The sequence below is a fragment of the Triticum urartu genome, chromosome 7A (assembly GCF_056163025.1).
Source record: "Triticum urartu cultivar PI428250 chromosome 7A, HENAU_Tu73, whole genome shotgun sequence".
Lineage (NCBI taxonomy): Eukaryota > Viridiplantae > Streptophyta > Magnoliopsida > Poales > Poaceae > Triticum > Triticum urartu.
The window spans coordinates 485,429,943-485,500,685 of record NC_141879.1 but is presented as its reverse complement, the minus strand read 5'-3'; the positions used below and the strand labels follow the sequence as shown (position 1 = coordinate 485,500,685).

The 70,743-nt window shown below is 47.8% G+C and overlaps 5 protein-coding genes across 10 annotated transcripts; 3 read left to right on the top strand and 2 right to left on the bottom strand.

The window, feature by feature from the left end:
- Window positions 1-10,078: 10,078 nt before the first annotated feature.
- On the top strand, window positions 10,079-11,464 carry LOC125520395 (uncharacterized). The gene is made up of 2 exons (XM_087536897.1): window positions 10,079-11,186; window positions 11,430-11,464. Exons 1-2 carry the CDS (start codon window positions 10,762-10,764, stop codon window positions 11,449-11,451), a joined length of 447 nt encoding a protein of 148 aa, XP_087393023.1. The 5' UTR covers window positions 10,079-10,761; the 3' UTR covers window positions 11,452-11,464.
- A 3,405-nt stretch (window positions 11,465-14,869) lies between these two features.
- LOC147960076 (uncharacterized) lies at window positions 14,870-16,051 on the bottom strand. Its single transcript, XM_087533119.1, has one exon. It carries the CDS (start codon window positions 16,049-16,051, stop codon window positions 14,870-14,872), a length of 1,182 nt encoding a protein of 393 aa, XP_087389245.1.
- Window positions 16,052-23,078: 7,027 nt separating this feature from the next.
- On the top strand, window positions 23,079-31,919 carry LOC147960075 (uncharacterized). 6 transcript variants are annotated; one of them, XM_087538058.1, is made up of 3 exons: window positions 23,079-24,382; window positions 31,073-31,249; window positions 31,422-31,725. In XM_087538058.1, exons 1-3 carry the CDS (start codon window positions 23,294-23,296, stop codon window positions 31,449-31,451), a joined length of 1,296 nt encoding a protein of 431 aa, XP_087394184.1. In that variant the 5' UTR covers window positions 23,079-23,293; the 3' UTR covers window positions 31,452-31,725. The 6 variants fall into 6 exon arrangements, 5 of the variants coding, with proteins under 5 accessions (XP_087394184.1, XP_087394185.1, XP_087394182.1 ...); XM_087538059.1 differs by lacking the exon at window positions 31,073-31,249 and adding an exon at window positions 24,482-24,522 and having other exon boundaries at window positions 23,084-24,382; window positions 31,417-31,919; XM_087538056.1 differs by lacking the exon at window positions 31,073-31,249 and adding an exon at window positions 24,499-24,522 and having other exon boundaries at window positions 23,100-24,382; window positions 31,417-31,919.
- A 99-nt stretch (window positions 31,920-32,018) lies between these two features.
- Window positions 32,019-35,965, top strand: LOC125525820 (protein FAR1-RELATED SEQUENCE 5). The gene is made up of 4 exons (XM_048690821.2): window positions 32,019-33,226; window positions 33,310-33,375; window positions 33,461-35,678; window positions 35,767-35,965. Exons 3-4 carry the CDS (start codon window positions 34,180-34,182, stop codon window positions 35,777-35,779), a joined length of 1,512 nt encoding a protein of 503 aa, XP_048546778.2. The 5' UTR covers window positions 32,019-33,226; window positions 33,310-33,375; window positions 33,461-34,179; the 3' UTR covers window positions 35,780-35,965.
- A 1,294-nt stretch (window positions 35,966-37,259) lies between these two features.
- Window positions 37,260-52,748, bottom strand: LOC147960074 (uncharacterized). Its single transcript, XM_087537486.1, has 9 exons — window positions 51,937-52,748; window positions 51,711-51,857; window positions 51,389-51,616; window positions 50,694-51,303; window positions 50,404-50,609; window positions 50,117-50,317; window positions 37,708-37,839; window positions 37,517-37,629; window positions 37,260-37,446 (listed from the first exon to the last, which is right to left on the bottom strand). Exons 1-9 carry the CDS (start codon window positions 52,462-52,464, stop codon window positions 37,260-37,262), a joined length of 2,352 nt encoding a protein of 783 aa, XP_087393612.1. The 5' UTR covers window positions 52,465-52,748.
- Window positions 52,749-70,743: the final 17,995 nt, after the last annotated feature.

Below are 70,743 nucleotides of genomic sequence, written 5' to 3'. Positions count from 1 at the left end.
TTGTCAGAGGCTTAGACCCACTGTTCGACCCATTTTACATATGGGGAAATGAGATGTCCATGAATATCAGTCAAGTCAAGAAACTCAGAAAGATTGTTAGGATGAAGAAACTTACGACGATTAACAACAAGATCTTTGTTTGCACAATGAAGAAGACATCGGTCAACTATAGGATGGTACTAACTCTTTTACCTTGTTTTTACCCCTTGCGCCATTTCAAAATTTATAACAATGATTTATGCATATCTTTGTTTTTAGTAGTTTTCAAAGCAGTTCACCAATGATTACCTCTCAAACCACCTGCATGGTCAAGAGGCGAGGAAGGTATTCATTCAACACCCACGGTACAATATTGAAGTCTTCCTGAAGAGGACGAAGGTTGGACAGGCAATTATCCATAGCCACTAGCCTAGAGTTGCAAGGACATTCAACATCATTGAGGACTCAATATTTGCCTTCCGCTTCTGCAGTTTCCCAGATGAGATTCATCTGTCTATTTACCATGTATGATGCTACTTTTCATAGGTTTTCGATGTTGCATGTGAAACTTGGTGCTGTTGTGTAATGGCGTAACTGAGTGCCGAAGCTATCTGATGTAATTCGATTATGAAATCCTGGTTGCCGTTATACGGATATGAAATATCTAGTGTGTTTTATAAGAAATATCAATTTGATTACTACATGGATTATCAATAATAAGCTAATTACCCTACTTACTGGGGTTTTCTATTACAGACGGTTACTCAGACGGCACTGTGGGCGATGAACTCAAACAACCCAAACGGTTCCTAAAAAGTAGGCATGTTCGATCAATTAACAATCACACACGGCTTCCAGCAGAGAACTGTTTGCGTTAGGCCACCTTGCACAAACATTTCCACACAAAAAACTATGTGTGATATACATACGAACGGAAATGTTTTTCTGGGATTCGCCGTGTGGGATGTACATACGAACGAAAACGATTGGGTTGCGATGCCTCGCCAGATCGCACACGAGCTCATTTTGTGTGCCAGGAGGGCTTATCCGCGACGGTTTCTGAGTCGTGTAGGAAGGACCCCCTATCGTCCACACTCACTTGGCGACGGTTCCAAGAGCTGTCGCGGAAAGGGGTTAAAAATCGTTTGTATAGCAGGTCTCTGCATTAGTGATTAGGTATGATGTTATTTGCATATTAATTATGTAATTAATGATGGCATAGATATTTGAAACATAATTAGTTGCATGTTAAACATGTTGTGCGTTCACCATTTGAGCAACTAGATTGTTGAATTGACCTGATTTGATGGTCAAGATTAATTGGATCAACTCCTTTGGTTTTTTTGTATTGATATAGGCATTTGCACATGCATCAATTATATTCTAGTGATTTAACACAAATTGTGTCAAATACATATCTTTACAATCCTCATGCATGTCAAGAAGCAGTACAAATTGGCAGTGTATGGCAGAAAGTTTGGGGTATGAATGCCCGACAAAAGCAAAAAATCTTCGTATTGAAAATTCCCCATGAAACTTTTCTATGTGGAGTCAATCTATCAAACAAGCATATTAAAATCTCTCCCCATTGTCTGGCATGCAAAAGAGGGGCCGACAATACCCTACATCCCTTGTTCCCATGCTCGTCAGTGGTACCGGTTTGGAGGGAACTTGGGCAGCATAACATAATTTGAAATGCATGCTTGATCTACAAGGAAGGAGAGAGTGTGCTCGGTTTTCTCCTAGAACAACCGGAACATGAGATGAATGGTTTGGAGCTAGTGAATGTGCATGAAAATGACAGCGATCACAGTTTGGTACTTATGGTGAGAGAGGAGGAAGCTTCGCCATGGCAAGAAAAATCAAAGCACTACACAAAATTTCGTCTTCTATTCAAATTCTAACACTGAAATACACTATGGCTGCTGGTCCAAAGGCCAAGAGGAAAACAAGAGGCTGAAAGTTACCTCCTAAAGGGCATGTAAAACTAAATGTAGATACCTCGTTCGATCATGATCTTCTTCAAGGAACAACAGGTACAATTATAAGAGATGATGAAGGAAAGTTTATTAACACGGGTAACTAGAGAATCGACTACTGCCATGATATTATCTCTGTTGAAGCCATTGCTTTGCTGTACGAACTTTCTCTAGCTCGAACTATTGGGTGTAACAAGATTATAGTCCACTCTAACAATATTCATATCATCAACATGATGAATAAGGGAGGACGATCGGTAGGGCAGCACTTGTAATCCTGGATGATTGTTATCATATTACCTTACATATTCATGAGTTAGCTTCTATGTTCAAGGGCTTGTTTTGTAATAGTTTTGTTGATGAGCCTCCTACTAAGCTGAGCTCATCCCTCTCTTACTCTTACTAAAGGATGCATTAATGATTGAAGCGTAATAAAGAGGGAAATTTTGTCAAAAAGAAGCGCCTACGTGGTACGTAGGCACCTTGACGTAATGACAAAAGACGCTTTCACATCCTGAGACTAGCCACAATGAGAGTAACATACACTAGTAACATACACGTATCCCTAGACTATGTTACTACCTTCATGGTGGGTAGTAACTTAAGTGTGGTAGAGTAACATGCAAGGATTCATTTATTAGGTTATACACTCATATTGCATTTGGACATGTGATGTTACAGTAACTAGTAGAATGCCCGTGCGTTACTACGGGCTTTTGAAATATTTTTCTGAAGTTATGTAAACATAATGCGTGTTAATTTTCTCATGTAGAGAAAAGATCGCATGACACAATCGGGTAACAATTGAACTCGACTTTACTTGCAATATAAATTGATTAAAAAGGTAATTTGTTGATGTATAAATATAATACGATTATCTAACTAAAAATCTACTTGATGCGCTTACGAAATTCTCGCACAATATCAGGAATGTTGTCTATCCAATTTTTTTAGCTTACCTGCCCAGCCTTATCCTGACCTCAGCCACTCTCTCACCGCACCCACACCTCTCACTCTCGCACCCACGCACCCCTCACTCTCTGTCTTCCTGTGTCGACAATACATAAACGATGAAAGTGACCGTCATGAACTACATTCTTTCTCATCTCTCCATCCAAATAGATTTCCTAACATAGTTTCACCAATTTCTTCTATTTATGTGACTGCTCGGGAGGATTGTGCAAATGAAATGTTGCAACATTTTGTGTCGGACATCCCTCTAAACACTGCAACCTCCACCACCTGAGATGTCTCGTACCCTGCCTTCAAATCTGTTAATCCCCTACCCCTTATCAGCCAGGGATGACCCACTTATAGTTCTTCTTCTTCCTCATATCGCCATTGCGTTTTTATTCGACCGCTCTGTCGACCTGCCCACCTCTCTCTACCTAACCACCTACCACCCTATAGCCAGCGAGTGTTGCCGCACGTCGCCCTTTGCTTGAGTCACCACCTCCATCGATGCCAGCCATCCCTCTAAAACCTACCACCATATTTGGTGCCCACGATCTCCCGCACCTCGCATTTGAGGCCGTTAACCTCTTGTCTTTCCTCCACCGTCAACACCCCCTCGCATTTGAGACTGTTAACCTCTTGTCTTTCCTCCACCACCAACACCCCCTGGTGCGACTACTATTCTTCTTCCTCCCTCTGCCAACCTTTTATTTGCCCACTCTATTGACCCGCCTACCTCTACCTCCGGAACCTCCCCCCACTGCCATCCACTAATAGCAAGTGTTGTCACATACTACCTCATCCACCCTGCCCAAGTCATCGCCTCAACCACCGGCCAACCCTCTAAATCATGCCAATCTCGAGCACCGGCGACCTTCGGCACCATAGTCTCAATGGTTGGCCATATATGAAGAAAAAAGAAGGATCGAGATGGTTCTTTGAAGAAGTCATACCATGTGTTGATGCACATCATGTTCATGGATCGTAGGCATACACTCTTCTCTCGCCTTCATTATCATCTAATTATTGTCAGCCAGTAATTATTGTCAATGCAAATAAAATCCTTATAAGCAACTAAAAAAGTACTAGTGCTTAATCTTCTAATTAGACCAGTTATTTCTGTCAATGAGAATAGAATTATTATCAGTAGTAAAAGGAGTTACCACATAATATTGCTTCAGCGTTGGTCACACAATTTCAAAGTTCAGAAACTGCTTTCAGAAATAAGTTCAGACTGGCCTTGAACTTGGCATGAATAAACTATAAAAAGAATACAATGTAAATTAGTTAGTTCACTTGTTGGAGGAGTGGTTCTACTTCATGGAGAACAACGCATCCACCTCCTTCACTTTGTGCTGAAGAGCGGAGAACCTCTCAGTCATCTTGTTACATGTCCTCCATGCATGAGGCTGAACCGGGTCTAGGCATTGGCCGTACCAGCGCTGCAGCTCCAGCCGCAGTGACGGCTGGACGAACCCCCATTCAGAGACACTCTACACAACATCTTCCACCAGCTTCTCTACCTCCGGGAACCACTTCGTCAATGGACACCATCGACGCAAAATCCTGAGCCGAACCATTGACACGGAATTAGGAGTCATTGGCTGCTGAACAAGATCAAGATTGCCATGGTGTTCAGACCTTTATACATCCCATAGATAGACATGTGATGTAGGCATATGTTTCCTTTGCTCCATGTGGAGAACTCGTGACAAACCATGTGGACTATTTCATCTATGAAACCAATTAAAAATCATGGTTAAAAATGAAGAAGATTATTAAATAGCTAATGCAGTTGTGTTAAAATATGATAAGTCAAGGGAGTCACCATTGTGTCGCAACCTGAAGCATTCCATCAGAGATAATCTCTACACCTGCTAAAATTTGAAAAGAGCAGAACATCGCTCAAGCAAGGAGATAAATGGTACTCTTACTTAGAAATTGAACAACGGAAAAAAATAGAAAACTACATTTAGATGGGAACAATCAAATATCCTAAACCATGGAGATATTATAGCTATGGTTTCCTCTTTTTTTCTCTTTCATGTCATTATGAACTCTTGTAACTCTCCTATCTATTGTGCTTGGTTGCTTCCAGGTTTGTTGTGAATTCCAAGTTGAAACTGTGTTATCTTCTCCAATAGCTCCTCCATGGTTTCGTACCCCCTGATGATCAGAAAATTGTAAGGAAGATATACTAACTTATCAGATATGGATGCTTCAGATCATCGAGCCATCTCTGAATTTCCTCTCGTTCATGTCAGATGCAACCTTTACTCCTCCCACATTCTCACCTTATGTCTGTTAGTACAAGTTAAAGTGAAACTCAATCCCTCTGCCCCAAAAATTGCATAGCCAACATTTCAAGACGATGAAGTTAATATATATGTTTGGTTACGGAGTTCAAATCCAGCAGGGATAACCTCATCTTCCATGTGACTTTTCAGGCATAAGCCTATATTCATATGACGAAGCAAATGAAACCTTGACCAAATTCAAGGAAAGTAGTATCTGTTATTTCCTTGCATGAAAAATACCAGAACTTGTAGGCCTAGAGACAACACCGTACACCATGATCAGTTCATTCAGAGTTCAATTACAGTATGAATGAGTACATGCCTGAATACCAAACACCAATACACGCCACATGAGTAAAACAGGCAGTATATTTCTGACTAGACATACACAATGCTAAGATGTACACTACCCAGATAAATATCTAAATCATCGAAATTGCGTACCTCGACAAGCTTGAGAGCTGGAATCACTCTGCAAAGAGAACCCCAAATGAGAAAAAACTACTTAGTGCACGTTGGTCAGGCAGAGCACATGCGCAGGAAGCGAGTAGAGCTCGTGCAAAAGAAGCTGTATAAGGACGTACGAACCCGATGACACGATGGCCGCCGTCGAGCACAGGTAGCAGTTGAACATCCGTCGCAACAGGTGATCGTCCGCACACATCTCCTCAAATATGAAGAAGGATAAACTAACTTGGTGATGAGTCAAGGGACGAAGGGGATTGAGCCCACACGACGGCGGCATCCCGATCTCGCCGCCATGGGTAACAAGTCTGAGGAGCTCAGGGCCGTGCCAGCGGGCATGGCAAGCGCGAAGTAGGACACCCATGCCCGAACGGCGCGCGCTTGGTTTTGGACATCCGGACCGTGGCGTCGTTGATGGCCTCCTCTTGTCACCTCTTCGTCACGCTCAACGCCTCAGCCCAGCCGCATCCATGGCCAGCATCATCATGCTGAACCCTTGGCAAACGTGCCCAGCACGCCGCCGCCAGGGAGTAGAGCCAGTACATCTGGGTGCCTTGGGGTCGCTCGGTTTCTTCTAGGATGTTCCCGATCTTGAGGATGAAGGCGATCATGATGGCGGACCATCATAGAAACGCCATGGAAGGAGGGGCTCCGCGGGCGGGGCTAGGGGCGGGCCGGTGGTTGAGATGCAAGGGCGGTGGCAGGGAGTGTGGGAGGCGGTGGCGGCATGCCAAAACCCTAAGTGGCGATCTGTGAGGAAATAGAGAGGGGCGGATAGGACTGCAGGAAGGGGATCGTGGAGATACATACAGCGCTGCCGGCACTCAAGGTTGCCGCCCCGCCGAGGTGGGAGGCGCCATCGAGATCGGGGCAAAGAGAGGCGAGGGCAGCGGGCGGCGGGTGGAGACGGGAGACGGTCGGGAGGAGCGGTGGTGCGGGGTGGTTTTTTTGGGTGTGTGCGTGGGGGTGGGGGAGGGGACGAAAAAATCGGACGAAAGTGGTGGGACGAAAAAAACCATGAAGACTATTCTACCAACTGAGACATTAGGAGTAGAGATTAATTATGATATAATAACTCACCCACGAATTTCAGCAAGGTTGTTGGTGAGTTCATGGACATACGAGTAATACGAATATAGCCTAGAAGCCAAAACATCAACAGTCCTCCTGTTGAGATTCTTCAAACGAGCAATGCTAGCGTTTGCACATGCTTTAGCCTAAAGAGAACATCAAATTGGTATGTTTCACTAATGATGACACAGTGGAGGAAATTCTTGGACGTACCTCATCATATTTCTTGTGATCTATAAGGAAAAATCAACACAAGAAGGTAGCAGTATATTTCAGTCTCTGGGAGTCCATGCTTGATTGAAACTTGAGCCGATGGAGCTGCAGCATCAACATCCATCTCACTGCCATCTTCCTACAAGAGGTAACGCCATATGAATATCGATCACCTCTAAGCAAGAGAATACTCCAGGTTCAAATTTTGTACGTGTACAGAATTAAACAAAAGCAAGTTCTAATCCCCTACGCAGTATGCACCCAAGCATGAGATTGCCAATTACCAATTAAGCATCAGAACAGAAGGAACCTGGTTGGACATAAAATTTAATAGTGAAACTCAATTGCAAAATATGGAATTACTCAAGGCTCGTACTGCATCACCATACAATAACAATTGCTTTGTGGTTGCATCAATGATCTAGATTATGAGTTCTAATAAGCCAGGTAATCCAGAATGATCTGAAGTCATACATAACACCTTCTCATACATAACACTCCATCATTGCCAAGAATACTGGCTTGAACTGATTCCAGGAGAGGTTCTCATACTCGAAGTGGTTCTGATGAGCATAGATTGAGATGGAAGTTGCAAAATCAAGCAACAATATTAGGAGTTTTCTTATGTTTTTGCAGTAGTTTTAATTAATTTATGGTCAGCTATTGATAAGCAGTTCAAGGTTAGGTTACAACTTGTAAGGAAATAAGCAAAAAAGCCAAAGTTTCATAAATAACCCCATAGGAATCAGTCACTATCATACTGAAAGTACAGTAGACATGCACCTTCTCGAAGTTTTGCGGCATTTCTTCGCCACTAAAAACTGAGCCTTCACTTATGCAAGTGTGCCAATCTCCTCAGGGTGTTGGTCACAATACCTCTGCATTAACATAAAACTCTTTTCTAAAGCATGCACACTGCTCATATTAATAGTAATTTGGTATTCACGTTATATGATTAGGCACTTGCTAAAACTTTTGAAATATTGCACAGATATCATGGAAAGTATCCATTTTCTCGTTTGAGGCTATTGGTAGTAACACTTATGGCCTTTTCTCTGTTTTTATTTCTTGGTGAAATCCTCCTTATCCCTCTCGATGAAACCAACTGGAAGTTGCTGACCAGCATACTCATAGCAACAACACCATATGCACTGTCACATAAAAACTAATTGAATCTGAGCGGCTCGTACATAAGTTTCCTAGACTAACTACTCTATCTCTCATGCCGAACTACAGAGCAAAAAACACAAAATGCAGTTACTTATCAAGATGAAGATAAAAAGGTGTTCTTCACAGAAAAACACAACATGACATTCCCATACCTGCGCAGCTTGGCAGTGTGCTATCAAGATGGACGATGCTCCGTCGGTGTTGATAGTCATCTGCCCAATCACCACGAAGCAAAATATTCATTGCAGCTTGTTCTGGTGTTTCCTCTTACTCCACATTTCACCTATCAAATTCAGCAAGCATGAGTTTTATGTTATGAACATTATATATTGGAAAAAAGGCACAGACGAAGGAGTTTGTAGAACCAGGACCTGTTATCTGGTACTCCTAGTAACTTAAGATTCATGCAAACATTTAGGGGGGTGTACAGAAGCAAAACTCCTTAAACCAAATTACTAGCAGGGTCAATGTTCTTAGCATGATATAATTACGGTGCCCTTCCTAGGGAAAACAAAATCAGCCATATGACTGCACATGCCTTATTTTAGAAAATATGCAAGATTCTCCCAGAATTAATAAACAGGATGGAGAAAATAATCCTGGACTTTACTCATCAAAGCAGATTCCGAAACCAACGTGATAAATATCACTGGATGGAGAAATGAATCCTGAAAACTAAACCACACTCAAACCAACTATGAATATCACTGGCTTAAAATTGCCTATGATTCCTGAACCAACATGCTAGTCTTTCCTTATATCCTATTCCTACCCATGTGATCCTAAGGTACCAAGAAAAAAGAAAAAACCCAAAAATTGCAGAGATGAATACTTCGATGCATATATTTTGTAGGTTGCATATACATGGGACGTATATATGCTTATTAAATTATATGTGCATTTGGAACATATATCTGCCCTCCCGACTGAATTAGTTGGCCAGGCTATGCTATGGTCCTGAAACAAACAAACCTTCCCAACTCTCCACTGACCGCAACACCTTCCTGAGAGACCCGATGCACTAATTCACCACTCTGCACCTCCCAAGCGACCCTCGGGCATACCTTGGTAGGATTTGGCCAGTGTGGAAACAAGCTGCATGTGGGGGCCAAAAGAAACAAGGAGCATGGTGTACAAGGAATACAAGGAACGGGACTACAATGACTCACCACGGCCGCCATGGATGTCCATAGTGGGCCGCCGCCCTTGCAGATCTGTTGAGGCTCGAGAAAAAGAGAGTGGGGAGGATTGATGGAATCGATGCGGTGGCCATGAGCAAGGGGCGACGGCGGGGCGATGGATGAGACATATCGGCGACGACCAGCAGAAGGCGCTTGGGCAGAGAGGGGATGGTTTCATGGCCTCTGCCTCGTCCCTTCCCACCTCATCCCCGATCTCGATCCCACCATGGTGCTGCAGTGGGCCGAGGAAGTAGCACGACAAAGCGGGGGGAGGGGGGCTAGCGCGAGCATGGAGGGGAGGCGGCGCGGTGTCTCCCCTCGGACGGGGGCGACGACGTCTCCCAGAGTTCGGCGGCAGGGATTCAAACCGCCTTGCCCTGGAGACGAGCGTCGGCGTCTCCCCTCGAACGGCAGCGGTGGCAACGAACGACTTCCTCCGTAGGCGGCGGCAACGAAGAGTCGGCGACAAGGGTCGGCGGCAGGGAGATCTGAGATGGGGGCGGCGCCGAAGGATTTCGTACGTCCCGGAGAGGCTGGTTGGTGGCGGAGAACGATCTGCAGTGGGCACGAGGGATCGATCGTAGGGTTTTTTACACCGGTTTTTTCGCAGGAGGGTTGCGAGTTAAAAGAAGGTGGGAGGATGACGAAAATAAACTGGAGGTGGAAGGATGACGAAAAAAACCAGCGAAAATAAACCGCGAAGACTATTCACCAAGTCGTCCATTAGAAATGGTGACTAGCTAAGTTACTACAACTACCTCTCTTCTACTTAACTCATTGTCACATGAGCAAATTTGATGTGCTTCGTTTCCTGCGGCGTTGCCGCCGCTACAACAAATTCCCCCGAGATCCAGTAGTAGGAGGAGCATGGCAGAAGCGGCCGTCGGCGGGCCTCACCTCCCTGACGAGATCGTCACCTGGGAGATTCTCCTCCGCCTGCCGCCGAAGCCCCTCCTCCGCTGCCGCGCCGTCTGCCGCTCCTGGCACCGCCGCCTCACCTCCGACTCCAAATTCCTCCTCGCCCACCACCGCCGCCAGCCCTCGCTCCCGCTCGTCACCACCGAAGACACCCATTAGAGAAGGATCGACGCCCTCGACCACAGCACCGGCGAGCGGCGCCCCGTTGCGCGGGCGGCCCGGACCGCAGCCGACGAGCACTTCGAGGTGCTCGCCTCCTGCGACGGCCTCCTTATCCTCGTCGCCTACGGCGGCATCTACATCTGCAACCCGGCGACTCGCCAGCACGCGCCCCTCCCGCTGCTTCACGTCTACTGCATCGCCGGGTTATACTTTCACCGCCCGTCGGAGTCCTACCGAGTTCTGTGCTGCTTGAAGACAACCGAGGACGGCCAGTTCCGTGCCGTATACCAGGTGTACACCCTAGGGTCCGGCGAGCTCAGGTGCATCGGGGAGGCTCTCGAGCCGTGGACGTCCGGAGATCTAGCGCGGGCGATGCCGATGATGGTGTTATTTCAACCGCACGTCCTGGCAGGCGGCAGGCTTTACTGGCAGCCCATTAAGTTGCCTGGTGCTGGTGGCAACGGCAAGGTGAACAACATGCTGGTGTTCGACACCATGGCCGAGTCCTTCCAGCATCTGCTTTCGCCAGTTGAGGGCTCCTGTCTTGAGCCGTTTGAGATGAAAGACACTCTTGGATTGTACGACTACCATGGCAGCACGGCTGATCTCTGGGTTCTAGAGGATCACGAGAGCTGGGCCTGGTCGTTGAAGCACCGGATCAAATTGCAGGTGATGGCCTTCTCTCTGGTGCCGGACATCCAAGGAGGTGTGCTCCTTCTTTCTGACAAAGGGGAATCAGGCTCTCTATGGCAATATCTGCAGCATGTTTCTGGTGCCGATGGCAGTATCTCCATACGGTATGAATGGAGCGCTTATCTCCATACGGTATTGACAAAGAGGAAATTCTTGGTATAAATTTTTTTAAAAGAAAAACAGAAGTGGTTATGTTATGTCTTTTAGCTTTTGTGGTCTTTTATTTATAACTGGTAAGTATGCCTGGTAATCAATTGATGCTGTATGTAGATTTAGATAGGCAAGTTTTTTTTATCTATTGCTGATACTTTCGGTGTAAATTTCTTTACTTGGCTTTCTTCCTGTAGGCCTTCTCAAAGTGAATGGTAGCACTAAGATAGCAGGTGTGGCTTTATAAATTATTTCCCTTCTTTTCACATATATTATGGCCGCCATGCATATGCTCCATATGTTTCTTAATTTTGAGTGGTTTGAGTGGTTGTGTTTGAGATGCCCAAATTGAACTATCTGATAGCAGTCCTACTTGAGCAGGGAAAGAAATATTTGGGTCTTTCTCGTCCTGATGAAAAACCATCTGTATACTTATCTTTTAAGTTGCAATCTTGTATTGATCTATATGAATACATGATTCCTAGTAATCTTACCTGTAGGATTTATTTTCTTTCCAGAAACCGGATATTGCTTCACCTTATATCGCTCCTCTATATAAAACCATGCTATCGAAAACATACTGCTTGCAATCCAAAGACACATCCTAAGAAACATTTCCAGAAATGTGCATCTATAGGATCATATATGATATACTCAAGGTACTGTTCTGTCACTTCGAAATATACCTCAAAGCTATGTTCTCCGATATCCTCTGTTACACAAAGAAAGATGTTTTAGGAACAGATTAGTTGACGATCTTACTTGAGAAGAGAAACAATCAAGCTTCAAAATTATATTAAGATTTGATGCCTGTTTGTGTTAGTTTAATTTGATCAATGAAGATGAAGATTCGGTGAAAACAGAAATAGAATCAAGAAGAGAGGAATCCAAGGTTCTTCCGGACCTTGTTCTCTCTCCTCTTTGCTTCAATCCTCTCATCCTGGATTATCCTCCCTCCATTCCAGAATAATTGAAGTACTAGTTTTGTCCTAAGTCAAACTTGTTTAAGTCTGACCAAGTTCATAAGCTAAGAAAATATATCGACATTTACAACAAGAAGTTAGTTTCGTTAAACCCAACATGGTTTTGGTTTTCAAAATATATTTTGGGGAATACGCTTAGCAGCGTATCATTTCATTGATAGAGGAGAAGAAATAGAAGTTACAGGGAGTTACAGGGTGCACCCTCGCAGACGTAAGCCAGCGTCTAGGAGGGCGCAGCGATGAGCAGAGGGAGAGGATGCTCAGCCTCGAAGCAGGGGGTCAGGCTACAGGTAAGATGCTAGCAATCCCGGTGGCGCCCGCCTTGGCCCAAAGGCGGGCATCGTCCTTGATGCTCTTGATCAGGACCTCGGTGGAGGGGCGAAGGCCGTCGAATATGGCCGCATTGCGATGCTTCCAAATTGCCCAGGCGGTCAGCGCGAAGATGGAGTTGAGGCCTTTTCTCAAAGAGCCTGGGGAGGCCTCCGCGGCCGCGGTCCACCATGCGAAGAAGCTCGCGGTGCCATCAAGCGGCGGGGCGACTAGACGGCACCAGGAGAGAATCTCGTGCCAGGTGATACGAGAAAACACGCAGCCGGCGAGAAGGTGGTCGATCGACTCCACCTCCTGGTCGCAGAGAATGCAAGTAGGGTCGGTGGATAGGCCGCGGCGCACACGCCGCTCTGCGGTCCAGCATCGGTCGAGGTAAGCAAGCCAGAGGAAGACCTTGTTGTTAAGAGGGGCCCAGCTTTTCCAGAGAAGTTTCCAGCACGGCGGCACGGTGGAGCCGTGGAACAGCGCGCGATAGCAAGAGCTGGCGGTGTAGGATCCGTTGGTTGTCCAGTCCCAGGTAAGGCGATCGGGCTCATCAGAGAGGACGACCAGCTGTAGCTTGCGCCACAAGCTTACGTACTCGATGACTGCCTGGGGCCCGAGGGTGCCGTGGATATCCCCAATCCACGCACCATTGGCGAGCCCATCGCGGACCAGCGTGCGGCGGCGCCGGCGACGCGGTACAAGGGTGGTGAGGGTGGGGGCGAGCTCGGGAATGGAATGGCCATCAAGCCAATGGTCGCTCCAGAAGTGGCACGTCTTGCCGTCACCAAGATGCCAGGAGGTGGAGGCCCGGAAGAAACAGGCAGCCTCGTCATCGCGGGGGAGCTGCAGATGATGCCACGGCCGTGAAGGATCCGTGGCCTTGAGCCAGAGCCAGCGACACCGCAAAGAAATGCCGGTGAGGCGGAGGTCCCTCACCCCAAGGCCACCGAACTCCACCGGCCGGGACACACGCTGCCAAGCCACCAGGCAACAGCCAGAGCTGGCGTCCCGGTGCCCATGCCAGAAGAAGTCGCGGATGATGCGGGTGATTCGTTTGAGGATCTTCGGGCAAATGGCAATCGCCATGAGGATGTGGATGGGCATGGCAGTGAGCACGTGGCGCACAAGGGCAAGCCGCTCACCGCGAGTTAGAAGCACGGCCTTCCAGGTCGCGAGCTTTCTCGCCATCTTGTCCACCAGAGGAAGCAAAGCCGAAGAGGGGGTCTTGCGGATGGTCAGGGGAAGACCCAGGTACACGATGGGGAAGTCGGCGACTTGCGCATCCAATCGTGGAGTTAATGGTGTTGATCACCTCATGGCTGCAGCGAATGGGAGTGGCCGAGCATTTGAGAAAGTTGGTTCGAAGACCGGAAGCAACGCCGAACACCCGCAACAGCTCGTGGATCGTAGCTAGCTCCGAGCTAGTTGGGTGGCAGAAGATGACCACGTCATCAGCGAAGAGCGATATGCTTGACGCGGCGTGCCGATTGGTAAGGCGCTGAAGCAAGCCGGCACGCGAGGCGTGCTGGAGCAAGGAGTTAAGCGTGTCAATCGCAATGGCGAAGAGCAGCGGCGAGACGGGGTCTCCTTGGTGCAGCCCGCAAGCATGATCGATGGGTGGCCCAGGATTGCCGTTGACAAGGACTCGTGTGGATCCCGTGGAGTGGAGGATGCACACCCATTCGCACCAACGGCGCCCAAAGCCGAGGTGGCGAAGAGTTTGAAGGAGGAAGGGCCAAGATACGGTATCAAACGCCTTCGCGATGTTGAGCTTGAGGAGTACTCTTGGGGCCTTCAAGTTGTGGAGCAGGCGAGCGGTTTGTTAAACTAACAGGAAGTTGTCATGCACAGTGCGGCCGGCGATGAATGCGCTCTGGTTGACGGATACGAGCATCCCCATCTTCGGAGCGAGCCTTAGAGAGAGAACTTTAGCAAAAAGCTTGGCCAGCAGGTGAATCAAGCTGATCGGCCTGTAGTCGGCGAGTGTGCACGCGTCGGGCTTCTTTGGGAGGAGAATGAGAAGGGCCTCATTGAGCTTATGAAAGCCGCGGCCGTTCAGGGCATAGAGTTTGTCAAACGCGGCTAGGATGTCAGCCTTGATGATCGGCCAGCATGCGCGTAAGAACTCGGCCGTGAACCCGTCCGGTCCAGGCGCCTTGCCGGTGGGGAGAAGCTTGACGGCAGCCCAAATTTCCTCCTCGGTGAACGGTTGCTCCAGTTCATCACGGTTGAAATGACGGGGGTCGATGCTCGCCAGGTCGATGGAGTGATCTCTGGCCGTAGAAGTGTCCAGGATGGAGCAGAAGTGATCGTAGGCCGCTTTGGCCATCTCCCCTTCGTCAGTCACGGTTTGCGATCCCACACGGAAGGAGGCCACATGGTTCTTCTGCGCGCGGTGGGCGGCATGTTTTGAAGATGGCCACGTTAGTGTCGCCGCCGCCGCGGAGCCAGCCAAGGCGCACGCGTTGGCGGAGTATGGAGCGCTCGAGGGAGGCCAGACCTAGATAGGCGCGTTTGAGCTCGTGGCAAAGCCAGATTTCAGGCGAGGACAGGGGGCGGGTGTCTTGCGCGACGTCCAGGCGGTAGATGATTTCACGCGCGATCTGGAGCTGTAGGGAGATGTTGCCCGTGGTGCGCGCCCCCCAGCTCTGGAGGCGGCGGGCCGTGATCTTCATCCGACCGTAGATGCGGCGAAACGGGTCTGGATCCGGCGGAAGGGAGTTCCAAGCGGCATCCACCGTAACGAGGAATCCATCAAGCTTTGGCCAGAAACTCTCGAAGTGGAATCTTCGTTTGCCGGAGCTACGCGGGGCACAATCCACGATGAAGGGACAGTGGTCAGACACGGCCGTGGCCAAACAACGCATCATGTGATGGGGGTTGGCGGTTGCCCAGGATGGGGTGCAGAGCACGCGGTTGTTCCTGACGAGAGTGGGGTTGCTTTGCTCGTTGGACCACGTGTACCTCCTGCCGTGGAGATAGATGTCACGCAGGGCGTGGTCCGCGATGAAGCGACGAAATCGGCTCATGGTGCGTGGGTTGAGGTTGCCGTTGTTCTTGTCCGCACAGGAAGTGATCATGTTGAAGTCGCCGCCCAGAAGCCAAGGGCCGGCGATCATGTCACGCAGATCGTGAAGCTCGGCCATGAAGGCCAGCTTCTCTGCGGTGCCTTGAGGCCCGTAGACCCCGGTGATCCACCATGGGGTAGAGTCGATGGCAGTGGAGACGGTGGCAGAAACGTGAAAGGCCCCAATGATGGGGTTGGCGAGGGAGATGCGATCGCTACGCCAGGCCAGAAGGATTCCACCAGAAGTGCCCGCAGCCGGAAGGAAGTAGAAGTCGGCGAAGGGGGAGCCAAGCGTCTCCACGACAGACAGCGACGAGACTGAATTCAGCTTTGTTTCAGACAAACACACGATACAGGGGTCGGCCGAGGAAACAACGGAGCGCACGGCCGTACGTTTGGCGTGGTTATTAAGCCCGCGCACATTCCAGAACACAATGGATAGACTACGATCCATAAGAACGTGGGGGGGGTGCACGGGGCAGGCACATCATGCCTCGATGAGGCGAGGCGCGGGAGGGGACACTCCGTCGAGGAGGCCGGAGGGGACGGTCCAACCGAAGAAATCCGCGAAGGCGTGGACGATGTCGCTGGCTAGGGGCCTGGCAAAGAGCCTACTGTAGCGCTCAAGCGCCTCACTGGAGATTGGCTCGTTCTCCCCGAGAAGACCGAGGCGGCGAAGAAGGACCCGTTTGGCCTTTGTCTCGGAGTCCAGGCCACGGTCCACCTTGGCGAGCCGGCCGCTGCGACGCGGCGTGAAGTTGGGGGGGAATTCACCACGCTTGCGGCGCACTGAGGGTGTTTCAAGCACAGGGCGGAGCGCGTTCTGATGGAGCTGATATATTCCAGTACATGTTCTGGGACGGGGCAGGAAGCGATCCCGTTGGAGGTGCAGGCGGGGAGCTGCGTGAGGACCTGCATGGGCTGCATGGCCTCGGGGGACGGCGCGCAATCAGTGTTCGCGGGTGGGCCCTGGGACAAAGGCGAGGTGGGATCGGTGGCCAGAGAGGCGATAGGATCAGGCGCGCCGGTCAAGGGCGCGGGCCCGGCCTCGCAAGCCCCAGCGGGTGCAGCAGCCAAATTGGCGACAGGATCAGGCGCGGGATCCGTGCTGACAGGAGTAGCAGGTGGGGCGATAGAAGGGGCAGGCGGCCCCAGGAGCAAGGAATCCTCGGGGATTGGCTGGCGCAGCACCAGAGCAGCATCAAAGGGCGGGCGGACAGGAGGGATCGGGTCGGGCCCGCAGATGACCAAACGAACAGGTGGGCCAGCAGGGGAATCACACCCGTGTGGAGACGCAGGGGCGGAAGGATCCGAGGCGGGCCGCGTGAATGGGAGAGCAGCGGTTGGCGTGGCACGGGTGGGGCTGACAGCTGGCGGCCCGCAGATGGCCAGGGTGGTCATGGGCGCCGTTTGAATAGGCTGTCGCGTAGCGACACCCCGGTCAGCGGTCAGGCCCGACAGCCTTTGACGAACGGAGGGCCCAGAGGTGACGCTGCCAGCGGCAGGATGGGGCCCGAGAATGCCCTGGTAGCCACGGAAGGGCGGCCCGGCGCGCCGGCGACGACGGTGAGGACCCGCGCCCCGCTCCGTGGGGCCGCTAGAGCGGCAATCACCGGCGGGCGGCGGGAAATCATGGCGACGGGGCCAGGCATCGGGGACGGGCGGTGAGGAACCGCGCCCGCCGCCGTCGGAGTCAGCAGGCGGTGGCGGGGGTGGCGGAGAGGGGAAGCGGAAATCCTCCGCGCGGCGCACGTGGATGGACACTGGGAAACGCAGCATCGGGACTGCGAAGCGGTCGACAAGGTCTGGGTTAGCGCCAGAAAGCTCGTCGGGCTCGGCGAGGAGGAGCTCGGACTCGTGCGGGATGGCGTCGTGGTTAGTAGTCCAAGCCGACAGCTGAAAGACGGACATGTCGCTGCCGTCGAGCGTCTTGGGGGCGAGCCAATCGACAAGACAGAAGGGCGAGAGGAGCTGCACGGCGGAGGAGATGTCCCACCTGTTCTCGGGGATGCCGGTGATCTCGATGTCGACAGCAATGCACAGGGAGACGGGTTCAGCCCCCTCGAGGCGGCTCCATGGGTACATGATCAGCCGGAATCGTGCGGCGCGCACGGGCGTGGCGGCGACGACCGCACGGGTGGCCGCGTCGCGGAATCGGAGGAGGAACTCATCAGGGCGCCGCCGGTGGACGGAAAAAGCCGACTCTGGGAGCTGAAAGCGCTCACGCACCACGCGCGCGACGTCGTCAGCGGAGACACCAGAGCAGTTCCCGGCCACAATGGCGACCAGAGCAAGGTCGAGGGCGCGCTCAGCGGCCTCCAGACGCGCAGTGCGCGGCATGAAGCAGACCGCGCCGGCGGGGCGCAAGGCAGGGTGACCAGACATGGGCACCGGCACGGCGCGCGGGCTGGATTGCACGGAGCCGCGCGGTAAGGAGGAAGGCGGATCCAGCAGCGATGGTGTGACCGCGGCGGAGTCAGCAGTTGTTGCCGCGGCGGAGGACGAGGACAAGCGCACCCCCGACTTGGAGGGTGCAGGCGGGTGTGGGCCTGTAGCACTCGAACCCGAGGGGCCAGGGGAACGGGGGGGGGGGGGGGCGCCGGGCACAGACGCTTGGCCGTCGGCGCGTCGCTCGAGGGGGAGGGGCGCGGGACGGTGCAGAGGCGGGCGATGTGACCGAAGTGCCTGCAACGACGGCATCGCACGTCCTTCCGGCACTCATTGCGGGGATGCCAGGCGCCAAGGCAGCGCGGGCACTTGTCGGGGAGAGGAGGCGACGGGGAGGAGCGGGGTCGGCGGGGAGGGGCGTCGCGGCGGCGACGGCGCAGGCCACGGGGACGCGGGCAGCGCCGACCAGAGGCGACCTCCCAACCCTCACCGGCGGCCGGGTCAGCCTCAGCCTCGTTCACGACCCGATGCACCTCGGAGCGAGGACCAGGGCACATGGAGGGCGGCGAGGGCCGAGGCGGAGGGGAGGAAGGGGATGGGAAGGCCGCAGGCGGGCACAGGGCGAGGCGGTAAGACCATGCGCCATGAGCAGACTCGGCGGAGGAGGGGCTCGATTCAAGCGAGCGGCGCTCGCGGGGGCGGCCCGCAGCGGCCGGGGACACGGGGGAAGAAGGGGAGGCCATGGGGGCGGTGGGCGCCGGTGCCGGAGCGGCAGCCGGCGCGGGCTGGTGGCCGACGGGGCCGGAGTGGCCACCGGCGGGTGGGCGTGGGGCGCAGGAGCGGTCCAGGAGTGCTTCCGCCGTACACGTACATGCAAACCTCGTTTTCAAAATATAGCTATCTGGTGGTGTAGATGTTGACATATTTTTGATAAAAAACAAGTTTGACTTGGAAGCTGGAACAAAAGTACAACTGATGGAGGGAGTAAACTTGGGCTGATACCGGCAACTTTTGGTGAACCAAGTTGACTTCATGCACGAAAACTGGTCATGGTTAGATTTTTTTCTAGCGTTTGTGAAAACAAAACAAAGCAATGATTGAAAATCAAGTTTGAAGTTAGTGGATGATTGAATCTTTCACCTGGAGTAAACCCTCTCCTCCTCCTCCTCTTGACCGCCACCACGTCCCCTCCTTCCCCACGAGCCCTCCCCCTCTCTCCTCCTCCTTCCTGTCGCCGGCGCCGGCGCCAGCCACGGGCCTGGCCCGGGCTACGTTGGCGGCGGCGGCCCCCGGCCCTTCCCCGTCTAGGGTTTCTCCGGTGCGGGATGGAGAGCTCTGGGCGGTGTCTTCAGGCAGCGGCGGTCCTGCGTGGCGGCACAAGCTGGCGGCGCCCGCCCGATCCAGATCTGGGCCCGTCGGGCCCTATCTGGGCCAGGACGGGCCGGCGATAGGTGTGGCATTGGCGTGGCCGTCAGGAGGCGGTGGCGAGCATCGATGATCGGCGGGGTGCTGGCGGCGTCAACGCCAGCCTGCTGCAGCATGGTCGGCGATGCTTAGCGGGCCCATTTCAGGCCTGGCCGGGTCAGGGGTGGCCTGGTATGCCTCGCTGCCATGTCCGGACGGCTACCGCGGACGGTGCCGGAGGTGCGGGCCTCCCGCACGACGGCGGTGGAGGTGGTTCCCTCCCGCTCGGCCTTGGTGCTGCTACTCCCGTCGCTTGGATCTTCCTTCCGGTCTTCTTGGCCTCATGGTGGCGCTCGCAACGAGACGGCGTTGGTGGTGGCGCAACCGTGATGGCGCATGGTTGGGTGGTGGTTTGGCTGATCGGCTCCGGTTGGCCGGTGGGGTTTGGCGTGCGGGAGAAATCCTTACCGGTTCGTCCGGCTCCGATGCGGTGACACCAGCGGGTGCCACTATCCTTTCTTGGAGGGTGTTGGGAGTAGCTATCCCTCACCTCCCTCCGCGTACTGGGGAAACCCTAGGACTTGTCCGGGTAGCAACGTCGTCGGCGTCGCATCCCTTCTTGGAGATGCTGCTTAGTACACGGTAGATTGGAGCCTCGGGCTGTGGTGGTTTGTTTCCGAAGGGCGCAACGGTCGCGGGTTTTCCATGCTTTGTTGAGCTGCCTTTTTTCTTTTTCTTTGGGCTTGATGTACTGCTCGCCCCAACAATGTGATATGTACAATGATGATTTGCTTTGGAATAAAAAACGGGGGGAAACCCTTTTTCGGCAATCTTTTACCTCGCTAGAAGACCAGCTTGTGAGAAGATGATATGGTTCAGTGTGGAAGTCGCTATGGAAGCTCAAAGTAATGCCTAAAATTCGAATTTCTTACGACCCTGCTTTGCTTCATTGAGCTGAGGCAGAGCTAGTTAAGCTGCTGCCCTTTGTGTGGGCACGAAGAGGAATAGCTACACCATGCTCTGCTCATGCGAGACTGTCGTGGGATGCGGCCTCGGAACACTTTGGTGTGGAACTGCCCCCAACCTGCACCCGACAATTTGGAGCAGACATGTGCTGGAGTTCAAGATTGCAGTTACTGTATTCTGGGCAATCTGGAGCCAGCTGAAGAGATCCATCGAGCTTGTTGATGAACTGGACTATGGAGATGAATGCTCCCCTCCAACCGACACGGAGTGGATTAAGAGTATCTACAGCCGGGCGTCTCAAACCCTCTACAAATGTCCGGGCAGGTCGTCCGGTCACTGTCCGGTCACATTTTTTCAACTTAGACGGATACCTTAAATGGGTCTTAAACGCCTGAACTGACCGACACCCCCATATTCAGCGCAAATATGAGGCGGATATGAGGTGGCCCCGGCACGCCCGGGCACGTCCGCCTGACAAGTCTGGCCCACCACCGACCCCATGGATGTCTCACAAAAGACCTCATCGGGCTCATTGCTCCGAAACCCAAGCTCACTCACTCTCCTCTCTCGCTCCGTCCTTTCCTCTTCCCGCACCGATTTCGATCGAATCCGGCGCAATGTCAAAGCTCCGGCAGCCGCTCCGACGACGAGCTGGATCCAGAGTATGAGCTTGCCCTCCGCATCGCCTTGGAGCGCTCCAAGGTGGAGACTCGGGGCAGCTCTGGATCTACAGCCTCGCCGCAGCTGCAACTTCCCCACTGGCGCTGGCCCCTCCGGGCCCAGGGGCAGCTCCGACAGGCGGCCTGCGCAATCCGCGCCTCCCCTACGCCATCCCCTGGCCCCGCCGGCTACTGCTCCCCCTCGTGGGCAGCGGTGGGTGCTTGTGCTCGCCCCGTCGACCTGGACGCGCACGCCGGAGTCGGAGGCGTGCGCCGCCCACCGCGAGAGGCAGCGGGCAAGGGAGAGGGACGCCGCGGAGAGCTCTGCCCGCTGCCACCGTGGGTTACCGGCGGAGCCCGACGAGGACGAGCGGCTCCTCACATGGGTCTACCGCCTGTCGCTTATGACGACGGAGACGGAAGCTGGCGGCTCCGCTGGAAGAACGCAAAGGCTCTCCGGCTTGCCATCGAGCAGTCCGAGAGGAAGGCGAAGGAGAAGGCGACGAAGACGGCTCGGCTGGCCAAGCTCAGGCGCCAGCAGGACCGGGCCGTCCAGCGCCTCAAGGGCCTCGTCATCGTCTCCTCCTCATCCGACGACCACGGCTCCTCGTCCGACAAATCAGACGATCCTCCACCAGCCGCCGACAGCTACATCTACGTCGACGACCAGAAGGGGAAAGGACCGGCCCGGAAGTGGTGAAGTTCAATTTCATTTCAACTTTTAGATGTAGTATAAAGTTGTCTGTCGTTTATGTGAAGTTTGGTGAACCTTTAAACAACCGTTCATGATCTTTTGGTGAACTATTGTGCTATCCTATGTCTGATTCTATGTCCGATCAGTTGGTCTACGTAGTTTGATCGACGTTGCATGATTTAGTATGGATATAGGGGTTCGGATATGAGGTACACGGATGCGGACGACGCGATTTGAGGGGTCCTCGGTCAGTGCCTGCGGACACGCCCAGACGCGTCCACGTGCGTTTAAGGGGCCGGATTTGCCAAGTTCGATTATAGATGCATGCTCCAAACTGGATTGTGAATGGTGGTGGAGCCTAGGGATAAGTGTGAGCATGGCAAAGTTTAAACTATAAATGTCTAGATTATGCCCAACAAACCACTAGATAAATTCATGAGATCATCTTTTATCAGATCAAAAAAGTGCTGGTAGAAAAAAGAAAGGGATCCATCTAGGGCAGGAGCCCCGTCAGAAAAAGAATCAAAAACAGCCCTTCATAACCTTTTCTACAGTGAAGGATGATTGCAAGAGGGTGTTTTCTTCTACTAGAACTTTTTCAGTCTCGCTAAAAGTTCAGGATTAAGTTTAAAACCAGATTTATGCTTTTCTATAAAAAAGATTTTTTTACTCCCTTCGTTTCTAAATATACATCTTTCTTGTCCATATTGGAATCTCTAGAAAGACTTATACTCCCTCCGTTCCTAAATATAAGTCTGGAGAGCAAAATCTGGCACTCCTAATTTCATGGCATAAAACTGTGGTTAATTTTAAAGGATATAAACTTTGCATACTAGGAACCAAAGACTCTAGCAATACAACCAAATTTCTCCTTTATTTTCCAAATAAAAATGCAAAATATTAATTTCAAACTTTGCTGGTCAACAATACATTCTTCTACAGTATGTGAAACATCGGATTTTTTTGTGCAACACAAATACTTAAAATTATACAAGTCTTAAAAACTTATTTTATATATTTATGTTACATTCAAATACCAAAATGTTTTCTACTCCCTCCATACAAAAATATAAAACGTTGAACTGCAAAAACGTCTTATATTTTGATACAGGGGTAGTAGATATTTTAGTGACCTGCAAAGTTTCAAGGTTATATACTATTGGGGCAAAGCTGGATGGCACAAGTAGAGACAACTAGCACCTACACCAGGGTTTAGAAAGTTCACTCTAAAAATGTTTTCATTGGTTCACAAGAGAACAACCTAGCAGATAAACAAGCGAGCAATGTTATAAATAAGCATATTCGATATTCAAATCCGAAATGAACACATGGGTGCTAGCATTCCTATCCTGCCTTCACAATTTTCGTAAAACTTGGAGTAATCCAAAATGGAGGCGGCCAATTAAGCCATGGTTGTGGAGATACTAGATCGTTCACACGGTCTTCTTCAAAATCGTACACTCCAATATCTCGGCAGCCATCTTTTTCACGAAGCCAGTACTCATCGTCGTCATCGAAGTAAATGTGGTTTGGCATCAGCTGCGGATAGTCTTTCACGGGCAGGCAGGACGAGTAATTGGTCCCTATGAAAACTGCATTGTCCCCCAAGCTATCTCCGGCGGCCCAGGCCCAACAGAGCAGCTCCCCCCCGTTCCTCTTCGCCGCTCATTTCCGGCCGCCGCATGTCTCTGTGCGGCCCCTTGCGCTGACTCAACCTCCCCCTGCTCTACATCGTGACGGAGTGGCGCGATGGAGCTGCGGTCGGGCCACCGCCTCAATCCTCCGTCGTTGTCCGTGCCGCGCCGGCGCCGTCCCTTCCGCTCAGAAGGCGGCGGAACGGACCGGATCAGCGCTCTTCCCGACGACCTGCTCCTCCAGGTACTCGTTCGTCTCCGCTGCGCTCGCACCGCCGCCCTCACCAGCGCCCTTGCCCGTCGATGGCGCGGCCTCTGGAGGTACCTTGCCGAGCTCTCCTTCCGCGAGATCGCGCCGGACGCCGTGGAAGCCGCCCTTGTCCAGGTCGCCAGCCCCACCATCTCCCTCCTTGAGATTGACATACCCGAGGAGCACAGGGACCAGATTGACCCTGCCCGCGTCTCCGCGCTGCTCCGTACGGCCGCGCGGCTGGCGCCCACGGGCCACGGCTCTGGTCCTTGCTGTTTGGGGGAACTTTAAAGATCGTAGGATTCCTATCGAGGTTCCTGTATTCCACCGAGCCACCTCGATCAAGCTGGAAGTGCAAAACCTGTATCTAACACCGCCGGCCCATGGACATGAGTTCCCTGTGCTGGAGAGGCTGTCCGTCGCTGGCTTCTGCTTCGACATGGATGAGCTTATCCAGCGCTGCCCTCGCCTGCGCGTACTAGAGGTCGGCAACGGCTGGGGTCTCGGTAAGATCAGAGTCCACTCACCGACGATCGAGGAGCTTGTCGTGGACTACCCCTATGATGTGTGTGGCATCGACATCATGGCACCTGTGCTTAGGAAGTTCGAGGTGTGGACCTGGATGAGCTTGGATTTCAGCGTGTCGTTCAACGCGCCGATGGTGGAGAATCCATGGTGGGACATCTATTGCAACCTTGAAAATGTCGGGTTTGATGTCTGGCGCTTGCGCAGACTAAGCCCAGGGAAGGAGGAGAGCGGCAATACCCTACGGTTATCCATAGATGCTCCGGTGCGTCCACTGTCCTGCTTTATTTTCCTTTGCTCCAAAATTACATTTTCATGTTAGAATGTTCCATTGGTGCATGACTACATGACAAAACTGTGTTAGCTGATGAAACCATGCAGGCTTCAAATCGAAAGAGGAAGCAGGTATTGGACAAAACTTAATCCATGTATATTGCCCAACTAAACTAAATTACTGCTTTGGGGCGAAAGGTCAACAACACTGCCATGTCGTTGATATTGTGGCTGCCAATATGAAAAGTTATTTATAACTTGATGCTCACCAACTCTCTAGTCATGCCCTGAATTCTCATGCTATTAGTTTATGTAATGCATACATCGCCCTTGTATAAGAGGTCTTACCTGCCTACATGCTCCCATTAACACTTACTTGTTGGGCTAAGTCCCTTCACATGGAGGTGTGTTGGCAGCACAACATCAGCCCACACAAGTCCAACACATATGAACCGTTGATCTGTTCTGCGTCCAACGGTTGTGAGTATTTCTTGGTGAAGGGAGCAAGGAGAAAACCCTAGCCACTCCACCCCTGCTGGTGGTGGCTGCCATTTGTGAGACTGAGAGTGAGAGCACACAAGAGAAAACACAACCTGAGAGAGAGGAAGAAGAAGAAGCAGAGGTTCTGTTCAGATTTGCTGCATCTGAGTAGACAGTATTCAAGCTGGTGGTTGGAGGCTCAAATGTGCTTGGATCGACCCCAAACTTGGTGAGCCCGTTCCTTACTTTGCGTACTTCGATTTGGTTAGCTGGTTTGAGGATTGGGTCAGTGGAGCATCAGATTGGAGAGTAGTTTTGTCAGCTTTGACTGCTACAGTTTCAAAACAGAGTAGTTTTGGGAGAAGAACAGTTTGGGTAGGCAAATGATGTCCGATTGAGCTGAAATTTGGAGGGGATGTCAAGAACTGATGTGTCTACTTGTCTGCCAAATTTGGTGCTGTTTGGTTTAGCGGTTTAAGAACAGTTTGCAAAACACTGAAGGGTACATAAGCTGTGTAAACTCTGGTTTGCTGAAATCTTGCTTCTTGTGGTTGTTGTTGTTGTTGTTGCCGGTTGGCAACGTGGAGAGTGTGTTGTAAACCTCTCTAGAGGTTCTAGAGAAGACTTTGTACTCATCATTCTCATAGTGAAGTTGCGTGGACCGGTCGGTCCACAGCTGTGGTTTTTTACTCCTCAAGTTGAGGAGGTTTTTCCACGTTAGATCCTGTGTCACATGTGCATATTGTTTGTATTATTTCGCTGCTTACTTGTTGGTTGAAGCTGTCCTCAAATTTCATCACAAGTGGAGGGGGCTGTGTAGTGTGCATATTTGCCGTGTCGGTGAATTTGTGCAGCGCATTGTTGCTGTCCAGCCCCAACAAAGTGGTATCAGAGCCTTGGTTTGCTTGTGCAAATTGCTGAGTTTCTTGTGGTGAAAGATGGAAGTGAATACCAGCAAGATGATTCTTTGAATGGTACAAATTATCAAGTATGGAAGGGCAAGATGGAGGACTTGTTGTATGTGAAAGAATACTGGAAGACAATATTCTCCACTGAGATGCCGGAGGCATTGAGGAAGGTCAGTGGAAGGTACTTCATCGCCAAGCTTGTGGGTTCATTCGGCAATGGGTCGATGACAATGTTTTGAATCATATTATTGGTGAGACACATGCACGCACCTTATGGCAGAAATTGGAAGAGCTGTTTGCCCGAAAAGAAGGTACAAACAAGATGTTCTTGATCAAACAATTGATGTGCTTGAGGTACAAAGAGGACATTCTAATTGCAGATCATGTGAATACATTTCAAGGCATTATAAATCAGTTTTCTTCAATGGAAATAACATTTGAAGATGAAGTGAGAGCTTTGCTGCTACTAGGCTCATTACCGGACAGCTGGGAGACCTTTAAGGTCACGGTTTGCAGTTCAGCACCTAATGGAGTTGTCACTTGGAATCTTGTGAAAACCAAGGTACTAAATGAAGAGTCCAGAAAGGTGGCTGAAGCTAGTTCTCCTCACATTCAGAGGTGTTGGTCACTCAGTCCAGGGGGAGAAGTAAGAGCAGAGGTCCAGGTAAAGGGGCAGAAAGAGGTAGGAGCAAATCAAAAGGTAAGTATGCTGATTATGAGTGCCATCACTGCCATCAGAAGGGCCACATTAAGTGGCAATGTGAAAAATGGAAGAAAGACAAAAAGAAAAAGAAGAAGCAAGATCAGAAGCAAGTTGACAGTGATAGTGACATAGAGGGCAACCGAGTTACTGTAGTAGAAGAGGACATCATGCTTGTTATGCATGAAGAAAATGAGGGCAGATTTGGTTCTACTGTTGAGGAGAAGATCACTGTTGTTTCTGATGAAACCATCAACCTTGTGGATGGTGACGAGATGATTTGGATATCGGACAGCGATGCTACCATTCATGCTACATCTCGTAGAGAGCTCTTCACTAACTATATAACAGGTGATTTTGGTGTTGTGAAGATGGGGAACAATAATAGATCAGCTATCATTGGAAAAGGAGATGTGTATTTGGAGACCGCAAATGGTACAAGGTTAGTCATCAAATCTGTGAGGCATGTTGAGGCACTTCGTCTCAATATTATTTCAGTTGGTTTGCTTGATGGAGATGATTACTTGAGCAGTTTTGGAAAAGGGCAGTACAAGCTCACTAAAGGCAACATGATTGTTGCAAGAGGTAAAATGGTCTCAGTGTTGTATGATGTTCATGCTAAGCTCTTTAGTGCTTCTGTCAACGCACTAGAGAAGGATGATTATTGTGCTCTATGGCACAAGAGACTTGGGCACATGAGTGAGAAGGGGATGACAGTGCTAGTGAAGAAAAAATTGTTGAAGGGTGTGAAAAGAGTTCACATCAAGAAATGTTCAGATTGTCTAGCAGGGAAGCAACACCGAGTTGCCTTCAAGACTCTACCTCCTCACAAGAAGCCCGAGAAGCTGGACTTGATACATTCCGATGTTTGCAAAATGCCGGTAAGATCTCTTGGTGGTGCTAAGTACTTTGTGACTTTTATTGATGACTTTTCCAGGAAAGTTTGGGCCTTCACTTTGAGGACCAAAGATCAAGTACTAGGTGTATTTAAGTAATTCCAAGCCTCGGTTGAGAGAGAAACTGAGAAGAAGATCAAGTGCATTCGCACTGATAATGGAGGAGAGTATATTGGGCCATTTGATGCATATTGCAAGCAGCAAGGTATTAGACATCAATTTACTCCCTCGAAGACACCACAGCTGAACGGTCTTTGCTGAGAGGATGAACAGGACAATTGTGGAGAGAGTTGGATGCTTATTGTCAAGTGCAAAGCTACGTAAACACTTTTGGGGTGAGGCTTTGATGACTGCAGTTTATCTTATTAATCACTCACCAAGTTATCCTTTGCAGGGAGATGTTCCTAATAGGGTCTGGTGTGACAAGGACGTATCATATGACCACCTGAAGGTTTTTGGGTGCAAGGCCTTTGTTCGTATTCCTCAAGATGAAAGGTCAATGCTTGATTCGAAGACACGGCAGTGTATCTTTCTTGGCTATGGTGGTGATGAGTTTGGCTACAAGCTGTTTGACCCTATAGCAAGGAAAGTTGTAAGAAGCCGTGATGTTGTGTTTGTTCAAGACCAAACAATTGAGGATATTGTGAAGACAAAGGGGCAGGTTCCTCCTCAGCAGCAGCAAGACATGGTTGATTCTGACCCAGTTCCTGCAGCTCCAGCTCCCGTGCAAGTTGAAGCAGATGCAGAAGATGTACAAGATGATGTACATGGTGGTGCAGGTGAAGAAGATGCTCCCCAGCAGCAGCAACAAGAGTATGATGCTGAAGTTGATGATCCGGATCAGCAGGAAGCACCGGCACCAGAAAGTCCACCAGCTGCTCCACTCAGAAGATCCAACAGGGGTCGAATTCCTTCCAGCAGGTATCCCTCAGATCAATACGTGGTGTTATTATCTGATGGTTCAGAACCTGAATGCTTTGCAGATGCAATGGAAGATGAGCACAAGAAGGAGTGGAAAAATGCTATGCACGAAGAGATGAATTCCTTGCATAAGAATCATACTTATGAGTTGGTGAAGTTGCTCAAAGGCAAAAAAATTTTGAAGAACAAATGGGTCTACAGAATCAAGCAAGAAGAGCACACATCACATTCAAGGTACAAGGACATGCTAGTTGTAAAAGGATTCAACCAGAGAAAAGGCATTGACTATGATGAGATATTTTCTTCGGTTGTGAAGATAACATCCATAAGAGTAATCCTTGGCATGGCAACAAGTCTCAACTTGGAGGTTGAGCAAAAGGATGTGAAGACTGCATTTCTTCATGGTAAGTTGGAGGAAGAAATATACATGGAGCAACCTGAGGGGTTTCTTGTGAAAGGTAAAGAAGACTATCTGTGCAAGCTGAAGAAAAGTCTCTATGGCCTGAAACAAGCACCAAGACAATGGTACATGAAGTTTGAAGCTGTCATGGGGGAGCAAAGCTACAAGAAGTGTAGCTCAGACCATTGTGTGTTTATTCAGAGGTTCTCAGGTGATGATTTCATCATATTATTGTTCTATGTTGATGATATCCTGATTGTTGGCAAGAATGCCTCTAGGATTGCTAAGTTGAAGAAGGAGTTGAGCAAATGTTTTTCTATGAAAGACTTAGGTCCAGCAAAGAACATTCTCGAGATGAGAATTGAGCGAGACAGAAATTGCAACAAGTTGTACTTGTCTCAAGAGAAGTATATTGAAAAGGTACTTCGGAAGTTTAGGATGAAAAATGCTAAAGTTGTGAGTTGTCCACTAGCAGTCCATTTCAAGTTGAGCAAAAAGCAATGTCCTATCACTGATGAGAAGAAAAAGAAAATGCATAATGTTCCTTATGCTTCGGCGGTAGGGAGTTTGATGTATGCTATGGTATGTACAAGGCCTGACATTGCTCATGCAATTAGTACTGTGAGCAGATTTATGTCCAATTCAGGAAGACCTCATTGGGAAGCCGTGAAGTGGATTTTGAGATATCTCCGGGGCAACACAAATCTGAAACTTTGTTTTGGTGGTGGTGAAGCCAAGCTGATTGCTTTTTTAGATTCTGACATGGTTGAAGATGTTGACAGAAGGAAGTCTACTTCAAGTTACTTGGTTACCTATGCAGGGGGAGCGGTGTCATGGCAAAGTAGGCTGCAAAAGTGTGTGGCACTGAATACAAATGAAACTGAATTCATTGCTGTAACAGAGGCGAGTAAAAAACTATTGTGGCTGAAATGGTTCGCTTGTGAGCTTGGTTTTAAGTAAGACAACTATGTGTTGTTTTGTGACAACCAAAGTGCTATCCACTTGAGTAAGAATGCAAGTTTTCATTCAAGGTCTAAGCATATATAAGTCCGTTATCATTGGATTCGAGATGTGTTGTATTCCAAGCAGATGCAACTTGAGAAGGTTCACACTGATGACAATGGGGCTGATATGCTGACTAAAGTGGTGACAAGGAAGAAGCTTGAAGTATGCTGCCAGCTCGCTGGCATGGCTGCCGGAAAGCGGTGAGACTCTCCATGATGTCGGGAGGGGAAGTTTGTTGGTCTAAGTCCCTTCACATGGAGGCGTGTTGGCAGCCCAACATCAGCCCACACAAGTCCAACACATATGAACCGTTGATCTGTTCTGCATCCAACGGTTGTGAGTATTTCCTGGTGAAAGGAGCAAGGAGAAAACCCTAGCCACTCCACCCCTGCTGGTGGCGGCTGCCATTCGTGAGAGTAAGAGTGAGAGCACATAAGAGAAAACACAACCTGAGAGAGAGGAAGAAGAAGAAGCAGAGGTTCTGTTCAGATTTGTTGCATCTGACTAGACAGTGTTCAAACTGATGGTTGAAGGCTCAAATGTGCTTGGATCGACCCCAAACTTGGTGAGCCCGTTCTTTACTTTGCGTACTTCGATCTGGTTAGCTGGTTTGAGAATTGGATCAGTGGAGCATTAGATTTGAGAGTGATTTTGTCAGCTTTGACTGCTGCAGTTTTAAAACAAAGTAGTTTTGGGAGACAAACAGTTTGGATAGGCAAATGATATTCGATTGAGCTGAAATTTGGAGGGGATGTCAAGAACTGATGTGTCTATTTGTCTGCCAAATTTGATGCTGTTTGGTTCAGCGGTTTAAGAGCAGTTTGCAAAACACTAAAGGGTACAGAAGCTGTGTAAACTCTGCTTTGCTGAAATCTTGCTTCTTGTGGTTGTTGTTGCTATTGTTGGTTGGCAACGTGGAGAGTGTATTATAAATCTCTCTAGAGATTCTAAAGAAGACTTTGTACTCATCATTCTCATAGTGAAGTTGCATGGACCGGTCAGTCCACAGCCGTGGTTTTTTAGTCCTCAAGTTGAGGAAGTTTTTCCACGTTAAATCCCGTGTCACATGTGCATGTTGTTTGTGTTATTTTGCTGTTTACTTATTGGTTGAAGCTGTTCTCAAAATTCATCACAAGTGAAGGGGGCTGTGTAGTGTGCATATTTGCCGTGTCGGTGAATTTGTGCAGCGCATTGTTTCTGTTCAGCCTCAACATTACTTTTGTGGTATGTTGCCAAATTGTTGTTCTTGTATTTTTTTCCTATTTCCTTCACAACACACTTATACATTTGCAGACTTATGCACCAGACGCAATTGTTGTCCTTGTACTATGATTTTTTTTATTTCCTTCACTCCATGCGTATACATTCGCAGTTTTATGCACTAGATGCGGCCAGGAACTTCAGTCAAGAGATAGCATCACTTCCCAAATTTTTTGTTCTGCATCTAAGTCTGATAACACGGGGGCATATTTTTGGGCCACTGGTGTTGAATCTACTTGGGATCTGCACTGTAATACAAAAGCTTGAGGTGGTCATAGACAAAGTCACGGTAATTATTCACTTGGGCTACCTGATAAAGGCATTTTAAAGAAACTGCTTGGCTAACTATTGGATTAATTAATCTCGCAAAAAAAGAGTACTAGATTAATTAGATAAACGCACAAGTTAATTGCATTTTGGTTGTAAAGAATTAACGGTAATTCACTTCTCTTTCAGTGCAGACAAGTATGCCCATCAAATTGTCCTTGTGAGCAACCACAAAACTGGAGAAGTCAAATTATCTCCTTGGCAGCTCTTGAAGAAGTAGAAATAGAATGTTTCGAAGGAACTGGCAATGAAATTGATTTCTTGAAACTTCTGTTCAGATCCACGCCTCTGATGAAAACAATGACCATGACATTGTCCCCTGAGGTTTTACCAACCAGCAGAGGATGCAAGAAAACCTACAGGATTTTTAGGGAAAACCCATCTGTGAAATGCCGTGTTTATCGCAGCGGTGGGGAGGAGGTTCTGTACCCTTGATGGTCAAATGCTTCTGGCTATAATCAGAGATGGTATCCTCAAGCTATGTTGTCTAAGCTTGAACGCCTGCTGTGTGTTACTTAACTTAGCATTCATATTTTGCTGAAGGTTTCAGAACAGTTCAATTAACAGATTTTCTGTTCTGGACGCTGATCGAAATGTGTTGATGTGAATTAACATGCTTGGTTTTGAATTTCCCAGCTTTTTAGCTCTATGATTAACCTGCATATTCCTTAGGCTGAATTGGATATCAACGCTCCAATGGATTAGTAGATGTTTCACATTACGTGGTGGTAGAGGTATTGTTTTTTGTGAGGTAGCAGAGATATAGTCAGGTCAAGACCTAAGGGTGATTTTGGCGTTGCTCCAGCTGACCAGGACTCCAGGAGAGAATGGGGGGCAGCGGTGTTGCGGCTCGGCCACTTCCAGGACTACTCTATGGCTGAAGAAGATAAAGAGGGAGCGAAGATCTGGCCATCTCCTTCGGCTCCCACCATTATCATCAGACCTGCCTCCCCAGAAAGAAATGAAGTTCTTGTGATTTTCAAAGTGCGACAAGATATATTCTTATGGGGCTTGCTTCGGTAGACCCCCCCCCCCCCCCCCCCCAAACAAAACGTAGAAGGGCAGAATGGGCATACGGAAGGGCATACATATACGCGGTTGGAAAAAAAACTACCCATCTGGTCGCCCGCCCGCAAAAACTACCCACGATCTAGGCCCGCCCCTATCTTCTCGCCCGCCCATCTGGTCGCCCGCCCGCCGATCACAGTAGTTCCAAAGTGGCCGATCGCCGCCGTCCGAACCCCGTCCGAGGCCACCCTCGCCATCCCAACGTCGCCCGTCGCCGCCCTCGCCGTCCCAACATCGCCCGTCGCCGCATCTCACCGTCGTCCGACGACGCAGACGTGAAGGGCCCGACGTCTGACACCGCCCTCGCCGCCCGAACCCCGTCCGACACCGCCCTCGCCGTCGCAACGTCGTCCGTCGCTGCATCTCACCGTCATCGTCCTACGCCGGGGACGTGAAGGGCCCGACGTCTGACGCCGCCTCCGCAGCACTGTCGTCGAACGCCGGCGACGTCTACACCGCGGGCCAAGGTTTGTCATCTAAACCTAGCGGGCATGGGGCGGGCATGATGGATAGAAGTGAGGTCTAGTTCATGCATGTACTGATTTAGGGTTTAGGGTTCATCAAAACCTCCCGCCGCAGCGCCTCCTCTACGGACTAGGGCATGATTTACAGAACTAGCGTTGCTTTGGGCATGATGCATTGTACTAAACCTAACACACGATGTTTTGCAGTTCTATGAGTTTGGCGTGTTGACATGGACGAAGAATCAGCATTCGGGAGGGACGAGAATGGTACTGATAAGGTGACTAAGACCGATAACGATAATTTGAACGAAGATGATGACAGCAGCGACAACGATTCCGTCTCGTCATATGATATCTTACCTCCGGAGGATTTTGATAATAATGAACATGGCGCAAATAGCGACAACGTAAGTGGCATATATTTTGTTTTTATTTTTGAATTTGCAAAGTATGGCATGGCTAACTATATATTTTGTGTACAAATTTACAGGAAGATGTGGATGTTGACAATGTGCAACATAGTTGGCAGGAATCATTTGCAGATAACTTGAGCCAGGTTAGTTGTTAGATGTTGTACATCGATCAATAGTATGATTTAAATGATAGTAATTGACATATATATTTTCAAATGAATGTTGTAGGAGGAGTCAGATGGTCCTGTACTTGATGACGATGAGAGAGAGATTGATATTGAGGAGGCTCAAAGGGAGCAGAAGATGCTTGAGACACATTGGAAGGTCATGGCTATGACCTTTCGGTCGCAAGGGGATGCATACATATTCTACAACAATCACGCCAGAGAGCACGGGTTTAGTATCAGGAAACAGAAGGTGAAACGAGGTGCTTCGGGAATGATACGGTACCGGCGGTTTCTTTGCTCCAGGGCAGGGAGAAGGCAGAGCAAGTTCATAACCATGGAGGGCCGCAAGCGCAGGCTTAGACCGGAGACTCGTTGCGACTGCGGTGCACATATGGTGGTGAAGCTGGACAGAGAACGTGGCGTTTGGTTCGTCGCATCATTCGTGGATGATCACAACCACGCGATGGCTCGGCCCGACGAGGTTTGTTTTTTGTGGTCACACAGACGGATTGGAGATGGCTAGAGGGCGGAGATATTGGCGATGGAAGCAGCCGGGATAAGAAAGCATATTATAATGGACAACTTCATCAGCAGATACGGTTCGTATGATAAGTGCGGGCTTATCAGGAGGGACATTTACAATCTTTGTTGCAGAGAAAAAACGAAGCTCATTGCAAAGGGAGATGCAGAGACGGCAGTTGGCATTATGAAGAGCAGGAAGGAGAAGGACCCTGAGTTTTTTTTGAGTATGTGCGTGACAAGGAAGGGCGATTGAAGAGTATGTTCTGGTGCGATGCACAGTCGCGGAGGGACTATCAGGACTACGGAGATGTGGTCGTGTTTGATAGCACGTATAAGATGAACAGATACGGTATGCCGTTCGTCCCCTTTGTCGGAGTTAACAACCACCGTTGCACCATAGTGTTTGGTTGTGCCATCATTGCTGACGAGACGGAAGGGACATACGTGTGGCTGCTGCAGACATTTATGAAGGCAAACTGTGAGGTGAAGCCAAAGTCAATAATCACAGACAATGACGCTGCAATGATCCGGGCTATTCGGACTGTCCTTTCAGATGTTTTCCATCGTCTTTGCTCCTGGCATATCGAGAAAAATATGCAAAGGCACCTACATTACAAGTCACTGGATGAGTTCAGATCGCTCCTGTACTATGCCACCTCTCAAGCGAACTTTGAGCAGAGATGGAAAGCTTTCTATGATAAGTGGAAGATGGATAGAACCGAAGAGTGGCTTGACAGGATGTACAGGAAGAGGAGACTTTGGGCAGCTTCATATCTTTCCGATGGTTTTTTCCTTGGTATGCGAAGTAACCAGAGGAGTGAAAGCCTCAACTCCTGCCTTCACCTTCACCTGGACTACGGTATGACAATTGTTGATTTGGTGGTGCATTATGAGAACTGTATAGTTCGTCTGCGTGAGAACGAGGCGTACGATGACTGCGAGGCATTCCAGAAGGAACCACCGTCGGTTACTGAATATAAGGCCCTTGAGGAGCATGCCGCCAAAGTATTCACACCTGCTAATTTCTACATCCTGCAAGATGATTTGCATAAGATGGGTCAGCTGGAGATATTTGAGACGCTCGTGGGAATTGGGCGTCAAACATTCATGGTGACATGGAAGGATAACCACAAGTTCAGGTACAATGTTGTTTATGAACCAGGTAACTCAGAACAAACTATTACATGCAGTTGTCTTAGGATGGTTCGGAAAGGGCTGCCATGCAAACACATTCTGTTTGTTCTCCATCATCTGAACTTAACTGAAATACCAAAGTGTTGTGTCATGCATCGGTTGTCCAAACATGCGAGAGATGGGTTGCCTGTGCAGCGGAAGAGTGATATGTTTGGATGGGGTTGGTCAGGGCCATTGGAGAGAGAACGGCATAGTGCAATAACCATTAAAACCGCAGAAGCTGCTCATGTTGCAGCAAATGATCCTTTCTTGTACGACGAGTTGATGAAGTGTCTGGACAACATAATAGCGCAGAAAAAGATTTCAGAGGAGGAACTTATAGGAAGTAGAAGGTATGCTATGCTGAAGAAGGAGGCAAGTCAGGCGCAACAAGTTGAGCCTGGTATTGGTGATCCTCAGAAAGTTTCGACGAAGGGTGCACCTAAGAAGGGGCGATCGAAGGGGGGCCCCGACGTTACAAAGAATGGTAGGCCAAAAGATTTTACAGAGAAGAAAAGTGGTCCTTTGTGCAGTCTGTGTGGTCTCCCAGGTCATAACAAGGCTACATGCAGTAAGAACGAGAAGTGAGTTGCAACCTTTTTATTTTTGTTATGTTGCTACTTTGATTTTACCAACTATATTTGCTCACCCATTTCTTTATGTTTTGTTCAGGAACTGGGTGTAGAGACGCAGCTTGGTTTGTAGGAAGAATAAAAGTGATCGCACGAGTCATGTCTGAATAACCTATGCTATTTTTATTCGCACATGTGTGCCAGAAAACTTGATTTGTACTGTTACGTGATGATTTGTACTGTTATGTCTGAATAACCTATGCTATTTTTATTCGCACATGTGTGCCAGAAAACTTGATTTGTACCGTTACGTGATGATTTGTACTGTTTCTATATGAAGTTTCGAAATTCTGTTTATTTGTACTGTTTGGAAATTATGTTTATTTGTACTGTTTGGAAATTATGTTTATTTGTACTGTTTCTATATGATTCCTAGGTGCATGCATGCAAAGATTGCGTACATTTTTTTTAAATGAGTATATTTGTTCTGCACTTTCGTAAAAATAAAATAATATTTTTTAAAAATATTCAAAAAAAATATGCCCAACCACCGCAGCCGGGCCCATAGTGGGGAACAAATCATACACCCAAATCAAGCCCGAAAGGGGCGACTCGGGCGGCTGATAGAGCCCACTAATGGGCCCGGCAATGGGGTCCAACGGGGCTGCGGGCAGTGTGATAAGAGAGGAGTTCGAAAGAGGGAGCGGAGACAGCTATTTAAGTCGCTCCTCGCGCCCCTCCGCTTCCGAGGTGGGACTAAACTGGCGTGAGTTCGGCAGCGCGCGGGGGAGGGGAGTGGGCGTGGGCCGTGGGAGGGGGCGAGTGGCGCCCTGCCTCTATGGGCCGAACTGGGCCGGCCGGTGACAGCGCCGAAAACGGCCTCATGAGCCCTGCGGCGGCCGCGTGCACTGAGGGAGGGGAGTGGGCGTGGGCCGGGGGAGGGGCCGAGTGGCGGCGTGCCTTCATTGGGCTGAACTGGGCCGGCCCGAGACAGTGCAAAATAGGCCTCCTGAGCCTTGCGGCGACCACGTGCAGTGTGGGGCGCGATGGGGACGCAATTTTTAGTCCCACCTCGGAAGCCAGGGGGCGCGAGGAGCGGCTTAAATAGCTGCCTCCGCCCCCTCCACCGAGCTCCTCTCTTATACATGCCCGCAGCCCTGTTGGACCCCATTGCCGGGCCCATTAGTGGGCTCTATCAGCCGCCCGAGTCGCCCCCTTCGGGCTTGATTTGGGTGTATGATTTGTTCCCCACTATGGGCCCGGCTGCGGTGGTTGGGCTTTTTTTTCTGAATATTTTTAAAAAATATTATTTTACTTTTACGAAAGTGCAGAACAAATATACTCATTTAAAAAAATATCATCACCCACAATGATGCAAATAAGAGTGTCACCGACAATGATGCAAATAAAAGTGACATTGAAAAATAGATATTGTAGCAAATACCGATCACGGCACATTTATTTAGTTGCGGAACATGCTAAACCATGCCACATTACAATATAGAGATGATGTCTTAATATGAAAATTGTATCAAGTACCGACAACGACACGTTTATTTAGTGGAGATAATAGCCAACACCCCATCCTCCGACTCATTTCTTCTCCATGATCTTGAGGATCTTCTCTTTCACTACTTCCTTGGTGTTGCATTCTGAAAAAAGTATTTCAGTTAGAATGCGTCCCCTTGAAGCATTAACCTCATCTTGATCGAACTCAAATGTCCAATCATCTCCGTCCCAGCTTTGAACGCATTTCACCACGAAAAGACCACAAGAGACTCTGCAAGAAACCACAAGTCAATTATTGATGGATCATACAAGTACATACTAATTCAACATTTGCAACATACCCGTCTGTTTGTGATGGCATATCATACTCCCTTATTGGCCAGGAAGATACGTCAGGATGTTTCGTTCCAATAAGAGCATTCACCTCGTTTGTATCATTAGCTATTTCTGCCCTCTGAAATAAAAATGAAAAATCCATATGAAGTACGTTTCGAATAACTATATATTGTTTTATGTATCGTTGTAAGCTTACCAGCTTAGCAATCTTTGCAAGAACTCTTTTGTTGCATTTACCAGTAGAGTTTAAAACTTGAAACTCTTTTTTCTTGTTGTGCATAAGAACTGTTATCCAATGACTTTCGTCCACATGAAAAGGAAAGTATGCCTACAACAAAGTTTATTCATGTTGGTGTACACACCACTGGTAGAAAAAGGGCCTATAGTCCCGGTTCGTAAGGGCCTTTAGTCCCGGTTCCGGAACCGGGACTAAAGTGTCGGTACTAATACCTCCCCCCTTTAGTCCCGGTTCAATCCAGAACCGGGACTAAAGGCCCTCCACGTGGGCATTGCGCAGAGCCCAGTCAGGAGACCCTTTGGTCCCGGTTGGTGGCACCAACCGGGACCAATAGGCATCCACGCGTCAGCACTTCTGTGGCTGGGGTTTTTGTTTTTTTTTGAAAGGGGGGGGGGTTGGGGGTTTTGCGGGGTTAATTTAGGTGTTTCATATATTGTGTTAGCTAGTTATAATTAATAGAGAGAAGTGTCCTCTCTTATGTCCGTGCTTGGTCGACGCTACGTACTATACATACGTATATAGAGAGGACTAGACACGCTAGCTAGCTAGTAAGCAAACGAAGGAAACAGAAGATCGTCATGAACATATATGCATATATACAGAGAGAAGTGATATCGACCACCTCTCCTTCTCCGAGAGATTGGTCGAACAACAAGTTCTCGTATATCTATCTGACACTACCGGCTACATATATACAATAATTATCTCTTACAAATGTAATCATACGGACTCAGGGTCCACATAGAATTCTCCGTCTTCAGGGATCACGTGGTTAAGAAAGAATGCCGCCAATTCCTCTTGAATTGCTCGCATGCGAGCTGGTGCTAGGAGTTCATCCCGCTTCCGAAACATCTAATTTGAAGAAGGGGGTCAATACATATATATATATATATATGAATGAATGAAACTCAACACAAATGATGGTAATAAAATAAAATTGTGAATGTTGTTTATTACGCACTTCATATTGTTTGTCAGAGTAGCCCCGCTCACAGGTCGTGTGGCGGATGGACTCGCAAATGTAGTATCCACAGAAATCATTCCCTTGTTCCTGCCACAACCACTTTACAAGAAATAGAGGTCAATCAAACTGATAAGCAAGAATGCCAAATGGTATTGATGAAACTAGCGCTTGAATCAATAGGAGATGCGCGGAACATGCTACTATAGTACTTACTTTCGGGTGTCTAAATTGCAGCTTCTTCGGGAGTCCCGGAGCTTTTTTGGTGAATTTTTTCCAAACCCCGCCAGACAAAGAAAACAATTACTTGATATATCAGGAAATGAACAAAGTTGCTGATATGTTGGATAATGATCGATTTAACTTACTTCTCGAGCATTTGAGTCATGTCCGCATAGTCCTGGGGATCTTTTCGTCTTGAGTCTAAGACAGTTACTAGTCCCTGCTCAAGCTTAATCTGTAGGAGAATATAGTGGAAACTGCACACGCATGCATAACTCATCAGTTACATTACTATAACCTTGACTAATACATAAGGGAAACCGAATATGCACAAGACAGTAACACTCACTTGAAGTTGTAAGGAAAGAGTATTATATCTTTGTTTTCATTTATTACCAACGATCGTAGCAAGTTGGCCTCGGTAGCTGCGGCATGAAATTTAACCTGAGTTGCATCTATGATATTTGTGTTAATGAACCCAATATCACCGATTTGTCTTTTCTTCAATTCGACGATCTTCAATCTGCATAATATAGTGAGGATAATTATAAATACATGCAATGAAAGAGCTGAGCTATATAGAGAGACTTAATGACAGAAGTAGTACTACTTACAGACAGTAGCAGGTGACCGTTGCTTTATCGAGGGCCAATTGATTGAAAAACTGAAAGAACTCCTCAAATGGAACAGGCAACAGATCAATTCCAACGAGGTCATGCTCCGGTTTAACTCTCGCATACAAAGTACTCCCCCCAAAGTCTCTGCAGATTTTCAAGTACCAATCATGCAATCTTCGCATCATCGTTGATAGAGATCTTTCATCTTTGACGAGAGGCTTCCCGTACTCGTATCTTTGTATCTGCATGTCCATGGGTTCATAATGTACTTCGTCGGGCAGGTAATCTGCAAGATTGCTATAACCGGGCACCATCCTCGGATCATTATCGACGTTGTGGCTAGGCACCTTGAGCGGGGGGCACGATTGCTTCGCTTGTTCGCCGAGCTGGGCAATTTGTTTCCCAGCTCGTCGTTCTTTCAGCCTTTGATCACTGACAGTACTTCCCGACCGCTCCGCTTCGGCAAATTCCTTTCCAATAATGCGGTCATAGTTTCCTTTCGGCGAATCAGACTTCGGTGGTTTTGTCAGGGCAGCCAGAGTGCGCTTCACTTTCACCCGATCTACCTTCTCCTTCGGAGGTGGATGTTTCTTTGCTTTCACCCCCTCAAAGAATTTCTTCACTTCTTCTCGCGCGATCTCGGCGTTCTCCTCCTGGGTCCTCTCGTATGGTAACTTCTCTGGAGTCTTCAGAGAAGGACCGAATCTGTATGTCCTCCCGCCTCTGGTTGTACTGCTAGACGCCGACCGAGCAGACGTAGTGGTTGTCTTCTTTACTTGCTTAAGAGGCGGAGGAGAAGGACTACGACGCGCCGGAGCAGCTGGAGCGGCGGCAGGTCTCTTCCGCCCTTGCTGACGAGGCGGAGAAGGAGGAGGCTGGCTGCTCGGGCGCGTCGGCGCAGGCGGAGAAGGAGGCGGAGTGCCGCCGCGCGCCGGAGAAGGAGCCGGCCGAGGGCCCTGATCGTCACTCGCCGGAGGAGGAGGCGGTGGAGGCGGAGTGCCCTGACTCGCCGGAGGAGGAGGAGGAGGCGGTGGCGTCCAGTTCGGAAGGTTGATGAGCTCCTTCCGCCATAGGCATGGAGTCTTCAGAGCAGACCCCAGCCGAGTCTCCCCTTCACCGGTAGGGTGGTCAAGCTGGAGGTCCTCAAATCCCTCCGTTATCTCATTCACCATCACCCTAGCATATCCTTCTAGAATCGGCCGGCAGTGAAAAGTTGCGCCGGGTTCAGTAGGAAAAACAGAGCCAACAGCCGCCTTGACCTTCAAATTCATCCATTGCGTCATAAGGTGGCAATTTTGAGACTCTGTTATAGCATCCACGGGATAGCTGGCAGGAGCCGTCAAGGCATGCTCCGGCTGAAGCAGCTCGGTGGAAGCCACGCTGCTTCTGCGCTGAGATGGCGGGGTAGCTTTGGGGGAGGCTTCGGCAGTACGTTTGCTGCGATTTGCTTCTCGTTCCTCTATCGCGTCTACCCTTGCTTGCAGCGCCTGCATTTGGGTCTGCTGCACTTTTTTCCTCCTCTCATTGGATTTGTAACCGCCTGCGTCCGGAAACCCAACCTTCCACGGAATGGAGCCTGGCGTGCCTCGTGTCCGTCCAGGGTGCTCAGGATTCCCGAGGGCCATTGTGAGCTCGTCATTCTCTCTGTCTGGAAAGAACGTCCCTTCCTGCGCTGCTTCGATATACTGCTTAAGCTTACTGACTGGTATGTCCATTTGATCGTTCGTCCAAATGCACTTCCCTGTTACAGGGTCCAGTGTTCCGCCAGCCCCGAAGAACCAAGTCCGGCAACGGTCTGGCTAGTTAATTGTCTCTGGTTCGATCCCTTTATGAACCAGATCATTCTCAGTCTTGGACCACTTAGGCCGGGCTACGAGGTAGCCACCTGACCCCGTGCGATGGTGAAGCTTCTTCTTCGCAGCATTTTGCTTGTTTGTCGCCGACATCTTCTTACTCTTTTCCGATGTCTTGTGGGCCACAAATGCGGGCCAGTGATCTCTGATATTCTCATATCTGCCCTTAAATTCTAGTGTCTCATTATTTTCGACAAACTTATTCAGCTCTTTCTTCCACCTCCTGAATAGTTCTGCCATCCTCTTCAGAGCAAAAGACTTGATTAATTTCTCTTTAACTGGGTTCTCTGGATTATCCTCAGGCGGTAGGGTGAAATTTGACTTCAGCTCAGTCCAAAGATCATTTTTCTGCATATCATTGATATAAGAGACCTCAGGGTCTTCTGTAGCCGGCTTAAACCATTGCTGGATGCTTATCGGGATCTTGTCCCTAACCAGAACCCCGCACTGAGCAACAAATGCGCTCTTTGTCCGGAGGGGTTCAATAGGTTGGCCATCGGGCGCGATTGCTATGATCTCAAACTTTTCATCCGAGCTCAACTTTTTCTTCGGGCCTCGTCTCTTTACCGAAGTTGTGCTCGATCCGGAGGGCTAGAAAAAAGAACAAAGACTTAATTAATATGTGTACATACCAAAACAATGAATGCATCAATCAGCTAGTCAGCATAGGCTTAACTAATATATATACCTGGCCGGACTCGGTTCGGTCACCGGAGCCGTCCTCATGTTCTTCTTCTTGCACCGGCATTAGGTCACCGTAGCCAGCTTGTTCACCCTCTCCTTCCAGACCATCGGTTTCGTTGAGAAACAACGAGATGGCATCACTTCCTTCTGCGATTATGTCCCTCAACAACGCTTCTTTTGTTGCTTCGTCTAGGGCGGTGTCCATAGTTTCTATAAATATTTACAACATGGCAATTATTATTCAAACATGATAGATGGATATATTAGTGCCAAACGTAGAACTAGCTACCTAATCATAGTAAGCTATCGGGAGGGGGTATATATCGACAACGACGACACTACATCTATGTCCCTCGACGACCCTCGTTCCCGATAAAAAAAAGAGGAAGAAGAAGAAAAATAAGAGGAGAAGAAAGAATAGAGGAGAAGATCTCCTCTATTCTTTCTTCTCCTCTTTTTTTCTTCTTCCTCTTCTTTTTTTATCCTCTTCTTCCTCTCATCGATAGGATCGCCGAGGGGTCGGGAGGTTGCGTAGTGTCTCAGGATTCAACAAAACCATGTCTTCATCATTAGGCGAAAGTAACATGTGCATGATGGCACGAAGCTCTTCAAAGTTGTTCTGGAACGGACTCCCAGATAGGATAATCCACCTTTAGGTACAAAGTTCAGCAAGAGCCTTCCGAATATCGCTATTTGGAAGGCCTTTGCTGAATTGGTACCAAAAGGCGGATTATTCTATCCGGGACTCCATTCCAAAACAACTTTGCAGAACTTCGTACCAACATGCCCTGGTTACTTCCGGCTAATGATGAAGGCATGAATTTCTTCAATAATTTGACACTAGGAAACCTCTCTCTACTTCCGGCTAATAAGAATAATAAGAAGAAGAAGAATAAGAAGAAGAAAAGAAGAAAAAAAAGAGGAGAAGAAGAAAGGAATAGTGGAGAAAAGAGAAAATAGAATATATTCTATTTTCTCTTCTTCTCCACTATTCCTTTCTTCTTCTCCTCTTCTTTTTCTTCTTTTTTCTTCTTCTTATTTATTTCTCCTCTTCTTTTCGGTAGAGGAAACCCTAAATAGCTAGCAAGTTTCGTGGGTGTGAGATACATGTGGCCTTCGGTGTCGGACACTACATCCACGTCCCACAAGTGACGTGGGCGTCGAAGCCCGCGCCACTTGTGGGATGTGGGTGTAGTGTCCGACACCGACGGTACATGTATCTCACACCGACGATACTTTCTATTTAGGGTTTCTCCTCTACCACTCCTCGACCTCTCGACGACCCTCGTTCCCGATAAAATAAAGAGGAAGAAGAAGAAGAAAAAAGAAGAAAAGAAAGAATAGAGGAGAAGACTTCCTCTTCTTCCTCTCCTCTTCTTCTCCCTCTTCTTCCCCTTCTTCCTCGCCTCTCTCATGAATGTCCGACGTTCTCGACCCCCCTTCTTCTCCCTCTTCTTCTCCCTCTTCTTCCCCTTCTTTCTCTACTTATTTTCCTTTTCCTTATTTTACCTTTTCCTCTCCACTAACATCATCATATATATCATCTATCATCTATGAACAAAAATATTCCTAGATACATAAAAAATTTCTACAAATGAAAATAACCTAAAAAAATCATATGATCATCTATGAACAAAAAAAACATCATTTGATCATCTATCATCTATGAACAAAAAAAACAGCATTTGATCATCTATCATCTATGAACAAAAATATTCATCATTTGATCATCTATCATCTATAAACAAATATATTCCTAGATACATAAAAAAATTCTACAAATGAAAATAACCTAAAAAAAATCATATGATCATCTATGAACAAAAAAAACATCATTTGATCATCTATCATGCATCTATGAACAAAAAAATCATCATTTCATCTCTATCATCTATGAACAAAAATTTGCAAAGGGATGGCGCCGGTGGCCGGACCAAGCTAAGGAGAGGTCGGTGGCGAGGATGGCGTCGGGGCAGGGGCACGGGCGACGGCGAGGGCGGGCCGGGGCGGCGCGCGGGCGACGGCGACGGGGGCGGGCCGGGGCGGCGCACGGGCGACGGCGACGGGGGCGGGCCGGGGCGGCCGCGTCGGGGCAGGGGCGGGCCGGGGCAGGGGCCCGGTCGACGGCGAGGGCGCGGGCGATGGCGGGCGACGGCGAGGGCGCGGGCGAGGACGGGCACAGGCGAGGCGGCGGCGACGGCAGGGCAGCCTGGCGGCGTCGGCGTCGGGGCGGCAACTGCGAGAGACGGGAGTGAAAATTTCCAAAGTTTGAACTTATATAGCAAAGCCTTTAGTCCCGGTTCGTGGCACAACCCGGGACTAAAGGTGGGCATTAGTCTCGGTTGGTGCCACCAACCGGGACTAAAGGGGGGCATTGGTCACGGTTGGTGCCACGAACCGGGACCAATGCACCCTTTAGTCCCGGTTGGTGCCACCAACCAGGACCAATGCCCTTGTGCTGCCCGCGCCCAAAAGTTTAGTCCCACATCGCTAGCGGAAGGGCGCCGGCACTGGTTTATAAGCCCTGTTGTGCCTCTCCATTCGAGCTCCTCTCTAATGCAGGCTTTCGGGCCTAAACTTGCTAGTGCCTGTGGGCCTATTGGGCCTCTGCGGGCCTGAATCCTGGCCCATGTAGGGTTTCTAGTCGTATTCAGGCCGTGGAGGCCCAGTAGGTGGCATTTTTTTTGGTTTTTTCTTTTTTATTTCTAAATTTTTTGGGTTTTTTATTTTTTTATTTCTACTTAAAACTAAATACTTACAGTTTTTTAGTGATTTCTTTTTGCTTTTAGGTCACAAAAATTATAAACTTTCTGTTAGTGCCATTAGTTTTAAATTTTGAATAGTTTAAATTTGAATTTTATAAAATTTGTGTGAATCACTAGTTTATGAATAACTTTACTATAAAAATAGAAATATTTTTCTATTTATTTTTTATTTATACTTACAACTAAATACTTATAGTTTTTTAGTGATTTCTTTTTGATTTTAGGTCACAAAAATTATAAACTTTCTGTTAGTGCCATTAGTTTTAAAATTTTGAATAGTTTAAATTGGAATTCATTCTTTGAGCTAAATGACTCTGAAATTGGAAAGCATTTCAAAATGAACTCTGAAAAGGTTGAAAGTTGGCATGGTATCATCATTTCACCCACATAGCATGTTCCAAAAAGTAGAGAGGGTTACGACAAAAACTTGATGCACTTCGTGTACAAAATGGACAATCACTTTCGAAGTATCAAAGTTTCGAACCATAAGACATGAAAGCATTTCAAATGAACTCTGAAAAAGTTGAAAGTTGGGATGGTATCATAATTTCACCCACATAGCATTTTCTTATTGCGGGAGAAAGTCTTCACTTTTTCTTCGCTTGTGTCATTTGCTTATTGCGCCGTAACCATGGATAATCTTCATTGTTTATCAGGATGCTTGGGTCAGCCTTGACATTGAAGGGAGGAATTTCATGAAACTTTTCATAATCTTCAGACATGTCTGTCTTGCCGTCCACTCCCAGGATGTCCCTTTTTCCTGAAAGAACTATGTGGCGCTTTGGCTCATCGTATGATGTATTCGCTTCCTTATCTTTTGTTTTTCTCGGTTTGGTAGACATGTCCTTCACATAGATAACCTGTGCCACATCATTGGCTAGGACGAACGGTTCGTCAGTGTACCCAAGATTTTTCAGATCCACTGTTGTCATTCCGTACTGTGGGTCTACCTGTACCCCGCCGCCTAACAGATTGACCCATTTGCACTTAAACAAAGGGACCTTAAAATCAGGTCCGTAGTCAAGTTCCCATATGTCCACTATGTAACCATAATATGTGTCCTTTCCGCTCTCGGTTGCTCCATCAAAGCGGACACCGCAGTTTTGGTTGGTGCTCTTTTGATCTTGGGCGATCGTGTAAAATGTATTCCCATTTATCTCGTATCCTTTGTAAGTCAATACAGTCAAAGATGGTCCCCTGGACAACAAGTACAACTCATCACAAATAGTGTTGTCACCTCTGAGACGTGTTTCCAACCAACTGCTGAAAGTCCTGATGTGTTCACATGTAATCCAGTCGTCGCACTGCTCCGGGTGTTTGGAGCGCAGACTGTTCTTGTGTTCATCGACATACGGGGTCACCAAGGTAGAGTTCTGTAGAACTGTGTAGTGTGCTTGAGACCAAGAATATCCGTCCCTGCATATTATTGAGTCTCTTCCCAGAGTGCCTTTTCCAGTCAGTCTCCCCTCATACCGCGATTTAGGGAGACCTATCTTGTTAAGGCCAGGAATGAAGTCAACACAAAACCCGATAACATCCTCTGTTTGATGGCCCATGGAGATGCTTCCTTCTGGCCTAGCGCGGTTACGGACATATTTCTTTAGGACTCCCATGAACCTCTCAAAAGGGAACATATTGTGTAGAAATACGGGCCCCAGGATGACAATCTCGTCGACTAGATGAACTAGGACGTGCGTCATGATATTGAAGAAGGATGGTGGGAACACCAGCTCGAAACTGACAAGACATTGCGCCACATCACTCCTTAGCCTTGGTACGATTTCTGGATCGATCACCTTCTGAGAGATTGCATTAAGGAATGCACATAGCTTCACAATGGCTAATCGAACGTTTTCCGGTAGAAGCCCCCTCAATGCAACCGGAAGCAGTTGTGTCATAATCACGTGGCAGTCATGAGACTTTAGGTTCTGAAACTTTTTCTCTGGCATATTTATTATTCCCTTTATATTCGACGAGAAGCCAATCGTGACCTTCATACTGAGCATGCATTCAAAGAAGATTCCTTTCTCTTCTTTCGTAAGAGTGTAGCTGGCAGGACCTTTATACTGCTTCGGAGGCATGCCGTCTTTTTCGTGCAAACGTTGCAGGTCCTCTCGTGCGTCGGGTGTATCTTTTGTCTTCCCATACACGCCCAAGAAGCCTAGCAGGTTCACGCAAAGGTTCTTCGTCACGTGCATCACGTCGATTGAGGAGCGGACCTCTAGGTCTTTCCAGTAGGGTAGGTCCCAAAATATAGATTTCTTCTTCCACATGGGTGCATGTCCCTCAGCGTCATTCGGAACAGCTAGTCCACCGGGACCCTTTCCAAAGATTACGTAGTGTAAATCATTGACCATAGCAAGCACGTGAACACCGGTGCGCATGGCGGGCTTCTTCCGGTGATCTACCTCGCCTTTGAAATGCTTGCCTTTCTTTCGACATTGATGGTTGGTCGGAAGAAATCGACGATGGCCCAGGTACACATTCTTCCTGCATTTGTCCAGGTATATACTTTCAGTGTCATCTAAACAGTGCGTGCATGCGTGGTATCCTTTGTTTGTCTGTCCTGAAAGGTTACTGAGAGCGGGCCAATCGTTGATGGTCACGAACAGCAACGCCTTAAGGTTAAATTCCTCCTGTCTGTGCTCATCCCACGTACGTACACCGTTTCCATTCCACAGCTGTAAAAGTTCTTCAACTAATGGCCTTAGGTACACATCAATTTCGTTGCTGGGTTGCTTAGGGCCTTGGATGAGAACTGGCATCATAATGAACTTCCGCTTCATGCACATCCAAGGAGGAAGGTTATACATACATAGAGTCACGGGCCAGGTGCTGTGATTGCTGCTCTGCTTCCCGAAAGGATTAATGCCATCCGCGCTTAAAGAAAACCATACATTCCTTGGGTCCTTTGCAAACTCATCCCAGTACTTTCTCTCGATTTTTCTCCACTGCGACCCGTCAGCGGGTGCTCTCAACTTCCCATCTTTCTTTCGGTTCTCACTGTGCCATCGCATCAACTTGGCATGCTCTTCGTTTCTGAACAGACGTTTCAACCGTGGTATTATAGGAGCATACCACATCACCTTCGCAGGAACCCTCTTCCTGAGGGGCTCGCCGTCAACATCACCAGGGTCATCTCGTCTGATCTTATACCGCAACGCACCGCATACCGGGCATGCGTTCAGATCCTTGTATGCACCGCGGTAGAGGATGCAGTCATTAGGGCATGCATGTATCTTCTCCACCTCCAATCCTAGAGGGCATACGACCTTCTTTGCTGCGTATGTACTGTCGGGCAATTCGTTATCGTTTGGAAGCTTCTTCTTCAATATTTTCAGTAGCTTCTCAAATCCTTTGTCAGCCACAGCATTCTCTGCCTTCCACTGCAGCAATTCCAGTACGGTACCGAGCTTTGTGTTGCCATCTTCGCAATTGGGGTATAACCCTTTTTTGTGATCCTCTAACATGCGATCGAACTTCAGCTTCTCCTTTTGACTAATGCATTGCGTCCTTGCATCGACAATGACCCGGCGGAGATCATCATCATCGGGCACATCGTCTGGTTCCTCTTGATCTTCAGCAGCTTCACCCGTGGCAGCATCATTGGGCACATCGTCTGGTTCCTCTTGATCTTCACCAGCTCCCCCCGTTGCAGCATCACCGTATTCAGGGGGCACATAGTTGTCATCGTACTCTTCTTCTTCGCCGTCTTCCATCATAACCCCTATTTCTCCGTGCCTCGTCCAAACATTATAGTGTGGCATGAAACCCTTGTAAAGCAGGTGGGAGTGAAGGATTTTCCGGTTAGAGTAAGACCTCGTATTCCCACATTCAGTGCATGGACAACACATAAAACCATTCTGCTTGTTTGCCTCAGCCGCATCGAGAAACTCATGCACTCCCTTAATGTACTCGCGGGTGTGTCTGTCACCGTACATCCATTGCCGGTTCATCTGCGTGCATTATATATAATTAAGTGTCCAAATTAATAGAAGTTCATCATCACATTAAAACCAAAGTGCACACATAGTTCTCATCTAACAACATATAGCTCTCCAGAGCATCTAATTAATTAAACCATACATTGAAACTATGTAAAACATTTCAATGCGAAAACAAATGCGATCATAATCGCAACCAAGGTAACAATTGATCCAACGGCATAATGATACCAAGCCTCGGTATGAATGGCATATTTTCTAATCTTTCTAATCTTCAAGCGCATTGCATCCATCTTGATCTTGTGATCATCGACGACATCCGCAACATGCAACTCCAATATCATCTTCTCCTCCTCAATTTTTTTTATTTTTTCCTTCAACAAATTGTTTTCTTCTTCAACTAAATTTAACCTCTCGACAATAGGGTCGGTTGGCATTTCCGATTCACATACATCCTAGATAAATAAAATCTATGTCACGTTGGTCGGCATAATTTTCATAAACAATAAATGAACCAATAGTTATGAAGATAATATACATACCAAATCCGAATCATAGACAGGACGAGGGCCGACGGGGGCGGATACCAAAACCATCGCACTATATAAGATGCAATAATAAATGTAAGAAAATGATACAAGTATCTATCTAAACAGACAAGTAAGAATATTTTTCCTTTCAGAAAGAAGATAAGAACAAGAGGCTCACCATGGTGGTGTCGGTGATGAGATCAGCGCGGGTGATCGACAGCGGTGAAGACGGGGACAGGGCGTGACGGACCGCTAAATCTAGACAAATCTCGAGGAAAATGGAGCTTGGAGGTCGAGCTTCGAGAGGAGAAAGTTTAAGTAGTGTGGCTCGGGCATTCCATCGAACACCTCATGTGCATAGGAGGTGAGCTAGAGCACCACAAACCCCTCCCCTCGCCGGCCAGAGAAAAACAGAGCACTGGAGTGCTCTGCTCGCGGGCGAGGGTATATATAGGCACCTCATTGGTCCCGGTTTGTGGCAAGAACCGGGACTAAAGGGGAGCCTTTGGTCTCGGTTCAGGCCACCAACCGGGACCAATGGTGGTGGGCCAGGAGCGAGGCCCATTGGTCCCGGTTCATCCCACCAACCGGGACCAAAAGGTCCAGACGAACCGGGACCAATGGCCCACGTGGCCCGGCCGGCCCCCTGGGCTCACGAACCGGGACCAATGCCCACATTAGTCCCGGTTCTACACTGAACCGGGACTAATGGGCTGAGCCGGCCTGGACCATAGCCCTGTTTTCTACTAGTGCACAGATGTACTACGAATGATCATACTAAACTGAAGTACCTTATCTTTGATGAAATACTCTTCAGTAACTCTAGACACCATTTTAGTTTGGTTTGTGAAATGATCCATAAAATGCCTCTTAGAGTTGTTAACCTTTCCATCACCACGAAGAATAAGCCAGTGGGACACCCAAGTTGATAATATGTGACAGTCAGCACGAGGATTATGGGTCTGCATATGGTTGCAATAACTATTTATGACCTACAAAATAACATAACAACAATACGCCTATTAGATAATTTATGTAAATGACATGTACAACTTAATAACTTAGTGCTAATACTTACACCGCCATGCAACCACTTTTTTGAAATGATGGCTTCAAGCATATCAGGTGTACATGTTTCCCCACCAATTCCCGCCATGTGCACAACAGTTTTTCTGCAAAGCTTCTTCGACTCTGCCAGTGTCCGGATATAAACCTTCGCGGCCTCTATGTGATCCTCATTAATGTAATCAGTACTAATCATAGCAGCTCTTATACCAAATAGACCTAAAATAGTAAGAAACAATGAGTTAATAAAGTGTGCATGCAAGGACAGAAGTATGTTGCAAGAATAAATTACCTAGCACTTACTTTTCTTTGCACGTTTACGTCCACCGTTCTGAAGAAAAGGTGAAAGACAATATTTTGACCGTTTCCTCTTGCGTTTCCCATCATTCTCCTTCCCATCATTCTCCTTTTCATCATTCTCCTTTTCATCATTCTCCTTCCCATCATTCTCCTCAGTGCCATTTCCTTTCGCATTTTTAATACGGGTGTTCAGACTATCCATACTAAATTCCTCAGATTTATCGGCGCTAGACCCGTCTGACACTTCATTCATATTCTTGGGGGTTGAAGTAATAGCTGGAAAGTCATTCGTGTCTACCGTCGCAAGAGATGGGTTGGAAGAATTACCATTATCCTCAATAACGAAGGGGTCGCCTTCATCTCCTGTACCAGGTGTGTTGTGATGTACACCTTTCTCACGCGCCAATTTATTCCCGTTCCTAGTGGTGAAGGATGCGTCCACCCTGTTGTCCATATCTTCTTTTGCAGGAGTTGATTGTATATCTGGCCAATATTTTGATGGACCATACTTCCCCACCCAGTCTTCACTATGCTCCACATACTCAATGTCATCATCAGACCCCTTGTTTGGCTTGAAGACAAGACCTTTCTTCTCCAGCTTCTCCACTACTATCTGCAATGACACATTAATTGCATTAACTAGATGCATAAATTATGAATAATCCAATGTAAACTGAAGTACACATCACTCATATTACCTCAGCACATTTTTGAGGGAGAAGTCTAATTTCTTTTTGCATATCTTTGATGCATTTCATCACCTGATCTAATGTACTATCCCTGCTCGATGAAGCCTCATCTCTATTATCTTTCTTTTTGTGGGCACGATCTTCCTGCTCTAATTCTTGCTGTAATTCTTCCTCCGCCTTTCTTCCTTGTTGAGCAATTAATGTCTGCCTGTACTTCTCACTTATCACGTCATCAATCTGTAACAGGTAAAATCAATTAAAATTTCTCAACATATAAATAGTAACTTAAGTGCATGTAGTACAAAATAGTAACACATAAATAGTAACTTACCGTCCCATTACCACGGCCGTATGCCGTGTCGTACGCGTCACGCTTCTTAGCCTCATCTTCTGACCAATTAAGCATCAATGGATACTCATTAGCTAATGGATCAAATGCCTCATCATCCAGTGGCTGCACTTTCTCCCAAAACATGTACTACATGAACATGAAGTATATTAGCAAAAAAAATTCACAAACTATAGTTCGAAAGAAACAAATATAACATAAGATTTACCTGTAGGAGCGCAAGGTTTCCGATCGGCCAAGTAAATTTTGTAAGATCTGATAAGGTCTTTGTGATGCCTTCCACGCAAACGCGTAATGTAAACGCATTCCAATTATATGCTTTGATGGCCTTCACATCGTGCACTAACTTGTAATAAGCATTAGGAACTTCTATCGTGGACTGCGGTGCAAGAACCGTGACTAGAAGAACTAGAACAATTCTACAGAGGAAATCATCATCGTATGTGCCACTGGCAACGATGTTCTCAATCAGGTCGTCTATCATCATTTCCCCCGTATTGGAATCTAAAAAGCGACTAGGCACCTTCACCTTCGCCTTTAACCCCCCTTTTCCTAGCGCTTTCATGGCATCTTTGCCCTTGTTCTGTAGCCCGAAAATGTCAAACACATCTTCGGTGCGCAATGATATCGCACCATTTTTTGATGGCATGATGAACCTTTTTCTGTCCAACGAATACGATTTAATAATGAACTTGAGCAAACATTTGCGCATGAGCACACTAGGTATCATTAGCATTTTTCCAAGACTAGTGCTTGCAAAACGCTTTTTCTGCCTAGAGTTTAGTTTGTTGACCAACAGACACCACTTCTCAACCGAACAAAAAATCTCTCCGTACTCCACCGTCGCTACGAATAGGAGCAAAAAAAATGTTAGCTACTTTATATGGGCACATGATAAACATGATGAATGCATAGTACCTCGTGCCATGGGATCAGGGCCGGCCCTGGGGGACGACGGCGCGGTGGCGTTGGTGGCAGATGGCGTCGGTCGCAACCTGTAAATAATTTTAAAGTTTTTTTAGAAACACTATGATTTCTGAAAAAATCTTTGGTATGTAATACTTTGAGGTGTTTGGACTAGAACAGGTACGTGTGGTTTAAGATGCCATACTATTTTTTATACCATGGTTTTTGTGCTGTATATACCTAGAAAAACTGAATTAGAATCAGCTGTCATGCATGCATAATTATGACCAAAACTATAGCAAAACTACACTATAGCCAAACACTGAGGTGGTTTTCACAGAACTAAGAAACACTATGGTATATACAGTGCATGTATCAGCCACTCATGCATGCATGTATTTACGCAGTACTTAGTGCACTAACTTAATGAGTGGCACATGCAGCACGCTCTCAATCAACTAACAAACTCTAACTACACACTCTACTGATCTAGGACAAAAAATTCTACAATCAAGGTTATACATGATAAAGCACATGAAACATAAAAGTAAGTCGGAATCTGTGTTCACCAACTTGGGGCGTCGGCGTTACGTGGCAACGGGGGCGACGGCGTCGGCCGCAGATGGCGCCGGGGCAGATCGTGTTGGGGCAGTCGCTCTGTGGTGCGTCGGCGTGAGCCGGCGTCGGTGGCAGATGGCCTCAGGGCCGTCGCGGGCGTTGGGGCGGCGTCGGCGTGACTTGGCGTCAGGGGCGGCGGCAGCCGCAGATGGCGTCGGGGGAGGCGATCGTGGAGGCGGTGTGAGGTGGCGTCGGGGGCGGCGTTTGCCCTAGATGGCGTCGGGAGAGGCGCTCGTGGAGGCGGCGTGGAGGCGTGGAGGCGGCGTGGACTGGAGATCGTGGAGGCGTGGAGGGGCTTTGACCCCCGATAGATATGCATGTACGCGGGCTTATCCATTTTTTTCTAAGAACCCATTCATTAGTTTTTTTTCTCAATCATTAGTTGCGTCTGTTTTTTAAAACAACCATTATCGAAAATACATTGATTGATAGATAATTTTTTTTGACTCCGCCAAATGGCACGAAACTTTTTCCGCACGTTGGCATCACCCTCGACAGCACCCACGCCAGTTTGCATATTTTTCCGACGCTCGATGCATTTCCTAGGATTTTCCCTGTGTTAATGCCGTAAAACACTGGCCGGACGTGATGCAACGTTCGTTTTGTGTCCGTTTGCGTTCCAACCTTGCGTGGGGCCCTACGTAGGCCGTGCCCGCATATCCGCCCACTTTGGTGCAATTGCATGCATGCGATCACGTACCCCCAGTGCAACGAGCTTCTTTTCTGTCTACCGGAGGGGGGTTCCCGACTACTTTTTTTTTTGACTCCGCCAAATGGCACGAAACTTTTTTCGCACGTTGGCATCACCCTCGACAGCACCCACGCCAGTTTGCATATTTTTCCGACGCTCGATGCATTTCCTAGGATTTTCCCTGTGTTAATGCCGTAAAACACTGGCCGGACGTGACGCAACGTTTGTTTTGTGTCCGTTTGCGTTCCAACCTTGCGTGGGGCCCTACGTAGGCCGTGCCCGCATGTCCGCCCACTTTGGTGCAATTGCATGCATGCGATCACGTACCCCCAGTGCAACGAGCTTCTTTTCGGTCTACCGGAGGGGGGTTCCCGACTACTTTTTTTCTTTGACTCTGCCGAATGGCACGAAACTTTTTCCGCACGTTGGCATCACCCTCGACAGCACCCACGCCAGTTTGCATATTTTTCCGACGCTCGATGCATTTCCTAGGATTTTCCCTGTGTTAATGCCGTAAAACACTGGCCGGACGTGACGTAACGTTTGTTTTGTGTCCGTTTGCGTTCCAACCTTGCATGGGGCCCTACGTAGGCCGTGCCCGCATGTCCGCCCACTTTGGTGCAATTGCATGCATGCGATCACGTACCCCCAGTGCAACGAGCTTCTTTTCGGTCTACCGGAGGGGGGTTCCCGACTACTTTTTTTCTTTTACTCCGCCGAATGGCACGAGACATTTTCCACACGTTGGCATCACCGTCGACAGTACCCACGCCGATTTGCATATTTTTCCGACGCTCGATGCATTTCCTAGGATTTTCCCGATGAAAATGCCCTAAAACACTGCCCGGACGTGACGCGACGTTCGTTTGGTGTCCGTTTTCGTTCGACCTTGCGTGGGCCCCTACATAGGCGTGCCCACATGTACGCACACTTTGATGCAATTGCATGCATGCGATCACGTGGACCTTGTGCAACGAGCCCGGTTTCGGTCTACCAGAGGGGCGGTTCCCAACTACGATTTTTATTTTACTCCGCCGAATGGCACGAGACTTTTTCCACACGTTGGCATCATCGTCGACAGCACCCACGCTGATTTGCATATTTTTCCGATGCTCGATGCATTTCCTAGGATTTTCCCGGTGAAAATGCCCTAAAACACTGCCCGGACGTGACGCGACGTTCGTTTTGTGTCCGTTTTTGTTACATCGGGAGCACGCACGACAATTTTCGCTACTTTTTGGCAGCCAATGCTTTTTTTATGGTTTTCCCGGCGAAATAACCCTAAAACACTGCGCATTACTCCGTATTTTCTCAAACAAGCGCCTGGTGCCCTCCATTCTGGGTTCACCGATTTCTTTTATATTGCTATTTCATTTTTTCCTCTTTTGTAATTTTTGATGCACCATTTTTTTTTAAAAATCAACTTGTTTCTACTGTTGTTTTTTAAGATTACGTCAACTTTTGTAAAATTCAAAAAATGTTTCAAAAATTCAGTTAACTTTCATAATATTCTATGATTTAATTTACAGCGAAACACCTTTTGAATGTTTTATGAAAAACTTCTTAGCTTTTTTTCTAACTTTTTTTACAAAACTGTTTACGTTATCAACTTTTTCCAGATTATTGCTTGTGTATTCTTTTGCAAATTTGATTATTACTTTTTTCATTAAAATTTTATGATTTTTTTACCGGGCGAAAGCGTTCTTAAACCTGGAATTTCTTTATTTTTTCACCCAAATATTTCAACAACTCATAATAGTCAAACAAACAAACTTCATTCAAACTTAATTATATCATACATAGTTTCTTAACATAATAAAAAAACACAAAATAAACCCTAAACTACGTCGTCGTCATCCGATACGACATCAATGACCGCGCCCATGCCGCCGCCACCTTCGCCGCCACCGTTGCTGCTGTCGCTGCTCATGTCGTCCAGAAACGCGAGGTCGTCGTCCTCCTCCTCAGCCGCCACAGCAGACTTGCGGAGAGTCTCCATCAAGCCCGGAGTGTCCTCCGGGTCCTCCGGGTCTCTCAGCTCCGGCGGCGGCACGAGGCCGGGCTCCGTTGACGCGACGATGGCGAGGAGCAAACCCGGAGAGTCGTCGGGGTCCCCTTCCTGACGTAGCGCCTGCACCTCCGGCGGAATCTCCACGGCCGGAGCAGGCGGGGGAGGGGCCACCGGCGCAGGAGTGGGAGGTGGGGCAGGGGCAGGGGCGCCCGTCGCCGGTGGGGGAGGGAGGACCAGCCGCCCGGCGCGACAGTCGCGGAGGACGTCATGCCAGTACCGGCCACTCCAGAGTCGCCAGCGACCGAGCCGGTTCCACCTCCCACCGGCCTGGTTGACGACATCATTGTGGGGTGCGGCGGGGCCAGGCACGGCGTAGCCGGCGGCGCTGATGTGCCACGAGCCCGGAAGGCGGCTGGACGGCGGCATGAGGATGTTGTACCGCACCAACTCCATCGCCTCCGAGATCCCGATGTTCGATGGCCACCATCCGCGAGAGCTGCCGGCGCCGGACATGGCGAGCGCGGTGGGGGCAAGGGTTGGGGGAGCGGGTTCGGGGGTCGGTGGCGAGAGGGAAATGTCGAGGGGGTGGGGGAGCGGGTTCGGGGTTGTGCGGCGAGGTATGCGGCCGGCGCGCGGTTTTTATAGCACAAGGGGATGTGGGGGGGGGGGGGCGGCCCCGTCATAATGGGGCGACGGGACGCGACGGCGGGGGCGGCAGGCCTACGCAGCCGCGCCGGTGGTAAATGGCGGCCAGGCGACGCGACGGTGGGGGCGACAGCCGCTTTGACCGCACGTACGGATCCGCGCCGGTGCTTACGGCGGCCAGGAGACACGATGGGCCGGCAGGCGCGCAGGGCGCGGTTTGAACGCGCGTGCGCATCCGCGTCGGAGATTATGGCGGTCAGGCGACACGACGGGGCCGGCAGGCGAGCAATTAGGGCCGCTATTAATTGCGGTCAGGCGACGGGACGCGACTGCGAGGGCGGCAGGCGCGCAGTTACGCCGTAATTGACGGGGGGCGTGGGATGGGGTGGGCGCGCGCGCGACGGGACGACGGGTGGACTCTGCGTGCGCGCGTGACGACTGGTCGGGGAAAAAGTCTGTATTCGTATACGTACACGTTTCGGGCGGGACAGCGGGCGGACGGCCTCTTTTCAAATTATGCCCATCATGCCCTTCGTTATGAAGAAGTACGAGACAATCTTGACCGTCCTTGTGTTGGAGGGGTCTACCGAAGCGGAAGTGTATTCTTATTCGGAAGTTCAGCTTCCCGAAGGTCGTCCTACTGCAAGTTGTGGAGTAGTTCTGAGCTTCCCTTGGAGAGCTGGGATTTCCACCGCAGTTCATCATTCTCATCTGTATGAGGGCAGTGCACTGCACTGGTCGATAGTATTCGGAATAACACTAATGAGGTTCTGTTTCAAGATATTTAATTGGGGTCCAATCTCCGTGTCCAAAAAGAAAGAAAGAAAAAGAAATGGGGTCCAATCTCCGTGTCCAAAAAGAAAGAAAGAAAAAGAAATGGGGTCCAATCTCAAAACTGAGTGGAAACGGAAATGGGCTTCAATGTAAATGTTGTTGTTTGCATGTTCATGGAAATGGGGGATGGAGTCAAAGAGAAGAGCCAATCCCAATTCCTGTTTGGATGTACAAAAACTTGAAATTGTAATTCTTAAAGAGTGTAAAGACTGTAAAGTGGTGCTCATGTTTGGAAATGTATTCTCCACAACCATTGTTTATATTATTATGATATTTGTCAATTTTCAATAAAAATCAAAATGTTCACAGCAGCCACAATATTATTTGAAACACGTGAAAAATATCATGAAAATGTGCATAAAGCGACAATACTACTGAAAATGAGAATACTATTATAGACAATTATAGAGCATAACATCGGTAATATTCTTCCACATATCATCAAACGATCAGATTCAACATACATAGTTCAACACAGATTATATGTCAGAAACCAACAAATGGCATATTCTCTATACGTAGTCCATCACATATTAAAAGTCCAGCAAGCAACAAAGCTCACCATACATAGTTCGACAATTTACAAGTCCAGGGAGCAACAAATGACAGGTTCACCTTATATAGTTCAACACAAATTACAAGTCTGGCACAAACGGTAAGTTTGCAACTTCACCGCAGTTCATAAACATGATACTCCCCTACCCCCTCAATCCGAATTAATTGATGCAACCTCTATACATTGTCTGTATAAAGCTTGCATCAATTAATTCATATCAAAGGGAGTACATCAGTTCACCAACCACTAGTTCAACACAAATTACAGGTCCAAAACAAATGATAAGCTCGCAAATTCGACATACATAATTCATAATCAGGATACATCAGTTCACCAACCACTAGTTCGACGTCAATAGCCATTCTTTTCTCAAGGCCATGGGTAGTTGCATAAGCGGTTCAAAGAGACGCTCATTAAGGATCGGCTTTGTTGGGGAAAGTAGTAATTTCAAAATATTGCTACGCACACGTAGGATCATGGTGATGCATAGCAACGAGAGGGGAGAGTGTTGTCTACGTACCCTCGTAAACCGTTCGCGGAAGCGTTATATCAACGCGGTTGATGTAGTCATACGTCTTCAGGTCTGACCGATCCAAGTACCGAAAGTACGGCACCTCCGAGTTCTGCATACGTTCGGCTCGGTGACGTCCTCGCCTTCTCGATCCAGCAAGAGGGGCGAAGTAGTAGATGAGTTCCGGCAGCACGACGGCGTGGTGACGGTGTTGGTGAAGAACAATCTCCGCAGGGTTTCGCCTAAGCACTACGAAAACTATGACGGAGGATAAACTAGAGGGGACGGGGTTGCCGGCACACGGCTTGGTGTTTCTTGATGTGTCTTGGGTGCTAGCCCTACCCCTCTATTTATATGTTGAGCCTTGGGGTCGAAACTTGGAGTAAAAGCCTTCACAAAGTCGGTTTCACCTGAAAGGCAAGAGTCCTTCTCGGACTCCAGGGCCAGACGCCAGGGTTCCCGGCGTCTGGACCCAGACGCCAGGGACCCTGGTGTCTGGCCCCTGGACTCTGCAAAAATTCCTTTTGCGCTTTCCAAAAACCTTGTGGGCTTTCCCCTTTGGCCCAAATAAAGTGTTCTCGTACCCAAACATTTCGGGAAATATCCGGAACCCCTTCCGGTGAATTCCGGAACCCTTCCGGCGACCAAACACTATTATCCCATATATCAAACTTTATCTCTGGACCATTCCGGAGTTCCTTGCCATGTCCGTGATCTCATCCCGGACTCCAAACAACATTCGGTCATCAACATACATAACTCATATAGTACTATATCATCAATGAACGTTAAGCGTGCGGACCCTACGGGTTCGAGAACTATGTAGACATGACCGAGACACCTCTCTGGTCAATAACCAATAGCGGGACCTGGATGCCCATATTGGCTCCTACATATTCTACGAAGATCCTTATCGGTTAGACCGCATAAGAACATACGTTGTTCCCTTTGTCATCGGTATGTTACTTGCCCGAGACTCGATCGTCGGTATCTCAATACCTAGTTCAATCTTGTTACCGGCAAGTCTCTTTACTCGTTCCGTAATACATCATCCCGCAACTAACTCATTAGTTGCAATGCTTGCAAGGCTTAAGTGATGTGCATTACCGAGAGGGCCCAGAAATACCTCTCCGACAATCGGAGTGAAAATCCTAATCTCGAAATACGCCAACCCAACAAGTACCTTTGGAGACACCTGTAGAGCACCTTTATAATCACCCAGCTACGTTGTGACGTTTGGTAGCACACAAAGTGTTCCTCCAGTAAACGGGAGTTGCATAATCTCATAGTCATAGGAATATGTATAAGTCATGAAGAAAGCAATAGCAACAAACTAAACGATCAAGTGCTAAGCTAACAGAATGGGTCAAGTCAATCACATCATTCTCCTAATGATGTGATCCCGTTAATCAAATGACAACTCATGTCTATGGTTAGGAAACATAACCATCTTTGATCAACGAGCTAGTCAAGTAGAGGCATACTAGTGACACTCTGTTTGTCTATGTATTCACACATGTATTATGTTTCCGGTTAATACAATTCTAGCATGAATAATAAACATTTATCATGATATAAGGAAATAAATGATAACTTTATTATTGCCTCTAGGGCATATTTCCTTCAGGCTTCCCATAGGCTCGCAATAGGTCACGGTGATCCAACTCTGCAGTCATCTCAAGTGCAGCGGAGTAATCACCTTTGGCAATGGTATTGGATCGGTAGTCTGCAAAGCATCATGAAAAGAGGTTTCGTATCTCCAAGCATGCATAGAATAGCATCACCTGTTTGCTGTCTCTTTTGGGGCAACTTTGGAGAGGCTTTTGTGACTTGTGTGGTTGAATCTTTAGCACAACATGTCTTAGTACCTTCACCATTTGCATGAAATCTTGAATAGATGGAGTAAATCCCAATTCACAAAGTATTCTCAATATTAGAGAGAGGGGAAAAATCTTTAATTACTTCGAGATCGCAGTGGCGGCGCTCGCTCCAGCCATTCAACAACAGTGACGTGGGGTGGCGGCGGGTGTGGCGGTGGTGGCCTCCTCCACCGGAGGTGGTCGGCTGGCTGGTTGTGGCGGATCCCTAGATCCCACGGCTAGTCCCGACGGCGAGTTGGGGAAGCGTGGTTGCCAATGAAAACCGAGCTCCGACAGGCAATGGCGGTGTCTACGCGCTTGTTGAAGGCGTCGCCATTGCATACACCATCTACCCACTCGTGCTGCTCCGGGGGAAACCCCAGATCCAGGTATCCCAGATCGGATGATGACGGTGCTCTCGGTGTCGCTCTCCCTCATGAGGGCATGGTTTTTGAGAAGTTGCTGGAGGGAGGACACAGGTGGAGCAGTGTTTCATGTGACTCATCAACGACATGGAGTCTCGGTGGCATGGCGCGGCAGGGTCTCGGTGACTGATGTGTGATGATGGACGCGCATAGGGAGGTGGTGTTGTCTGGCACCGTGGTGGCGTCAACGGCAGGCCAGGCAAGGTCGATGCATCAATACCTGCTCTGAAGATGGTTCGATGGAAGATGGTGGCGATGGCCTCTACACCGTGTGCATGCGGTGCCCGCTGAGAGTGAGTCGGCCTGGTGTGTGACACAGACCCGACAATTCGGCTTCATTGGGCATCCGACGTTAGATGTTGGGCTTTGATGTGAGGTCCGGCCATGCTGATGACCCACAAGTATAGGGGATCTATCGTAGTCCTTTTGATAAGTTAGAGTGTCAAACCCAACGAGAGCAGAAGGAAATGACAAGTGGTTTTCAGCAAAGTATTCTTTGCAAGCATTAAAATTATCGGTAACAATAGTTTTGTGATAAGATAAATCGTAACGGGTAGCAAGTAATAAAAGCAAACAAGGTCCAGCAAGGTGGCCCGATCCCTTTTGTAGCAAAGGACAAGCCTGAACGAACTCTTATATAAAGCAAAGCATTCCCGAGGACACACATGAATTGTTGTCAAATTAGTTTTCATCATGCTCATATGATTCACGTTTGTTACTTTGATAATTTGATATTTGGGTGGACTGGTGCTTGGGTGCTGCCCTTCCTTGGACAAGCCTCCCACTTATGATTAACCTCTCTTGCAAGCATCCGCAACTATGAAAGAAGAACTAAGGTAGACCTAACCATAACATGAAACATATGGATCCAAATCAGCCCCTTACGAAGCAACACATAAACTAGGGTTTAAGCTTCTGTCACTCTAGCAACCCATCATCTACTTCCCAATGCCTTCCCCTAGGCCCAAATAATGGTGAAGTGTCATGTAGTCGGCGTTCACATAACACCACTAGAGGAAAGACAACATACATCTCATCAAAATATCGAACAAATACCAAATTCACATGATTACTTATAACAAGACTTCTCCCATGTCCTCAGGAACAAACGTAACTACTCACAAAACATATTTATGATCAAGATCAGAGGAGTATTAATTATCATTAAGGATCTGAAAATATAATCTTCCATGGGATAAACCAACTAGCATCAACTACAAGGAGTAATCAACATTACTAGCAACCTACAGGTACCAATCAGAGGTTTTGGGACCAAGATCGAATACAAGAGATGAACTAGGGTTTGAGAGGAGATGGTGCTGGTGAATATATTGATGGAGATTGACCCTTCTCGATGAGAGGATCGGTGGTGATGACAATGGCTTTGATTTCCCCCTCTTGGAGGGATGTTTCCCCGGCAGAAGAGCTCCGCCAGAGCCCTAGATTGGTTCTGCTCAGGTTCCGCCTCGAGACGGCGGCGCTTCGTCCCGAAATCTTCCTTCTGATTTTTTTCTAGGTCAAAACACACAATATAGCCAAAGATGGGCACTGGAGGCCTGCTAGGGGCCCCACAAGGACGGGGGGCGCGCCCTCCACCCTTGTGGCTGGCTGGTGGCCCCCCTCTGGTACTTTCTTCACCCAATATTTTTCATATATTCCAAAAACATGCTCCGTGAAGTTTCAAGACTTTTGGAGTTGTGCAGAATATGTCTATAATATTTGCTCCTTTTCCAGTCCAGAATCCCCGTTGTCGGCATTCTCCCTCTTCATGTAAACCTTATAAAATGAGAGAGAAAAGGCATAAGTATTGTGATATAATATGTAATAACAGCCCATAATGCAATAAATATCAATATAAAAGCATGATGCAAAATGGACGTATCAACTCCCCCAAGCTTAGACCTCGCTTGTCCTCAAGCAAAAGCCGATATCGAAAAATATGTCCACATGTTTAGAGATAGAGGTGTCGATAAAATAAAATACAGACATGTGGGCATCATGATCATATTTAGAACAGAAACATATAATGCAATATAATTTCTTATGCTAAAGTAACAATTCATTCACAAGATAAAGTATGAATCAGAAACTTCAATGAAAACTAACAAACTATGATCTCAGTCACTGAAGCAATTGCAATTTATCATAACATCGGAAAGAGTCAATATAAGATCTTTTCAGCAAATCCACATACTCAACTATCATTTAATCTTTCACAATTGCTAACACTCACTCGATACTTATAGGTACAAAGCTTCAATCGGACACATAGAAAGATAGGGGCTTATAGTTTTGCCTGCCAACCTTTTACCTCAAGGGTAATGTCAACAATAATACTTTATGAAAACCTACATCCGAGTGGATATATATATCTGGATCTTTCCAACATATAGTGCTTGCCAAAGGAAAAAGTATAAAAAGGAAAGGTGATGATCACCATGACCCTTGTACAAGGGTAGGAGATAAAAGTAAAAGATAGACCCTTCGCAGAGGGAAGCAGAGGTTGTCATGCATTTTTATGGTTGGATGTAAAAATCTTAATGCAAAAGAACGTCACTTTATATTGCCACTTGTAATAAGGACCTTTATTATGCAGTCCGTCGCTTTTATTTCTTCCATATCACAAGTCCGTATAAAGCTTATTTTCTCCACATTAATAGATCATACATATTTAGAGAGCAATTTTTATTGCTTGCACCGATGACAACTTACTTGAAGGATCTTACTCAATCCATAGGTAGGTATGGTGGATTCTCATGGCAAAACTGGGTTTAGGGATGTTTGGAAGCACAAGTAGTATCTCTACTTGGTGCAAAGAATTTGGCTAGAATGAGAGGGAAAGGCAAGCTCAACATGTTAGATGATCCATGACAATATAACTTCTATTTGGGTATAGGAAAACATAACCCATTTTGTTTTCTTCCTTGTCCAACACCAACTCTTTAGCATGTCATATTTTAATGAGTTCTCACAATTACAAAAGATGTCCAAGATAGCATATTCATATGTGAAGCCTCTCTTTCTTTATTACTTCCTATTAATTGCAACAATGACTAAAACTATGTTTGTTAACTTTCAACAACTTTTATTCATCATACTCTTTATATGTGAAGTCATTACTCTCCATAAGATCAATATATGATCTTTTTATTTAGTTCCCTCAAGATCATAGCAAGAAAGCAAAGCCCTCAACTCAAAACTACTCTTTATTATATATAACTCACGGACTCGATTACATAGAGGGAACATAAAGCAAAACTCGAAGCTAGATCATACTAAAAACTTTATTCTACTATATCAAGATATAACCAAAAGGATCGAACTTAAAAAACGATAAAGATAAAGGTGTGATGGTGATACAATACCGGGGCAACTCCCCCAAGCTTGGCAGTTGACAAGGGGAGTGTCCATACCCATGTATTTAGATCTCTTTCTTCGGGGGTGTGGTGATGATGGAGTTGTCGATGAAGTAGGTTTGTCGTCCATCTTCCAAGGCATAGGCTCACCATATAGAAAGATGAGTGAGTTTCCGGGATCCTCAAATCTGCAGCCAAGCTCATCCTCTTGAATCTATATTCATACTCACAGTTTTGGTTTGCAGGTCATAGACCTAGGCTTGGAAATGCTCGATTTTCTCATGGAGCGTGAAGATGACTTCCTCAATGCTTTTGGCATCCAGCTGGTGCTTGTTGGTGACCTCTACGATCATCATGTGATTGGCGTTGAGTCCGCGTTCCACCATCCCTTGGCACTTGAAAACTTGCTACTCCATTGCTTCGAGTCTTATCTCCACGCTTCCGTCTTCTTCGGCCCCTCAACATCGCGGATGTGTGATACGTCTCCAACGTATCTATAATTTTTTATTGCTCCATGTTATTATATATTCTGTTTCGGATGTTTAATGGGCTTATTTATACACTTCTATATTATTTTTGAGACTAACCTATTAACCGGAGGCCCAGCCCAAATTGCTGTTTTTTTCTTCCTATTTCAGTGTTTCGCAGAAAAAGAATATCAAACGGAGTCCAAACAGAATGAAATCTTCGGGAGCGCGATGTTTGGAACAAACGTGATCCAGAGGACTTGGAGTGGACGTCAAGCTACCAACAAGGAAGCCACGAGGCAGGGGGGCGCGCCCTCCACCCTTATGGGTCCACCGACCTACTTCTTCCTCCTATATATACCTACGTACCCCGAAAACATCGAGGAGCACCACGAAAACCTAATTCCACCGCCGCAACCTTCTATACCCGTGAGATCCCATCTTGGGGCCTTTTCCGGCGCTCCGCCGGAGGGGGCATTGATCACGGAGGGCTTCTACATCAACACCATAGCCTCTCCGATGATGTGTGAGTAGTTTACCTCAGACCTTCGGGTCCATAATTATTAGCTAGATGGCTTGTTCTCTCTCTTTGGATCTCAATACAAAGTTCTCCTCGATTCTCTTGGAGATCTATTTGATGTAATATTCTTTTGCGGTGTGTTTGTCGAGATCCGATGAATTGTGGGTTTATGATCAAGATTATCGATGAACAATATTTGAATCTTCTCTGAATTCTTTTATATATGATTGGTTATCTTTGCAAGTCTCTTCGAATTTTCAGTTTGGTCTGGCCTACTAGATTGATCTTGCTTGCAATGGGAGAAGTGCTTAGCTTTGAGTTCAATCTTGCAGTGTCCTTTCCTAGTGACAGTAGAGGTAGCAAGGCACGTATTGTATTGTTGCCATCGAGGATAACAAGATGGGGTTTATATCATATTGCATGAGTTTATCCCTCTACATCATGTCATCTTACTTAAAGCGTTACTCTGTTCTTTTGAACTTAATACTCTAGATGCATGCTGGATAGCGGTCGATGTGTGGAGTAATAGTAGTAGATGCAGGCATGAATCGGTCTACTTGTCACGGACGTGATGCCTATATACATGATCATACCTACATATTCTCATAACTATGCTCAATTCTATCAATTGCTCGATAGTAATTTGTTCACCCACCGTAATACTTATGCTATCTTGAGAGAAGCCACTAGTGAAACCTATGACCCCGGGTCTATTTTCCATCATACAAGTTTCCAATCTATTTTATTTTGCAATCTTTACTTTCAATCTATATCATAAAAATACCAAAAATATTTATCTTATTATTATTATTATCTCTATCAGATCTCACTCTTGCAAGTGGCCGTGAAGGGATTGACAACCCCTTTATCGCATTGGTTGCGAGGTTCTTATTTGTTTGTGTAGGTACGAGGTGACTGGCGCGTGGTCTCCTACTAGATTGATACCTTGGTTCTCAAAAACTGAGGGAAATACTTACGCTGCTTTGCTGCATCACCCTTTCCTCTTCAAGGGAAAACCAACGCATGCTCAAGAGGTAGCAAGAAGGATTTCTGGCACTGTTGCCGGGGAGTCTACGCACAAGTCAAGACATACCAAGTACCCATCACAAACTCTTATCCCTCGCATTACATTATTTGCCATTTGCCTCTCGTTTTCCTCTCCCCCACTTCACCTTTGCCGTTTTATTCGCCCTTTTTCCATTCACCTTCTTCCCGTATGTATCTTTCTTTGTGTTTCCAAGTGTGACAGTGTCCTGGACTAGGGGGTACTCACCACGCCATCTCCCGATCTGTTAGATTGGGCCGAGGACCCCCATGGCCGTATACTCATGGGAGAGTTCGGACAGCCGCCGTATACAAGGAAGATTCCACAAGACCTGGCGATCAAGACAAGGACTCCTTCCCACTGGCGTATTCGGCTAGGACTCTTGTTATCCTAGGCCTCTGGTGCATTATATAAACCGAGGCCAGGCTAGTCGATAGAGAGAGACAACAATCATACCATAGGCTAGCTTCTAGGGTTTTAGCCTCTACGATCTCGTGGTAGATCAACTCTTGTAATACTCATATCATCAATATCAATCAAGCAGGGCGTAGGGTATTACCTCCATCAAGAGGGCCCGAACCTGGGTAAACATCGTGCCCCCTGCCTCCTGTTACCATCGATCCTAGACGCACAGTTCGGGACCCCCTACCCGAGATCCACCGGTTTTGACACCGACATTGGTGCTTTCATTGAGAGCTCCGCTGTGTGATCGACAAAAGGATCAATGGCTCGCCCGCAGGTCAACTACGCCAGCATCTTCGTCGCCGACTCGACTGGTCACCTTGGCTCGACCGAGGACCGTGCTCCATCTCCGATCGTCATGTTCGGATGGGGGCCTTCTTCAACATCAACTCCGATATTCATCATGATCATAGAGGAGTCATCCATGGAGCTTGAGGGCTCAACGTCAACATTGCCCTCGGGCGGCCATGTTGTTTTTATGGACAGTGAACTTGTATTCGCTGTCACCATCTGCTCGGGCGTCAGTTTGACGATTGCTTTGGTGAAACAGTGCGGAATTACGTCTACAACAGCCGTGCACAATTTCGTCGAAATTTCTATGGAGGAATCTCCGACAATCTACGATATACCGGAGCCCTGTCAAATCTGGACGGGAATCTGGGCGAGCTAAGGGCATGGTCTCCAGAGCCCAGCTCGGAGGTCCTTTGGAAGATCCAACCGTTCATCTACTATGGAATTCCCATATCTACCACCCCTCCAAATTTCAGCTCGATCCGACGGTTCAAACTCCGAGAACCTTTCGATGAGTGGACCAATTTTCGGATCCGTTTTCTGCGCGAATACGGATCCGACCCGAATTCATATTTCTTTATGAACGTGATATTGGATAACCTTTTTAGAGGAATTCTCTTATAGGGTATTGTGCGTTGTTTTTAAACACGTCCCCATAAATTTTTAAGCCTCCCCTGAGGTTATCTTCATCATCATGCTGGTGTCAAACCAGTCCGGCAATATTGCTCCAAGGCTGCCGACCTGCGCTAGACACGTCGTCGCTTTGTTGAGGCGAGCTCAACTTCTTCGGATCATCATCTTGGCAAGCCGAACAAGAGTTCGGCACCGCGAAGGATAAATCATCACCAACATCGCCGCCCCACGGATTACATGGAGCAGGCATACCGGCATTGCCGCACGGTCACTTCATCAAGCCGGCATCGACCACGTCACGACATTCATCGGCAGGGCCGCACTATTGCTTCTTCAAGCTGGTGTCCATCACGCCGACCTACTTCGACTTATCGGTTGACATTGAGGCTTCGCCATCTCGGCTGGACCAGGGGCTTCGCCATCTCTTCATCAACCTACTCGGGAGACTTCAGCGTCACTATCCGACCAGCTTCATCACATTAGCTGGACTGAGGGATTTGCATCGGTAAGCCAACCTTTGCCAGCATCGCCATGCCGTCGCTTTATCGCCCATCTGGCAATGGGTGTGCGGATCGAGTCCCAATTTTTGGAATCACCTTTCTTCGGATCGCTACAACAAATAAACCAGGTGCTATTAATCCTAGTATTTTTTGCTTGTTCGGGTTCATTTTCCCCAAGGAATTATTACTCTAGTTTGTTCATCATATGTACATAGGTATATCAAATGATGGCCGCATTAACGATGGTCGCATGGTGGTTCGGTCAGTTTCCGTACATGGTCCAGCGAACGCCGCATCCGGAACTCGGACTGACCTGTGAATTCAGGCTTTGCCATGCCTTTACCGCATCACGCCGACGCCCTGCATCGACATTGACTTCGGTGCCAGGCCATATTTCTTTTTATTACTCACTTTGCATAAATTATTTATTATGCAATGATTTTTTTAATTATTATTATTACTATTATCTCCGGTTTGCACTATTTTTTGTGCACAGGAAAATGATCCGGGTTGGGAAGTATTGTCAACTCGGCGTACTGACATACCACGTCACCTCTGCTGGACGGGGGGCTTTGTCAACACTTCATTACCCCATGCCAGGGACTTCAGCATCACTCTGCCGGCCCGCGCCGCATTGACCGTGCTATGTCACCACTTCGGAGTGCCGAGATCTTTTCTCCGCCACCTTGGGACCGGCTTGGGGGATGGAACCTTGTCCGCATCAAGCTCGGGTCGCGTCATCAATACCGAACACATTAACCAGCTAAGTTGCCTTCTTGCTCAAAGTTTTAAATTTTTAACTTGTGTTCGGTTCGACCAAGAATTATACCTTTTTGAAAAAAAGTTTCTTGTAGAGAATCTCATTGTCAAAACTTTGTTTGTGACACACAAATTCAAATACCCCATTTACTTGGGGGCTCCCTTGATGTAGCTTTTCCTCTTGCATATGATTATACTTGTACGGCTTCGTTCCTTGTTCGTGTATTACGCCACAATATGCACCATATTGACCTAAGCGATTTGCAAGCTGGGTTGCCTGACTCCTGTGCTTACCCCTACGTTCCCGATTGTTCAGCTAGGGAGTAAAGGGAGCCCTCTGCGATTGTCATGACCGGGTCATCCGAGCTCTGACCTTAGACTGGGTGAAGCCGAAAGCTAGCGCTCTTATTGTTTTCAATCATGGTCGGCACACAACGGAACTCATGAGTACAAAAAATCTATTGCACAAGTCTCATAGTAACAATGAGCACCGAAGAAAGGTATCGGTGGGGGTACTATTTTCTTCGAAGATGCTTCTTACACTTCGCAGTAATATAGCATAAGTTCCCTGAGCGCGCTTTGTCTGTTACAGCCTTATGGCCTGATTGCCTGGTCATCGGAAACACCGTCGATACTTTCGACAGGCGGAGTACATGACACTTTTCGGCCCTTGGCCGAAGAGGGAGAAGCCGACGGTCGGTTAAGACGCGTTTAAAGTTCGGGTGAACACAAATATGATATAAGTACTTCGGTACATACAATCATTATACATAAAATTCTTACCCAAGTCACTTGGGGGCTCTTAAAATTTATATATCAGTTGTAAATGTGTTTTCTTCTAGGTCGTTGTCAAAACACGACAGAAGCACAATTTTTTCTTTCTCTTCCAATTTTCCGATTGGCACCGAACACTTGATCTTGTTCGGACGTCATGTTTTTACTGACGTTTTTGGTTTTTCAAGCTTTTTGGCACTTTTAAACTATTTGTGTGTTTTCAGCACAAGTCTCACAATGCAATGCCAGACACCTTTATAGATTCGGCAAAAACATTCTCGGATCTCACTATATATGCATTGGTTTCGAATTGTGTCTTCGGTCAATAGTTGGGTTGCCTGGCTCCTGCGCTTGCCTCCTATGTTCCGCTTTGTTCGGCTAGGTGTGCAAAGGGAGAACCACTGCGATTGTGCTTCTAGATCACATGGTTAAGCACCTCAGTGGAGAAAGCCGAAAACTGACTGTCACAATAAGCGTAAACTGATCAGCGATCCTGTGACGGTGTTAAATGACGGGCCATTCATAACAATGGCCGAACTGTTTACGACTTGCCTCGACTGTCGCCGAACACTACCAGGGGCTATTAACTGGCCTCCCAAACTAAATCCTCGATATTTTGCTCTTACATTAGAGCTGAGGTTTCATGATCATGCTTAACATGACAACCCAAAGAAAGGAACCGACAGCGGCACTATTTTCTTTGGAAGACATTTCTTATGTTAAACAGTAATATAACATATCTCTCTGTGTACCTTTGTTTATAAAACCATATGGCCAGATTGCCTTGTTTGTCGTAAATCTTTGCGCTCATAAAGGCTTTATAAAGTAGGACAAACACTCTTCGGCTACTGGCCGAGGAGGTGGAAGCCGATGGTCGGTCAACAAAGTTTTGTACAATGCGGATCCGAGCATTAAGGATGTAAAGTACTTGGATACATAGAGTCATTACACATAATTTGTGATTTTACTATGGATATCGATCCTTAATTTGGCCACCCGTGCCTGCATTAAGTCTCGGGGGCTACGGGGCTTCGGGCTTATTATTTATAAATATTAAAGGGGCACATCGATCCCCTGATCTGGTGTTGCCACCCGACCAATGTCTCGGGGGCTACTGCATTGGCAATCCAGTGCAGAAAATTTAAGTGCAAT

Coding starts and splice junctions, on each gene's coding strand:
- LOC125520395 (XM_087536897.1), top strand. CDS start 10,762: ATGCCGATGATGGTGTTATTTCAACCGCACGTCCTGGCAGGCGGCAGG. Junction 11,187..11,429: donor GATGGCAGTATCTCCATACG/GTATGAATGGAG, acceptor TTCTTCCTGTAG/GCCTTCTCAAAGTGAATGGT.
- LOC147960076 (XM_087533119.1), bottom strand. CDS start 16,051: ATGGATCGTAGTCTATCCATTGTGTTCTGGAATGTGCGCGGGCTTAAT.
- LOC147960075 (XM_087538055.1), top strand. CDS start 23,294: ATGAAAACTGCATTGTCCCCCAAGCTATCTCCGGCGGCCCAGGCCCAA. Junction 24,383..31,072: donor GGTTATCCATAGATGCTCCG/GTGCGTCCACTG, acceptor ATACATTCGCAG/TTTTATGCACTAGATGCGGC. Junction 31,250..31,416: donor TGGTCATAGACAAAGTCACG/GTAATTATTCAC, acceptor CTTCTCTTTCAG/TGCAGACAAGTATGCCCATC.
- LOC125525820 (XM_048690821.2), top strand. CDS start 34,180: ATGTTCTGGTGCGATGCACAGTCGCGGAGGGACTATCAGGACTACGGA.
- LOC147960074 (XM_087537486.1), bottom strand. CDS start 52,464: ATGCTAATGATACCTAGTGTGCTCATGCGCAAATGTTTGCTCAAGTTC. Junction 51,304..51,388: donor TCCCTCAAAAATGTGCTGAG/GTAATATGAGTG, acceptor GTGTCATTGCAG/ATAGTAGTGGAGAAGCTGGA. Junction 37,447..37,516: donor ATGCCATCACAAACAGACGG/GTATGTTGCAAA, acceptor GGTTTCTTGCAG/AGTCTCTTGTGGTCTTTTCG.